The sequence below is a fragment of the Lynx rufus genome, unplaced genomic scaffold (assembly GCF_022079265.1).
Source record: "Lynx rufus isolate CCGP_SWC_20201006 ecotype Redwood Valley unplaced genomic scaffold, mLynRuf1.p SCAF_2, whole genome shotgun sequence".
Taxonomy (NCBI): Eukaryota; Metazoa; Chordata; class Mammalia; order Carnivora; family Felidae; genus Lynx; species Lynx rufus.
The window spans coordinates 110,012,855-110,084,943 of NW_025814834.1; the positions used below are offsets into that span (position 1 = coordinate 110,012,855).

At 45.9% G+C, this 72,089-nt stretch overlaps 1 protein-coding gene across 1 annotated transcript; it reads left to right on the top strand.

Annotated features, from left to right (window-relative positions):
- The first annotated feature begins 24,002 nt into the window (after positions 1 to 24,002).
- Positions 24,003 to 60,222, top strand: TEX51 (testis expressed 51). The gene is made up of 5 exons (XM_047082271.1): positions 24,003 to 24,147; positions 24,291 to 24,365; positions 24,604 to 24,693; positions 25,075 to 25,158; positions 60,014 to 60,222. Exons 1-5 carry the CDS (start codon positions 24,003 to 24,005, stop codon positions 60,220 to 60,222), a joined length of 603 nt encoding a protein of 200 aa, XP_046938227.1.
- Positions 60,223 to 72,089: the final 11,867 nt, after the last annotated feature.

A 72,089-nucleotide genomic window follows, 5' to 3' on the forward strand; every position in this document is an offset into this window, starting at 1 on the left:
ACTGTTCTGACCAAATGCTTCTAATCCGTGCTGTTAGGCATAGCATCCATGCATTCCAGACCTGAAAGGTCAGGACCTTGCAAGGAACATTCTGGAAAAGCGCTCTCCACCCTGACACTTAAGCCACCCCACCACAGATATTCTCTCACCAATGCAGCTGCCTAAAACAAACACGAGAAAGAGTTGGGGGCAGGGGGTGGGGGGAGAGTTGTTGGCGTAACCAGAATTTCTCATGAATGAGAATTGCCGTTGCCTTTTTAAGATATTTTAGAAATTTTAATCTAGTGGCAAAAAAATTTTCATTATTTTCTAAATTTAATTAATTTACTAAACTCCTCATGGTTCGTTGGATTCAATCCTGTATCTGTGATCTTTCTGGGCCCATTACACTCATGGGATTCAACTTCATCTCTTCTAACTCATAAAAATCTCATCAAAATGGAAATAAAATGCAGTTTTGAACTTTCTAATGAAGGCACCCGTCCTGGATTCCCAGCTCTAAAATTAATGGCCTCTGTCCCCCACCCTCTTTGTTGAGAACTCTAGTTCTGTGCCAACCAGAGGGAAAAAGAAGATGCCATTGTTGTGAAGGGCCCGCTCCACCTCTGTCATTCCAGCTGGGGCATCACCCAGGAGGGACACTGAAAAGAAGGGTGTGCCTGTTCATGAAGACACTGGAGTTACAGCTGGCTCCTGGGGAGATTTTTTTTAATAGAAGTGCTATCCCAATTAAGGAAAAGTATAAACCAATTTCTGAGTTGGCACCTGCACAGATGTGAGAATAAGGGGAGGCGACCCTGAGGCTGCCCCACCCCTACTCCTGCTTGTGCTCTGCCCACATGCCACACACTTTCCTTAGACCCACTGAGCATCTGTACAGGCCTCAGAAACTTATAACTCAGGGGTGCAGGTAACATCCTCTTCACTGTGCAGTGAGAAAGTTGCACACTGGAAAAGCATTTAGCACCATCCACGCTCACACAGCCAGCAAAGGATAGAGCAGGGCTGCTTACGACCTAACAGGACCAGCTATGATGACAGTGAGCAGCAAGTGCCATGGCAAGCATCTGCTCTGGGCCAGGACTCCTGCTGAGGGCTGTGGATTGCATTCAGTTCCCACAGCTACTCAGAAGGTGGGCATGGCCATCAGTCCCAGTTTATAGATGAGCATACAACTTGGACTAGCTTCCCAAGGCCATGGAGCTAGAAAGTGGCTGATTGTCCAGCCCTGAAGACGGGGGGGCTCCCTGCGCCTGCAGCCCCTGCTGCATTCCATTGTCCCTCCCACCTCTGCCCCATGGAGATGTCCCCAAGACTAACTCGTGAAATTGACTCTCTTCTCTTGGTAAATACAAAATTATTGGTATTTTGGAATTGGCATTCTATCTAACTCAGGCCCCTTGGAGCATACCAAGGAGGAGAGGTTGATGGCATGTCCAAGATTCATAGAATGTTCTGCCTTTCCAACCTGTGCTTCCCAGCCTGGATATCTGAATCTTGGATCCTGTCACTGTTCCCTGATGTTGAGGGAGAAGACCCTTTCACCTGGTCCCAGTGACTCATGTCCCCAGTGGTAGCTGCTCACAGTAGTCCATTCACCATTCTTTCTGGAAGGACTGTGTTACCCTCCCTGCTTTGAATTAGGTGAGGCTACAAGACTTGCTCTGAACAATAAAAAATGAGATAAAATAACACGTCACTTCTGGGCAGAAATGTTAGAGGAATGTACAATTTATCACATTTCTTTCCATTTGTCTCTGTGATGAAGGAAGTCATGTCAAAGTGGGGTTTCCGTTAGCCTAGGTCTTGAGTGACTATGAAGAGTGGAGAACCTTGCCAGCCTTTGTTGTGAGGACCCTGAAGTTCTTGTTGTGTAAGTAAGGCCACGGAGACATGGGAGGTTGTCCATGCAACTTAACCCAAACACACATATACAACATGTACTCCTACAACCCCACACACATACACATACACACTCCAACAAACCACACACACTCTCTTATAAACCCACTCCAGGTTAAGGGCTCAGTTCTACAAGACTGTCCCATTTCAGACATCAATAGCAAGTAGTGGGTCCCCAGCTTACTCCCACCTCTGTCTCACTTGGCTTCAAATCAGTGGTTTGCACGACTTTTCAGATTCGATAATTTGCCATAACAGCTCACAGAAGTCAGGGATAACACTTTACTGACTATTATTAATGTATTGTAAAGGATAAAAATGAACAGCAGGTGAAGAGGGACATAGAGCAAGGTCCAGAAGGATCCTGAGAACAGGAGCTTCTGTAACCTTGGAGTGTGACTTGTGCCACCCTCCCAGCACATGGGTGCATTCACCAATCTAGAATCTCTCCAAAGCCTGTTGGTTAGGGTTTTTACGGAGGTTTCATTACATATTCATGATTTGATCAATCATTGGCCATCAGTTATTAACTCAATCTCCAGCCCCTTTCCCCTCACTGGGAGCCAGACTGTGGGGTTGAAAGTTCCAACCCTCCAATAACACGGTTGGTCCTCTGCCCATCAGCCTCCATTCTCCAGCATCGTCTCATTAGCATTAAATCAGGTGTGGTGGAAAGAGGATCATTATGAAAACAAAAGATGCTCCTCTCACCTGTATCACTCAGGAAATTATAAGCATTTGAGGGGCTCTTGTGCCCACAATGGGGGATAAAGACCAACTGTATATTTCTTATTATATCACAATACCACACCCACACCCAGGCACACACATTATTGCTTCCCTTTACCGCCACTGGGAAGGGAAGGAATATCTTTAAACATCAGCAAATTCCTGATTCTGCACTAGGCTGCAGGGAACAAAGAGGAATAGACGTGGCCTCTGCATTAACAAAACACACAACAGGGAGACAGATATATAATCATATCAATGTACTTCAACTCCTTCCATGAGACAGAAACCACTGGGGGACCGTCTGCTTTTGTTTTTTTCAGACTCTTTTTTGTTAAAGTTGTATAGAACTACCTCATCCATGTATTAATATGACAGATTAATAATTCCACAATTCCACCACTCATTCACTCTGTCATCTCTCTCCATTCTTTTTCTCTCCTATCCCATCAACTTTTATAGGTATGCCATCTGCCAGGCACTGTGTGTACTCAGGTCCCACCCTTCAGGGTGCTCTCTGTCCAGGAGCAAGGCAGCGCAGTGTGGTGGGTGCCCACAGACGAGAAATGGGGTTGGGACCGTCCAGGTATAGGAACAGTAAAAGCAAAGGCAAGTTAAAGGTGGTTTCCTCTGCATGTTAGGTGCCGATCAGGGCATGTGGCTGGAGGGAAGGCCAGCAGGTGAATAAGGCTTGACAGGGGCTACTATTCTCATGTGATCCACAGAGGCCATGAACCTTAGGGATTTTAAATAAATTTGTCTTGAGGCAGCAGGGAGCTAGTTAAAGGCTTTGAGCAGGAGAGTTCTGTAATCAGGTTACACTGGGAAGGTTGATGGGCCACTGTCAAGAGGGTGGCTGGGAGCCAAGACAGGTGAGGAATGTGGAGTGCCACCGTCTGAGCTATGGCAGGAAGAGGAGACCAGCAAGAGGGGCAAGCAAGACACAACCAACATTTCAGAGCTCAGGCATGGAAGAGCTGCCTCCTCGCTGTTCTGTCTTCAAAGAACTTCCACTCTGACCTCCCTCAGTCCTCAGGATGAGACAGGTATTTTTTTCTAATCCAATTTCATGTCTGAGGAACTAAGCCTGGAACAGTCTGAGAGTACATCTGGGGTGGCCCAGAGAGCAGGTGAATCAGAGCTATTCCTAGCCCCATAGTGGCCACCACCTCCCTGCACAGGGAGTTGCCTCAGGAGCACAGTGATATCATTACTCCTCTGTGCAGTGCACGTTAGGGACAAGGTGATTGAGTGCCCACAAGGCAATGAGGGAAGTAAACAAGAGGGTCCATTCCATCACCAGCACATCTAAGCACACCAGTACTGAGTGCCACTCTGGCTCAGACCCTTCACACCCACCCACCCTGCAACACATGCACAGCTCACCCACAACATGGGAACTCCAAGAGAACGACATTTGTCTGTGTTTTCTTTCCATACTTCCAAGTGTGCATCATCAGGGAAATGCAAATCAAACCCACAATGAGATACCTCCTCATACCCATTAGAAGAGTAGGATGGCTACTATAAAAACAAAAACAGAAAACAACAAGTGTTGGCAAGGATGTGGAGCAATTAGAACCCTGTTGGGAATGTAAAATGGTGCCACTGCTGTGGAAAACAGTGTGGAGATTCCTCGGACAACTAGAGATAGAATTATCATATAATCTAGCAATTCCACTTTTGATTATATGTCCAAAAAGAACCAAAAGCAGATTCTTAAAGAGATACATGCACTCCCATGTTTGTAGCAACATTATTCACAATAGCCAAAGGGAAGTAACCCAAGCGTCCACTGACATATGAACATATAAATGTGGTGATCACATACAGGGGAATATTATTCAGCCATAAAAAAGGACATCCTGCCACATGCCACAACACGGATGAGCCGTGAGGATATTATGCTAAGTGAAAGAAGCTGGCCACAAGAAGACAAATCCTGAATGACTCCACTTACATGAGGTACCTAGAATAGTCCAATTTATAGAGATGGAAAGTGGAGTGACGGTTTCCAGGAGCTGGCGGGGAGGGAAATGCAGAGTTGCTTAATGGGCGTAGAGTTTCAACTTGGGAAGATGAAAAAGTTCTGGAGGTGGGTAACAATGGCAGTGTACTTACTGTCACTGAACTGTATACTTAAAAATGGTCAACATGGTAAAATTTGTGTTGTGAGTTCTACCACAATCTTTTAAATCTAAAATTTAAAAAGCAAAAAAAAAAATCCGGATCTGCCACTTCCTACCTGTGAGAATATGGGGAAATTAATTTAATCTCTCTGAGTTTCTATTTACTCATTGTAATGCAGGGGCACACCCTCTATTATAATTTTGAGGATTCATGTTAATATACGTAAAAGGTCCAGTACAGCACACCACCTGGCACACAGGGGGCATTTATGAACAGTTAGTACAGTAAACTGCCTCCTCTGTGCCCCTGATGTGTGTTGGGTACTGAGGAGGTCTCAGCAGGAAGAAGGGACCTCAAGGGCACTGTGTAGAACCCAGACTGGATCTAGAAGCCTGTCGGTTTCAACTTAGGTCCCCAGGCAAGGCTTTTTGGTTCAGAATTGCCCTGAGGGAGAAAAGTCTGCTAAAAATGTCTCCCAGTGGGCAGAAAGAGGGACATCTACAGCAGACACCCCCATCCCGACACCTTCTGTTTCCACTTACCCCATGTGCCAGGAGAACATTGCCATGCTCTCTGTGCTCTTTAACAGGGGAAAGCTTGGGTAATGCAGGTCTGACTCACTGAGCAGCTACTTGCATTGGGATAACAGAAGTAAACTAGCTGTTACTGGGAGCCCACCATGTGCTAGAATTGTTTTTTGTGAAATATGTTATCAGTTCTTTATAGAAACCTCCTAGGTATATGTGGCCATTTCCAGTTTGACAGATGAGGAAACTGAGGTCCAGAGAGGTTAAGTGATATGCCCCAAGTTACACTACATGGCATTGGCAGAAGTGGGTTACTAGCCAGGTGTGTCTGGCTACAAAGCTTCTATTCTTTTCTTCATGACCCAAGATTCCATACCTAAGGGCCACTGGAGCAGAGGGGGTCCTCCTTGTGTATCTATTCACAAAAGCCACTCAATTCAGCCTTGTCCCCTTCTCATCACCAGAACAAGTAACCTTGACTGGCTGGGATTTGGCCCTTGACATCCCATGATGCTGGGGAGAGGGAAGGAGGGGCACCCTGCCACCATGTGACCACTGCGTGAGAGACCCAGAGTCTCTCAGTTCTCACTGACAGTTCCCTTCCAGGGAACCTCACACTTCAGCAGTCTACTCTCTTCTGGATCTCATAGGGAATGAGACAGTTCTAGGAGGCAATTCCTGGACTGTAAGCAGAGTCCAAAATGCAACACCTCCATGAGTTTATTCCCCTGCACTGTCTCTAGCTTCTTACACCGAGTTTGAAGATCTTCCCCTCATCCTATGTTGCACTCACTGAAAACTGGGGACCCCATGCTCAGCAGGGCTAGGATATAGGGCTTCCAGTTTATTTGTCAATAAATTGAACTCCGGGGAGCCTGGGTGGCTCAGTCTGTTGAGCATCTGACTTCGGCTCAGGTCATGATCTCACAGTTTGTGGGTTTGAGCCCCACGTCAGGCTCTGTGCTGACAGCTCGGAGCCTGGATCCTGCTTCGGATTCTGTGTCTCCCTCTCTCTCTGCCCCTCCCCTGCTCATGCTCTGTCTCTCTCTGTTAAAAATAAATAAAAAACATGAAAAAAAATAAAAATAAAAATAAAAATAAATTGAACTCCACGGTATGAAAGGGACCTGGTCTAAATTTCTCAGCAGCCCCCAGCCCCATGTAATCAGGAATTTGCCTGACCTCAGCCTTTCAGAGATAGAGAACAAAGGATACCCAGGACCAGACAAGACCTAGAGGAGAGAGCCCCACCCTACAGAAGGAAAGTCACACTCAGAGCTCTCTACAGTCACTGACATGGCACCCCCCACCTGTCTATCCATCCAGCACCCACCCACTCACCCACTCACCTATCAATCTACCCATCCATTCACCTACCCATGCATCCATGCATCTATCCATCCATCCACCTACCCACCCACTCACCCACCCATCCATCCATCCATTAATCCATCCATCCACCCACCCACACACCCACCCATCCATCCATCCATCTATTCAACAATGTTATTTCCCATCTACCCTGAACCAGGATCTGGTGCTAGAGGCCCAGAGAGAAAGCAAGGTCAGCAGGTGGTACACAACTATATTGGAAGTGGGTAAATAAATATACACACTTACTTATAAGTGGCCTCTGGCTGCCTGTGGTTGGAATTCTGCTCTGTGCACAGGGCTTTGTCTCCTAGAACTGCCTCCTACGTACACGTCCCAACTCCCAACAGGACCCCTGGGGGAGGAATATGGCTTGGAGACATTTGTGCCCCACCTAGTGAGAAAACTGCAGTCTGGAGATGGTTGTGTGGACAAGAAGCCTCCTGTCCAGGATAGCAGTGTCCAGCACATTCGTGGGGCCCTGAAACCCATCTGATTCCCCAACATGTCATTTACCTTGTTGGCACACATGAACATGGGCAAAGGATGCCATGAAACTGATCCCAATTAGTTGTTTCTTTTCCCGGTTTGACATCTATTCCCCTCTGACAGCTTCACGTAGTTGGTTTCCAAATTGCTTTATATCTTGCCACATAATTAAGTAAAGGCCTGGTGTTCTTCCACTTAATTTGGTTTTAGGAGCACATTAGGACATGAGACATGGGGCCAGTGTCCCACTGGAATCACGTCCCTGACCAGCTCAGAGGCCTGGAGCCTGGATACTGAGTCCAGACAGGGACATGTCAAAATAAAGAGGAGGGAAGCACTCCCAGCTCTCTCTCCACACAACAAATGCCAGTGCTTTGGCCCCCACTTATAACTGTCACTGGGCTCCTCTGCCCTTAGATAGCCTCTGAGGAACTGAATAATGCTAGAGGTCACAGAGGCCTCATAGAATCCACCAAGACTTATGGCTTGGTGACCCCCAAGGAGCATCACAGTGTATCATTCTCAGCTCTGCAGACACCAGCTTCTGGCAGGTGTGCAGTAATCATGGCCAAGGAGAAGGGGACTGAGGATTAAGAACATCACTACCACCACCTGGGTAGGTCCCTTCTGGGAGGGATAGCATGAGTCTGACAGAGATGCCATGGGCTAAGCATGTCACAAGGTCATGGGTACCACCCACCTGGTAACTTCTCATGCTCACAGCAAGCCCTATGCAGATGAGAAAACTGAGGCTCAGAGACACTGAGCCTCATGACCAGGCATCTGCAGTGGCTCTACCACTGCTCTCCACCCCCTCCAAAACGTACTCCATCCATTGATGGTTCATTTTATGTGTCAACTTGACTGGGCCACAGAGTGCCTAAATATTTGGTCAAACATTATTCTGGGTGTGTCTTTGCGGGTGTTTCTGGATGAGATTAACATTTAAATATGTACGCTGAGGAAAACAGATGGCTCTCCCTAATGTGGGTGGGCCTTGTCCAATCAGTTGGTGGCCTGAAGAGAACAAAGCGCTGACCCTCCCTGAGTTAAAAGAGAATTCTTCCTGCCCACAGATATTCAAACTGCAACATCAGCTCTCCCTAGTTCTCCAGTAGCTTCTGACCTTCGAGCTCAGATTAGGATATTTGCTCTGCTGACTTGGGACTTGCCAGCCTCCATAACCATGTGAGTTAATTCCTTGCAATAAATGTAGATATCCTACTGGTTCTGGTTCGCTAGAAAATTTTAATACACCGTCTCTCTAGGAAGCCCTCTGACCTCACACCCCCAGCCTCCAAGTTGGATAGAGGCTAGACAGAGAAGGTAGAAAGGAGTCAAGGAGGCAGTGTATACAGACAAGACAGCAAGTCTGGCAGGTCCATCCTGCCCTCCCCCGATGGCTGTCATGAGTTTCTGTTGGTTCTCAGACTCCTCATATGGAAACTGGGACACATAAATCCCAGAGCTGACATGGCCCAAGCTTCCAGTGCCTAGAAGGCCTTCAACAAACACTTGCTCCTTGGCCTAAAGCACATGTTTTTCCTGCTACTGACTTTCCAGGCAGTGGCTTCTATGCTCCCCAGAAGAGCAGACAGCACCTTCCAGGGGGGCCTAGGCTAGGATTTGTTTGGGGTTGTGAACCCCACTCCCCACCTGGGTCTTCAAGCCTGGAACTTTCACCCCTGCCCTTTGTGCCCCTCTTAAGCCTAACCCCTTCATATCCTGCACTATCAGATTGGCCCATGGGACTCACACATTATTCTTCTCTTAGAAATGTTTCTGCCTGGGCAGCTTTCCCTGTGCTAAGTCAGCAGGGAAGGCAGCTGTCTGGGCCTTGGCGTAGAAGCTCATTCATCAGTCCACTATCATTGCTGCTTTTCCAAGGATGGCTTCATGGGGCAGGGGCTGCTCCACAAGACCCCAAACACTGCCTGTCCCAGCCACAGTGTCTATGCTGAAATCTACTTCTGTGGTCTTGCAATTCATGGACTCCTTATAAGAACCAAGGAGACAATGCCACATTCAGAGAGGCTGAATGGCCTCCCAACGTCCCAGACTAGCCTGTCCTGGCTTCAGCCGCCCTGCCCCAGCCCAGAGGCAAGTGGGTGGGCACCAGGAGAGGGTGTACACCCAGGCTTCACAGGACCTGTCCTACCACATGCTACTGACCCTCCCTAGCTCCATCCACTATGCTGGACCTGCCAGGTTCACACGGGAGCCCCTCCCGCCCCACTAACTCTAGCACAGTGCTTGTGGCCTGGCAGACCAGGTGGTTCCACCCACAGCTCCTCATATGCTCCCGCCCAGCTGAGTCTCATTCAGTTCCTCCGCCCTCGGCTGGGCCATGGGGTGCAGGACTCTGCTGCTGGCCCCCATCACAGCAGACACTGAGCCTCTCCCCTGAGCTCCCCTTTTGGTGACTCTCCCATCAGCAGTAGACGACACCTGAATTCCAACATCTGACTCTGACAGTCCCCCCTTCCTCACCTCCCTCTCTGCTCCTTTCCTTTGAGAACCCCCCAGCCTCTGTGACCCCTGCAGGCAGGCTTCTGCTCCTCCCCATTCTGCCTCCCCCTTCCTCTCCCTCCCTCCCTTGCCTACCTCCTCCATGGCCAAGTGACATGGCTCATCTCCCCTTGGGCAAAATAGCACAGGGATGTGGCCATGGTAGGCGTATGCTAAATCTGTATTATTTTTTTTTCTTTTTTTGCTCTTGATATCTGGCCCTTGGTTTCTACTTTAAGTTCCCAGTCATCTCCAGATCTATGGAGGAACCCCTTCAGGCCCAAACTCCAACAGCCATGCAATGTTCTTTAGACCTGAGCACCCTCCCTGGGCTCTTTTAGCTCCTGCTTCACAGCGGAGGCCAGCTCCTGAGACTGACTCCAAAGCATGCTTTCTTCCTGAGTAGCTCACAGCCCAACTAAGTCCTTACCTTCAGGGTCTACCCCATGTGCACAGGGCTTGGGGAACCCAGCATTACCCTGCATAATGATGCTTTAATGGAAAGACCCAGGCCTGAACTAGATGGGAGCAGGGGATTGTGAGTGGGAGATGATGCATGAGTGTGAGCATGTGTGGGTGCATGTGTGGTGTGTGTGTTTGCAGTACATGTGGTGGCATATGCATGTGTGTGGGGGTGGTGGCTGTTGCAGTGTGGATGGTGTGGGCAGTGTGTGGCAGTAGTGGAGGTTTGTGTGCAGTGTGTGGCAGTGTTGGTGGTGTATGTGTGTAGTATGTGGGTGGAGTGTGATGGTGGTGACAGTGTGTGTGTACAGTGTATGTGGTGGTGGTGTGTGGTGGCGATGTGTGTGTGTGTGTGCAGTGTGTGTGGAGGTGGTGTGCAGCGAGTGGTGTGTGGTGGTGCTGGTGGTGTATGTGTGTACTGTGAGGGGGGGTTGTAGGGAGGTGGTGTGTTCTGGGGTGTGTAGTGGTGGTGATGGTGTGTGTGTGTGTAGTATGTGGGTGGGGATGGTTGGTGGTGGTGTGTGGTGGTGGTGTGTGTGTACAAGGTGGTGTGTGGTATGTGTGTGTGTGCAGTGGGGGGGTGGTGTGTGTGTGTGTGCTCAGTGTGTAAGGGGTGGTGTGTGGTGGTGTGTGTGTGTGCTCAATGAGTGTGGTGGTACTGGTGGTGTGTGGTGTGTGTGTGTGTGCAGTGTGCAGGGGGTGGTGTGTGGTGGTGTGTGTGTGTGCTCAGTGTGTGTGGTGGTACTGGTGGTGTGTGGTTTGTGTATGTGCAGTGGGGGGTGGTGTGTGGTGATGTGTGTGTGTCTGCAGTGTGCAGGGGGTGGTGTGTGGTGGTGTGTGTGTGCATGCTTTCTGGGGCTATGTGGGGGTGGGGGAAAGGGATGGTGCCTTAGACGAGGACACAATTTCCTCTCATCACCACCTCCTGAAACCACAGAAGCTGCACTGGGCAGGTGAGGTTGAAGGGCAGAGGGAGGCATCGCCCAGTGGAAGGCAGAAGAGGAACTTTCCTTCTTGCAGCCACCATTTCTTAACTGTGTTGCTTTAAGCAAGTTACTTAGCCTCTCTGAGCCTGTTTTCTCATCTGTAAAATGACGACAGAATACAGGCCTCACCGGGTCACGCTAAGGGTTCAGTAAGATGCTGGGTGTGAAGAATCTGGGTGGCGCCCACACCAGGAGGGCTCAGTCGGCCCGAGAGCCCAGCCCTGAGCCCATGGCCCGCCAAGACAAGGGGCAGTAAAGAAACACCCAGGGAGGGGAAACAAAGAAATGTGGCCTGAAGAAGGTGTCCCCCACCCCAGAGAAGGAGAGCCCTGCCAGGCTTGGCTCAGAGCTGGGAAATGGTACATGCAGCTGTATTATGTAAAGTGTATAAGTGATTTTCAGTGTAATTAATATGGATGGCTCTAATAATCCTGCAGGGCCTGGTTCTGAGCCACATTACCAGGCTTTTGCAAGGAGTTTTTGTGCACTTTGCTTCAGTGAGCACCAGGGCCCATTAAAGGAATGCGTGGAACCCGGGGCTTTCAAGCCAACTGCCCTGGGTGGGAGCCTGCAGAGGGGTCTTAGCCCAAAGCCCCAGAGCAACTGTGCAGAAGCACCGAGCCCTGGGAAAGCCATCCTTAGCCCTTAGCTCTGCAGACGGAGCCATGTCTCATTGTCACACTCAGACGCAGTGCTTCATCACCCGCAGGAGCCTGTGTTGGGTTGAAATGTTCTCCCACCACTCAGGAGAGAAGAGCCTACGAAGGAACCAGCTGAGGTCCCGTGAGGGCGTGTACCCTGTCCAAGATCACTCAACTCATCAAAGCCAGAATCAAACTCAAGTGGAGGCACCTACACGTGGCAGGTTCCGTCTCCCTCCACCACGGAGATCTCCTCTGTAGCAGCCAGCCCAACTCCCACCGGGTCATGGTTTGGCAAGTGGTGGTGCCAGGAGCTCACAAAACATCGCTTCGTGCAATAATATTAACCACGCTAGCAGCTGGCATCGTGATTATTCTTATTATTACCATCATTATTATTTACGGTACTTACTATGTGCTGGGCTCTTTAATGATTTTAAATAATTCCCGTGACAACTTTATGAAATAGGCATCATTATTTTCACCCCTAGGGGGTAAATGACTTGCCCAATATGTGGCTGGTTTCGGGACTGTGCTCAGATTCTGCAGGAAGCTCTCTGACCCTGGAGCCCTAACAGAGCAGGGGACTGCCCATGTCAGAAAGTTGTTCCTTATAAAGATATGAGTGCTCCAAAATCTACCTATCAGAGTATTCCCTCAGACCTAGGGGAACCCTTTTCCTCGCCTGCTATGTCTCTGCTCATGCTTTCCACTTTGGGGACCTCCCAGCCCCTCCCAGAGCCTAGCCCTACATCCCCACCTCCCCTCCCAAAGGCAGGCTTTCAGACCTCCCACCTCTACTTGTAAAGGCCTTGGTTCCTCACTGGGCTTCACTGTCCCCACAGCTGCACCAGCAAGAGGGTCATCCAGGATCTGGGCAGATGGCCTGTACCCCATGCCGCCCCCACACCTCTTGGCCCTCTCCTCTCAGTGGTGGGTGTGCAGGCAGCCTGTCATGCTCAGAGGCCTGGGTCAATGCCTTGCTCTGCTCATCACTAACCAGACAGCCTCAGAGGAGCCATCTCCTAAGCCTTGGTCCCTCCATCCTTAAAATGGACATAGAAGTGCCTACCATACAGGGAGGACTGAGGGCCAGGTTGTCTACAAAGCTTGATCAGTGTCCAGTGTCAATCTCTCCTCCAGATGAAATGCCAGGGAAGAGGGAAAATGGAGGAAGGAAAAGTTCAGCTGCAGATGCTTGTTCCCTTGGAGCCTGGCTGATGGATGTGGCTCCCTTGCTGCCGGGGGGTGGGGGAGTGGCCTTCCAGGATGGCTGCCCCAACCCTGAGTGGGCCTGGGGGTTCCAGCCTTCAGCTCCCGAAAGCCACACAGCCCACAGAGAGGGACATGGAGGGGCCAGGCTCCCACAATATCCTGCACCCTGACCCTGGGCCGTGGCCCGCCATGCTTGTGGAACCTACAGTCTTCCTCTTTGTCCTGGCTTCTGCCTCCCCTGGCCCCAGGGAGACACCCAGCCCCACAGCTCTTGGACCAGAAACTGCCAGACACAGCCAGCAGTCCTCACTGGCACCTAGTGCCTCCTATGGCCTTAAATATCCTCAGATGTCCCCAGCCAGGATCACTGACTCAACCTAACACTCCTGGGGCAAGTGGAGTGTCGTAAGGGGCTGTGTGTGGCTGTGCTCAGAGGGTTCAGGACAGGGTTCAAATGGCCTCACCTTGCAGTTTCTTGCTGTGTGGCACCAGCACGCCCCTTACCCTCTCTGAGCCCTGCTTCCAGCATGTGTAAAATCAGGATAGCCACACCTCTTTGCAGGAGTTCACTGGTGCAATGAAGCTCCATTTACAGAGCACACACTCAGACACTCTTTCTTTTCCCGCCTCAGTGCCTTCTGATTGAGCTACAGAGCCCCACTGGAGAAATAGCAGGAACAGTCAATATCATTGACTGCCCCCAAACACTTCCTCTTTGGGTTTCCTAAGGACTTCATCATTTTCTTGTTTGTTTTTTCGTTTTGGGTTTTTTTTTTTAATTTTATTTAAATCCAAGTTAGTTAACATACAGTGTAATAACGGTTCCAAGAATAGAACTTAGTGATTCATCTCTTACATATAACACTCAGTGTTCATCCCAACAAGGGCCCCCCTTAAAACCCATCAACAATTTGCTTTTTATCTGAAGAACGATTGAGTTGACATACAATATTCTGTTAGTTCCAAGTGCACAACATAGTGATTCAATATTTACATAGATTATAGAACGGTCACGACAATAAGTCTAGTTAGCATCTGTCACCATACAAAGTTGTTGCAATATTGTGGACTGTATTCCCCATGCTGTACATTACATCGCCGTGACTTATTTATTTTATAACTGGAAAATGGCACCCCTGCACCAATTTGCATTCTCACTAGCAGTGAGCAGTGAATGACGGTTCCCCTTTCTCCACAACCTCTTGTCTTTTTGAAACTAGCCATTTCTTGTCTTTTTGAAACTAGCCATTCTGACAGGTGGGAGATAATATCTCCGTGTGGTTTTGATTTGTACTGGCTGGATGGTAAGTGATAATAAGCATCTTTCCATGTGTCTGTTGGCCAACTGGATGTCTTCTTTGAAAAAATATCTATTCAGTTCCTCTGCCTATTTTTAAACTATATTTTTTAAAGATTGAGCTGTTTGAATTCCTTATATATTTTGCATATTAATCCCTTACCAGATATATCATTTGCAAATATCTCCTCCCATTCATTAGGTTGCCTTTTCGTTTTGTTTCTTTCATTGTGCAAAATCCGTTTATGGTGATGTAGTTCCATTTGTTTATTTTTGCTTTTGTCACCCTCACTTGAGAAGACAGATCCCCCCAAAAATCTCTAAGACCAGTGTCAAATAGCTTACTGACAATGTGTTCTTCTAAGAGTTTTATTGAAACCATAAAGTCTTTATTTAATTTTGAATTGATTTTTGTGTATGGTGTCAGATAGTGGTCCCAATTCATTCTTTTGCATGTGACAATTTCCTAGGCTGGAGCTCTGCATGAGTTTAAAACACTGTAGCATTCTGTAAATGACTCCTGATAATAAATATTAACAAGCTGGAAAAGTAAAACTGTTCACACGGGGCATGGATCTTCGAGTCAGAGAGATCTCGATTTTTATCTGCTGTTTCATCACAGGTGCACCTCACAGCAGGTGCGCATCCCACAAGAATGCTCACTTTTGCCCCATGGGCTGGTGTGGCAATCATCCTTGCTGGTCACCAAGCATCGTCCCTTCTCCTCTGGGCAGTGGGCAGGAGGAGGAGGAGGTTTTGGCAAAAAGGCTCTTTCTAGCCTCTTTGTAAAATAGCATGTCTGTAAGCTGACCATAACTTTGTAAGTGACCACATCACTGAGGTTGGAAAAGGCCATTTGACTAGATCTACCCTATGACTCATGAATGGAAGCAACCTCTACTGCTTGCATGCTAGAGCCTTTAAGTGCCTACATATGACCTCCCATGCTCTTTCTCTTCTTGTGTGGTATGGTGCCCTACAAGGTCCAAAAGAGGGGCTGCTTTATCTGTCCGATCTCTGAGTGGCTCTGATGAGCAGAGCCCCAGTCAACCCATATGGATAAGTAACATAAAGAACAAATAAGTCTTTGTTTTTGTTTGTTTGTTTGTTTGTTTTTTAGCCCACTGAAAGGTGAGGGTATGTGATTAGAGCCCGACCTTGCCTACCTGGACTGATATAGTTACTGTAAAAATTAAATGTGATTATGTGGATAAAGCACTTGGCTCACAGCAGGTTCTGAAACAATAGCTGTATCCCCCTGAAGCTTAAAATACAGAGGACAAAGCCCCTCCTTCCACAGCAAGGAAGTCAAATTCCCCCAACAGAAAGGACACCCTGGTACCTACTGAAACGTAAGTGAGGGGGAGCAGATTTTTTTTCCCAAAACGCAGCTGTGGCTAGGAACGCAGTGAGAACATGCAGGCTCCAGGTGTAGAAGCCAGGAAAGGGGTAGGAAGGAGCCAGCTGCACACACATCCCCACCCCCTCCATGGAGACACCCAGAGCAGAGTCATCTGGTCCACGGCCCTGTGGACCCTTCACATCAGAAGACAAATCCCAAGGCTCTGGGGAATCCTTGGCTATGCTGTGGCTGGAAAGGATGATGAATGAGAGGAGGAGCTTACTGGAAGCGTGGGAGCACAGAGCAGGACCTGGCAGGCCTCCCACAGCACAGCCAAGCTCCAAGCAAGGGAAGGCAGACCCCTCCAGGCCTCTCCTGTCCCCTCCAGCTGGCTGCTGAGCCAGGTCCAGACCTGCACCCCAACAACCAGCCCTACCGAGCATCCACTCCAGGCTGGACGCAGTGCCCCATAGTCCACAGCCACTACAACCCACCCTTTAGCATCCCAGCAATGTAAATAGCCCAGAGGGAGCAATCACCCGCCTCCTCCCGGGCATGGTGGAAGGCTGTTCATTCCTTCATCTCTCTGGAGCCACTAGCACAGCCCTCAGAAAGCTGCAGGCACAGTAAATGATGTTTCCTAGACGTGTGGGAAAGGCCCACAGCACCTGACACAGGAGGAGACTGGGAAAGCTCACCCAGCAGCCAGGAGCTTTGGCTTCTCTGTTGCAAGGCTCTCCCTGGCCACCAGAGAAGTCTTGTTCAGCTCCCACCCACAGTGGCCTCACCACTCACAGTCTTCAGTGCTGACTAGGTCCCCATCCCATTTGCTCTGCCCCAGAGGAATCGATTTCCAGCATCCTACAGGCATAAGTGCTTAAATGACTATGTCCCAGATGCAAATGTCAACAGCAGTCAGCTATTGATCTGTACTGGCTAGCCCTTAGGTAAGAAGCCTACTTTAGCATGTACACATGCTTGTGGGTTTGTGTGTGTGTGTGTGCGCGCGCGCGCACGCACACGTGCACACGCGCCCCTGCACATGTACCTGGGCTGCCAGCCACATGGCTATGCAGCTCCCAACAGCACAAAGCCCACTGCCTGGTACCCGAGCACACTGGTCTCTAGCAGGAGGACACCCATTGATTGTGCATGTCTAAAGGTATCTGTTGTGGTTGACCACCATGCCTCCACAGTACACACTTCACAATTCTTAGTTATTGTTATTTGGCAACAGAGTCAATTTGCATTCAGGTCCATCCAAGGGGAAGGGTAAGGACCTAAGAGAAATTGAGCACTACATTATGTGAAGTACTTGACACACATATTCACAAAACCCCCCAGGAGATGGTGCTTTAATTATCCCCATTTTGAAGATGAGGATACTGAGGCTTAGGGACATGAAGAAACTGGTCCAAAATCATACAACAGGGAAATATCAGAGCAAGATTTCAAACCCAGTTCCAGCTCAGGGAAGACTGCGTGAACATCTATTTCCCCCATTTCCTCATTTCCACAAGGAGGAAATACCACAGTGAGTCCAGTCTACCCCTTCACCGCATCTCCACTGCTTCTTGGTTGGTGGTGGTGGATGGCAGTGGCCATGGATTCCATTCACCTGGGGCCTAAGACTCTGACCCTCAGTGTGGCTGACAAGGTTTATATAATTGGAGTCCACGGAGACACAAAACTTCTCTGTGTTCAAGTCCCTAGGACTGAGGGCCTTCAGGCAGGAGCAGGCCACTACGACTTTGGCTTCCTCCTCTGAATGAGCCCCCTAATTCCTCCTTGCAGATCCCTTAGCTATGTGCACCCATCATTGACCTTAAGGCTGTGTCCTTCCCCTACTGATGAACAAGTCTGTGCTTAATGCTCTTTGCACAGATGTGTGTTCCCAGTATCTCTTGTTGCATAAAAGGACAGGGAGTCCCCTATGTCCTTCAAAGATGTCCAATTTTCTTGGCAATGGCACATGTTCCTGACTACTGGTATACACCATAACAGCTTTTATGGCTAGCTCATCAGAGAAAAGGTGTCCTAGTCCCCAGTATAGCCCTGGCCTTCCAACCTCCAAAGGCCCTGTTCTGCTCTACACAAGCACCAACAACCAAGGAGTATGGAGGGTGGAGTCATCCCATACTTGAGGATCTTCTCCTGCTTCTCCAGGGAATAGCCCAATGGGCTACCAAATAGCCCATTTGGTAACTGGAGACTTGCCCCCTCAAGACTACTTCTCACCAGTATAAATTTAGCCATTGTCTCTATGTGACACATTTACTTTAGAATTCAGACTTGTCTTCAAGACTTCTGGAAAGGCTCCATCCTTTTTTTCAAGGAGCCTTATGAGAAAGAACTTACTGTAAGGAACAAAGAGACATAAGCAAGCTTGCATCAAGGGCTACTGCATATAACCATTGGAAGAAAGCAAGTAATATCAGAATTACCCCCAGAGCCTTAGAACACAGACATTCTGCTTTAGACTTACGGATATATAAGAGGAGCCATTTTCCCCTTCTTCTCTAGGGCAGTAGTGGAGGTCCAGGGTCTCATAAGGGGAATCAGGAGAGTCCTAGGCACTCGGCAAGGAGCCAGAACACCCCGCATCCAAAGTAGGGAAGAAGAGGCTGAGAATATAGTATGTGGAGAGTGACAATGGGGAGCTCACCTCCAGAGACAGGAGCAGATACTTCAGGCCAGCTGCATGAACTGTGCTCACAGCCATGAGGGGACATGCCCTGAGGACTGCCCAAACTACTGACAGCAGGAGAGCCATAAGAGCTGAGACCTTGCAAAGAGATGACCTGGAGAGGGGCACCTGGGTGTCTCAATCAGTTGAGCGTCCGACTTCAGCTCAGGTCATGATTTTGCAGTTTGTGGGTTCGAGCCCCGCATTGGGCTCTGTGCTGACAGCTCAGAGCCTGGAGCCTGCTTCCGATTCTGTGTCTCCCCCTCTCTCTGCCCCTCCCCTGTTCATGCTCTCTCAATAATAAATAAATGTTAAAAAAAAAAAAAGATGACCTGGAGAAATGTTATTGTGATTGTGACCCTATATAATATTTTTGGAAGAGAGAGAGAGAATGAGTGGAGTACAGGCTAAGGGAGGGGGAGAAAGAGAGAGAGAGAGAGAGAGAGAGAGAGAGAGACCCCAAGAAGGCTCCATGCCCAGTGTGGAGCCCGACATGTGGCTCGATCCCACGAACCATGAGATCATGACCTGAGCTGAAACCAGGAGTCATATGCTCAACCAACTGAGCCACATAGGTGCCCTGTGACCCTATACTTTAAAAGCAGGCTGGTAAAGGTCTGGGGGGAGCATGGCTTACACTGGATCTTAATTACATTTTAAATCAGTAGCAAAAAATGTGTCCCAAATCAGCACACAGCTAATTGCCTAATGAAAAACTTAGACATGGCAATCAGAGGGATCAGAAGATATGGAAATCACTGTGAGATAGAGAAAGCTTAGTAGGCTTTACGAATGCCACTGTTCAGTGAGAATAAAATGGAAAACTTGAGCAATAGATGGTGTGAGTGTAGGGTGGTAAGCATTGGTCTGGAAGGCACAAGGTTGAACTTAAACCTTTATCGGTTCCCATCCTGAGCCTCAGCTCTCTCCTCCTGGGAGGAACACATAGGTCACCAAGTCCCCTTAAGGCCATGCCCATCTAAAGCCCTGAATGATTCTCTAGGAGCAGCAAGAAGATGGCCAGGATCTCCTTGTCTTGCAGACCCTCTTTCCCTGACCCTTGATTGTGGAGAGAACGTCTCTGACCAGAAGTAGGGGCGGATGGAGAAATGTCCTATAGATGCTTGGCCTTGCCTCCTTGAATACCAAAGGACTATGGCCTCAGCCTTTCCCAGAAGAAGCATCTCACTTTAAATTCCTCCCAATTCTAGTCAAAATTCTTTTGATGGTCATTAAAATTACATGAATGGCTTCATGCAATTTTAATGTTCTCTACCCAACAAGTTCTGCAGGAGAAATCCCCCCAGGCACACCCATTGATCATTCTAAGTAGATACAACAAAGCATTTCAAGACATGAGTTTTAACCAGAAAGAAAATGAAATGAATATTTCATTTATGATGGGTCATCTGGTAAGGAATTTTTTCTAATTTTTTCATTAAAAAATCAAACAACTAAATCCAACCTCTTGTAAAGGCATTGACCAAGCAGATACCAACCTCATGGATTTATCAAACACCATCTCAACCAAGCTTCCTTATAACAACTGCACTGGATTTACAAGCCAATAACCTCTAAAATAGTTTTGCCAACCAACTGAGCTAATCTGGTTTTGCGCTTCATACAAATAGATGTCTGTGTAATGTTCCACTTGTCCCTGGATCTCTCACTGATACTACCCTAACATCCCCACAACTCAGCATCTGTGAATCAAAAGCTTGGGCCTGGGCAGCATTCCATGATGATCCCCAATATGCTCATTCCCTGGTGTCCACACCCAGTATAATCCTCTGGCCTTGAACATACAGTCCTCTGGCCTGTCAATATAAAGGATTTCAGTCCTGTGATTAGATTATGATATGCAGTTGATCCTTGAACAATGTAGGGGTTAGGAGCACCAACCCCTTGACACAATGGAAAATCCACACATAACTTTTGATGCCCCCAAAACATAACTACTAATAGACTACTGGTTTTTGTTTTGTTTTGTTCCATTTAATGTTTATTTATTTTTGAGAGAGAGAGACAGAGACAGAGACAGAGTGCGAGCAGGGGAGGGGCAGAGAGAGAGGGAGACACAGAAACGGAAGCAGGCTCCAAGCTCCAAGCTGTCAGCACAGAACCCGATGCAAGACTTGAACCCAGGAGCCATGAGATCATGACCTGAGCCAAAGTCAGACGCTTAATGTACTGAGCCACCCAGACACTCTCTAATAGCCTACTGTTGACCTGAAACCTTACCAATAACATAAATAGTTGATTAATCCATATTTTGTAGGTTATATACTTTTTTCTTACAATAAGCTAGAGAAAAGAAAATGTTAAGAAAGTCATAAGGAAGAGAAAATACATTTATAGTACTCTACTGTATGTACTGAAAAAAAAGATTGTGCTTATAAATGAACCCAAACAGTTCAAACCCACGTTTTTCAAGGTCAACTTTAAAACATCACAATTTCAGCCTTGTGAGACCCTGAATAGAGAACCCAGGTCAGCCGTGCACAAACTTAACGACCTATAATACAACATAAGATGATTAATGGGCATTGTTTTAGGCCACTAAGTTTGTGGAAATTCGTTATGAAACAATATGTGGGGAAATCCATACTGGTGATGGAGATAGGAAGTTATCAAACAAACTATGCCAATTTCAAAGATGATCCAGTTGCAAATTCTGTCCTGCCAATGGCAGAGAGAAATGATTTGAAAGGAGAGAAATCAAAATGTGGAGGAGACACGAAACCATATTCTAAGATGGGAACCTAAAAAATCTCTTGGGCCAGAGAGACGATGTTTGGCCTCAAAAAAGGAAGCTTGATTTGTGTCTTCAAAGACTTGATGGGCTGTCCTGTGTCAGAGTTATTAGACATGCCCAAATTGCGGGAAGCACAAGATGGATGTAATCTCAACATACCAAAGGAGGCTTTAATACCCCAAGATTCCTAGCGATGGAAAGGGCTACCTTTATTATCTACACTTCTAATTCAGTCCAGATTCCTAATTCATTCCAAGTACAAAACATACTATTGAATTACGTTAAAAACAAGAGGACAGGGAGCCTAGGTGACTCAGTCAGTTAAGCACCCAACTCTTGATTTTGGTTCAGGTCATGACCTTATGGTTTTGCGATCAAGCCCTGCATTGGGCTCTATGCTGACAGCACGAAGCCTGCTTGGGATTCTCTCTCTCCTTCTCTCTCTCTGCCCTTCCCAGATGTGAGGGTGAACTGACATGGCATCATGCCAAGGACAAAGCGACTCCTGAATCCTGCCCTCACAAGTTTCCAAGAGGATAAGCATAAACTAAGGGAAAGGAAGATGTAGCACACTCTAAGGCTTTAGCCTCAAATCTCAGGGTAAAATTCTATGAAGTATGACTGCATCTATTAGAATATTCCCTTTTCTTAAGCAGGAGTTTCCCAATAGCCTGATGCCAAAGCACTCTGAAGACCTATTCCGATTATTTCACCCCTAAAACAAAAGCCTGTGTTGAGCATCACAACCTCTAATTTGAGAAAAGATTATTTCTTCCAGGGAAAAACAGAAGAGAGCAAATGAGACCTAAGCAAGTCAGGAAAGGAGCCCAGTACCCAGAGGAGGCTGATCTGGACTACCCACTCCAAGCCTTTCTTCACCCAGGGAGAACCAAACCGTTGGGACTGCTTGTCATTCAGTCCTTGATGGTCCCTATAGAAATTCTCCTGTCCTCTCTGCAATGTTAGATTCTCCATTTCCTGACTTCCACTTCACTTCATCATATTGCTTGCCTGCTTTGTTCATTTACTTGGAGCACATCCTCCAATAGCTTTCTGAGAAAAGGTAATAGAGGCTAATTTTAAAACTTGTCTAGCTGAAATAGCATTAGTCTTTCTTCCTCCTTTGCTGATGTTTTCCTCAGTCTAAATTCTAAATTTAGAAATTCTAAAATGGATATATTTTTCTCAGAATATGGAAGGATTGCCCCATTGTCTACTACTTTCCCATACTGCTCTTGAGAAACCTGAAGTCATTCTGATTATTGTACATGGTCTATTTTTTTCTCTGTGCTTTGGTGTGGTTTTTCTTATTCCTAGCCCTGGATACCTTTTCAGTGGGCCCCTGCAATATGGAAATTCATGTCTTTCTAAAATTTCTTCCTTATATCATTTTTGTCAATACTCTGTTCTCGCACAGGCTGGGGAGAACCCCCTCACGAGTGATGGCAAACATTATAATCTACTGGCCTGCATAATTGCATCATGCTGAATGCTAACTAGGGCATCAGGGGAGGGAGCATTGCTTTTCCCACCTTCCATTCCAGAGCATTGCCTGAGTAGAAAAAAAAGTAGACTAATTCCTTCACCCCAAAACTGTCCAAGGCCATTGGGAGAGTAACAGCTCTGCAGGATTCACAACCGTTGTCTCATCTCAGAGCCCATCTGACAGAATTTACCAATTCAGCTGCTATTTCTTCTGGCAAATCTGGATGCCTGTCCTCCAAATCCCTCTCCCTATTAGATAAAATTCATCTTCATATATACTTTCTAACCCATTTCCATCATAAATAATTTTTCCCTCCATTTTCTCTGTTCTTTCTTTCTGAAACTTGTATTAGCTGGATGTTGGGACTTCATGGATTGATTATTTAACATTATTTATTCTTCCCTATTTCTTATCTCTGTCTTTCTGTACTTCTGCCTGGGAGATTTCTGAAACATTATCCCCTAACACTTCTATGGAATTTTTTAAATTCCTGCTATCATATTTTTAATCTTCAATAACTCTTTCTTATTCTATTTTTCCTTTACATGGCAGCCTCTTCCTGTCTGGAGAAAACAATATTTTAATTTAAATAGTGGGTTTCTAAGTTTTCTTGTGCTTCTCACCATGTCTTTGTGCCCTTTCTTTACCCTGTGGTTTTTGTTTGCTTTTGTTTTGAGTTCTTGCCATTGTTTTTGTCTCTTGTTCCTGTAAGAAACATTCTTCAAATGCCTGATGGCTTTCAGCCGCTCATAATCCAGCCTGAGGCACTCAGAAGCTGATTGGAAGCATGGCATGGAAAGGCAAACTTACCAGCTGAGCAGTGACAAATATCCAAATGGCTTTTTCTTTACTGAAGAGTAAGGTGCTTTGCTTTTCTTCAACACATTACACATAAGAACTGCTGGCCCAAAGAGGTATTCTCTGTCTGTACATCCAAGAATAGGCTGTAACTCTGTCTATAATCTGTCTATACTATGATGGGAATAGCTGTCTAAGTCACTCTGGCTTGGCCAGGCACAAGAAAACTACTAGTTTATATATTCCATAAGCTTCCCTGTGAGTGACCACCTCTGTGTGCAAAAGTGATTCAGGTTCTTTACACAACTAATCTCTTTATGGCGCTCCCTCCTGACCTCTCAAATTTCAGCCTGTTGAACTATTTCATATGTGGTAAATGCCATTAGGAGAGCTGACCATCAGCCACAAGACTGCATAGCCATTTCTTGGTCCTCACAAGAATCCTCCCCAAGAGCATCAGTGACTCCAACTTCAGAGGAAGATATTGAGGTGATGACTTGATGACTTGGGTCTGACACCAAAGCTCAAGTTTGGACCATAGCTGACCCTCACCTTACCCTACGGAATTTACTTTTGTTCTGCAAAGAGAATGTGGTTTCTAGGGAGAAGGGGATATCATCATTCCATATGGAACTGCCAGGAAGGGTGGTAAGGGGACAGAGGAGAGACCCCCAGAAGATGCTGCTTCTCCTGCTCGGCTGTCTCCTACCTGCTGCCAATGGGAAGAGCTGTCTCCTCTGCTGGCCAGGACTGCCTGCATTGATAGACTATGATCTACAGATTCTTTGGGGCACCCCAGGGCCACCCACAGAGCTCTCCCAAAGCCTCCACACCTTATTCCTGAAGGATCATGTCTTCATCGAACCCTGGTATCTTGGTGAGGCACAGCCTAAAGACCAGGGATCCCTTTACCTGGCCTGGGCTCTTATATCCCCAACTGCCCTTCATCCCATGTCCCGTTCTCAGATCAAAACCGTATGGAAGAAGCAGCAGCCAAATTATTCAATCACATAGATGAAGCCATCAAGAAGTTCCGAGATAGTGAGGAAGCCCCAAGCTTGGGTTGATAAAACCCAGTCCCCCAAGGCACTCCCAGAAGGCCCACTGGCCTGGGGTGGGGATATGTGGGGAAGAGTGGTGACAGACACAGCATCTGTGTGCTCTGTGCAGTTTTTGTTTGAAAAAATGACTTGAATTCCCAACCTTGAAAGAGTTATGCAATTGATTCCAACTATAAAATGTGGGTGATGAAAGCACCATCTCCTCCTCTTCGTCCCAGATAAACCATCACTTTTGGAAGAGATTCATATCCAGCAGAAGGTGTTTACTGAGAAGCTGGATGAGATATCTGAGGAGCTGAAGGAGAAGGGTGAGAGGTGGAGCTGGCCCCCACCCACCACCCAGTCCTTCACCTCCCCAGGACCATGGAGAGCAGAGCCCAGTCACCTTCCCAGGACTGAGAAGAGCAGAGCCCAGTCTGCAGCCCCTCCTGCATGCCTCCCGAGGAGCCCCCTCCCCTGCCCACATACTGGGTGCCTATCCACACCTCCTCCCAGCTCCCTTTCCTGCTCACACCCCAACCCTTCCTGGCTCTGTCTGCCTCCCCAGCACCTCAGTTTCTCTACCATCTCACCCTCCCGGGCAGCCTGCAACAAGTCCTGTGGTGAGTATGTGTGGGGACCTAGGTGGGGGGATGAGTGGTGAGGGGCACATGGCTCTGGCTAAGGCTCCTGCCCATCTCCTCTCACAGACCTACGCTCCACACTGGAGGTCATGAACTGTGCCAACTGCAAGACACACTTCCTCACCTGCAAAGACCCCACTCTTTGCCCAGGTCAGTGGCAGCAGGCCATCCTGCCTCCAGCTTGCCCCCACTCCATCCCAGATCACTGTTGTCTCTGTCTGGATTGTCTTCCTCCTCTGCCCAGCCCCGAGCTCTTCTTTCACTCCATCCTCACCAGAGATGATGGCACCTGCTGGAATTTCTTGATGTCATATGTCCAGCTTCAGAGCCATAGAGCCACCTGCTTCTAGGACATCTCCCCCAGAGGTCCCTCAGGACCTCAAAGCCAGCATGCCTGGAGACTTGTTCAAAATCATCCCCACTGCCCAAATCTACTCTTCTCTCAGGGCCCCTCTCAGCAAATGACCCCATTTAAGTCCTTAGCCTCCTAAATCAGGAACCTCCCTCTCCCATACTTGGCACATGCAATCATCAAATCTTATTAAATAATTCTTAAATGAGTTGCCATATTTTCATTTCTATATCTACCATGGTTCTTCAGGCATCCTCACTTCTCACCTGGATTATGTCAGCGTCTCTCAACTGGCCTCCCTGCCCCTCTTGGCCACATCTTAACAACCAAAGAACTCCTTCTCAAGGAGCAAATCTACCTATGACACTCCTTGTTTATAGCCCAATTTCCCCACAGATAAAGTCCATCTCCTTGGAGGGTCCTGTGCAAACAGCCCCTGCTTATCTCCCACCAGCACTGACTCCCCAGTCACACTGAGCTGCTGACATGCTGGACATACAGATAGCTTCATGCTTCTGCCCTTGAACTTTCTGTTTCCTCTGCCTGAAACACAGTTCAGTCCTTAGTTGTGGAACTGAAACTGAAATCCAACTTATCTTTCAAAGTCCAACTAAAAGTCCTGTTTCCTAAGAATGTTTCCCTGACCAGCTCCCACCCCCTGAGGCTCATCAGCCCTCCTAGTGGCTACTTCTCCTCTGTTCTGTCCTGCTCTGCTTCCTCTGTCTCCCTCCTAGAGCACAGGGACTGTGTCTCACTCCTCTATAGAAATATGCGGGGCACACTGTGGGTGCTCAGTAAGTGTATGCAAACAAATGACTGAGTAGGCAAATGAAAGGAAGAAGGAAGAGGCTGAGTGGGCAAATAAAAGGAGGAAAGAAGAGGCCCAGATTCCTCACTATTCCCAAACACCTGGCTCCCTCTTTTATATCCTCAGCCAGTACTGGGAGTACCTTTGCATGGTTTGTGAGCCTTGGAATTATTCTGTTCCTGGCATCTGTAGCTGGAAGTAGGTGAGTTACTTTCCAAGCCCCAGCATCCCCAGGGAGGACACACTGACTTATCCTTCCCTGACTTATTTCCACCCTGTTTCCTAGCCCAGATGCTACATTTTCTGGCATGAGAAGAGGAAGAAAGAAGTAGAAAAGGTGCTGGAAAGGGAGACCCCTGCCAGAATATAGGGGTCCCAAGAGGGTAAAGCTGGGGATAGCAAGGCTGGAGGCCCCAACTCTGGCTCCAACAGTCTGACATCCAGAGCACAGTAAGACCAAGGCTGGGGCTTGGAAAACCCCATCTCCCCTTAGTGTAAGCACACACCCAGGGCCGGGGGCCCAGGACACAGTGGCAACAAAGCTCCACAAAGTGTCCTCTGCCTATAGCTATCCTTGTCCCTCTGCAGACCTTCTCCCCACCCTGGGTCACCATGCTCCCCGACCTGGACAGATGATCAACATGGCCCTCCTGCCTTCTGCTCCTGGCTGGCCTCAGCAAGCAGGAGTTCAGAGGGACAGAGGCAAGGGCATGTGACAGGTCAGGGTTTTTCTTTCTCAGCAGGAACCCAGCAGTCCACTGGTCTTCCACAGCTGAGCAGAGATAGTGCAGTTGCTGTCAGGAAGCCCTCTCATCACTGGGTTCCTGTAACCATCCCTTCCCTGACCCACTCAGACCTGGTGTGGTTGCAGCTCTGTGACCCAAGAGACCACCCTCTGTCTTGTGGCTTCCCTATGCACATACTTTATAAACACCTTTTATTAAAATACCTTCCTACTATTGGAAGTGATGGACTGTAGTATCTGCTTCTTGTGGGGCCTGGACAGACAAAGCTGGCACTGTGATCCTCCCCATGCAGTCCTCACAGGGCTTGTTCCCTGTCCTCACCCTCCCTCTGCTGGCCCACCACCCTCCTCCCTCCTGAAATGCCCCTCTCCTGCTGCCCTGGCCCCAGCAGTGGTAGCTCCACAGTTTCAGTCTAGCCTCACCTAATTCCAGCACCAGAGGTGAAAGCAGAGGTGGCCTGGATCCCTCAGGGGCCACTGTCAGATGTTGAACAAAGGCAGTGAGAGGCCAGCTGATGGCCCAAGGACTAGCAGAAGAACAGGCTCTAGAAAACAGACTCCAGGTCACATTGACAACAGACCTCATCCACATCCTATCCAAGATGTACACCCTGGGGACATCCAGGTCCCCAGTGGATCTGGTGCTACTAGCAAAGATGTTTCACTGGCTCTGCCTTTTGAGGGTAGGAAGGGCTTTGCCTCCTCCTGCCCCATCCCCGTGTCATTTTCCTTGTCTGTCTCCAAGGCCACCAGATTAAATGGAACCTCTTAGTCCTCCAGGCACAGTTCTTCCCATTCTCCCTCAACCTCAAGCCCTTTCTCACAGGTGCTCCCAGCCTTGTCCTTGACTCAGACTCTGCTCTGAGACTCAATGTGACCTATCCAGCAGCTTTGAAGCCACTGACAGGTCCAGAGCCCTGGTCATCAGGTCAACCCCTGATTGCTGAAAGGAAGCAGGTCTGAGACCAGAGCTAAGGGCAAGTAGCGGAGAACCTGGACTCAAATCCTGACTCTGATACTGTTCCCCCATCTGAGCATGCAGAGAGGTATCATGCTTCAGCCAGGTTGGTGTACCCTGTCCCAGGAGACCACTGGGTTCATATTTGTTGTCATCCTACATGTGCTCATGCTGTGGGTCAAAATGTAACACCCTCACCCCTTCCCCTCATCCTCAGTCCATTGAAATATTGTGAGGACCCACATCCCAGCTCCTGAAACAAGACTTCTTGTCTCCATAGGCCTTGCTGGTGTCCTCCACTTCCAGAGCTAGCAGCCAGGCTAAAAGGGATCTGACTTCATCAGCACCACCCCCACTGTAAGGGCTGCTCCTTTGGCAGGGGTGGAAGGGACTACAAGAGACTGAGTCAAGATGTATATATGTCATAAAAGGCAACCAGGGCAGGGAGCACAATGGCCAAGGGTAGCTGTGGGTCCCCAACCATAGGCATCCCCAGCCCCCAGCCAGGGGTATCCAGGAAGGCCCCTTTACGGTAGTATCTTCAACTGTGAGAGGCCAGAGAAGCTGGGAAGTGAGGGAGGAGTGTTTTCATTGAAGGTTCAGTGTTGCAAAGAAGTGGAAATATGAGAGGCTTGGGTTCAGGCAACTCCAAGAAATGTGATATGGCTGGAGGGCCCAGGTAAGAAGGTGGCAAGAGGTGGGACCCACAGAGGCACCTAGGCCCAAAGGGAGCTGAAGCAAGTGGGCAGGGAGGGCTGGGGGAGGCAGTGGAGGGTTTCCCAGGGAGAAGACAGGACTCCAGAGAGGGATAGGATGGGTATGCCCAGGCAGATGAGGCTCCACATGCTTGAAGCTGAGGTGTTCCCTCCATCCAGCTCCACAGACCCTTCCTGCCTCACAAAACTGAGGAGAGTCCATAGATGGAAGGGTTTTGGAGAAAGCACAAGGACATAGCTACAGCAATATGGTGACAATGTCCTCGTAACCACTCTGGATGACTGAGCCAGAGTCCCCCAGGCAGTGGTCATGGACCTCCAGGAAACTGTGGTTCTCTCTGTGTGTCTGTGAAAGCTGGTTGCCATCTAGGACAAAAGAAAAGCCAGGCTTTCATGGTAGTGATGTTGTTTTCTTATTTGTATTTAAATTGGGACTTAGACCATCACTTCAAAGTATCCAGAGCATCTGTTTTGTGATGCATTCAGTGAAATCCTGAGTATAATTTATGAGTGTGTGTGTTTGTATGTGCACATGTCTTATCAACAGATTTTTTTTTTATTATTTGAGGGCATATTTGCATGAAAAGTAGATATTGAGTTCTGCTATAGTAGAAAGATTAAGGAATTTTGAGTCAGGTAAATCTTGGTCAAAATATAGGCTCAAGGATTTTATGCTTCCAGCTATGACAGAGCAGTTTATAGGACACCAACACTCCCACCGAGGGCAACTAAATACAAAATATATTAAAAGAGCAAAATAAAGCAAAAAAGTTTCTTTAAGGACCCAGGTCCCTATGTGTCTAAGGTTCTGGAAGGAAGTAGAGCTCTCTGTGGTGAGCCCTGTGTCCTGCAATGAGCTTCCCCTTGGCACTGGCAGGCTTCAGCGGTGCAGGCTGAGGGGCTTGGGGGGTGCTGGCCTACAGATGCCTGCAAAGTGTGGAGAAGCCAACAGAGCTTTCAGCAATATCATGGGCTGGAGAAACAAACCGTGGAGTTCTACCTGGCCAAGACAGAATATGAATGATCCAGATCCCTGAAAGTGCAAAGGTACAGAAAAGGCAAATAAAAGCATGCACCATCCCCCTGAAGCATTCCTATTCCTAACTTTCATAGGTCCAAAGACAAATCAAGCAGAAAGGATCTGAAATGCATTTTATCAGAGATTTGCATGATAGGGAAATAAAAAGTAGAGTTGGTGATCCACACAGGAAGACAAGTTTTGGTAAACACTCCAAGGTATTGGTTGGAGAGGCAACAGCCTAAAAGAAGGGGTACACCAGAGGCAAAACAATCGTTACAAAGTATGGAGCTAAGCCTCAAGGCATTGAAGTCTCTGACAAAATTAAAGAGACTATTCTTATTCTATATCACTACTGGGGGATAGAGTGAATACTTTCAGAAGGAAAATAACATCATCTAAAGCCACTACCCTGTTTGATTTGCAATATCCGGTATTCAAACAAATATTAACAAGCATACCAAAAAGAGAAGCAAGGGAAAAATCAGATGATAGAAACAAACCTACAGGTGATCCAGACATCAGCATAATCTGATATGAATTTTAAAATACATGTGACTAATGCATCCAAAACTATTCTTTGCAGCTTTACTGTGATAAAATTTACATTTAATATTGTGTCAGTTTAGGGGGTCCAATGTGCTAATTTGATATACTCACAAAATTGCAAAACATGGGACACCTGGGGGACTCAGATAAGTGTCTGACTCTTGATTTTGGCTCAGGTCATGATCTCACTGTTCCTGAGTTCAGGCCCTGCATTGGGCTCTATGCTGATGGTGTGGAGCCTGCTTGGGTTTTCTCTCTCTCTCTCTCTCTCTCTCTCTCTCTCTGCCCCTCCTCGACTCATGCTTTCTCTCTCTCTCAAAATAAATAAATAAAATTATTTTTTAAAAAATTAATTCAAAAAGAAAGAAAAATGCAAAACAATTACTACCATAGCATTAACTACCATCTCCCTCACATCACATAATTACCATCTTTTTTTCTGGTGAGAATATTTAAGATTTGTTCTCTTAGGAACTGTCAAGTATATAATACAATATTATTAACTATCACTATGCTGCTGTACATTAGATCTCCAGAACTATTTTTGTCTTATACCTAGAAGTTTGTACCCTTTGGCCAATATCTCCCCATTTCCCCCACCCTACCCCCAGTTCCTGGCAACCACCATTCTATTCTGTTTCTATGAGTTTGGCTTTTTTAGATTCCACAGGTAAGTACTATCATACAGTATTTGTCTTTCTCTTCCTGACTTATTTCCCTTAGCATAAGGCCCTCAAAACTCATCCATATTGTTGGAAATGTCAGGAGTTTCTTTTCTCATGGCTGAATAATATTAATATATTCATATATGTGTCATGTGTATATATTCCTGCATATATATGTATATATTCATATATATAATTTTATTTATCCATTTATCTGCTAATGGGCACTTAGATTGATTCCATATATTGGCTGCTATGAATAATGCTGCAATAAACAGGGAGGATAGATATCTCCTCAAGAGCCTGTCTCCATTCCCTTTGGACATATACTCAGCTCCAAAAATTTCTCTTTGGTTCTTTTATACATTTTTCTATCTTTTTATTGAGCTTCTTGTTTTGTTCTTGTATTATCTTCCTGATTTCATTAAATTATTTATCTATGTTCTCTTATAGTTCTCTGACTACCTTCAGAATAATTATTTTAAATTCTGTCAGGTAATTCAAGGATCTCCATTTCTCTGGAGTCGTTACTGGACTTTTACTTTGTTCCTTTGGTGATGTGATGTTTCCTGATTCTTCATGATCCCTGTAGCCTGGGGTAGGTGTCTACTTATTAGAAGAAGCAGTCACCTCTTCCAGATTTATGAACTGGCTTTGTAAGGAAAAACCTTCACCTGCTAAAAGGGCATCTTGGAGGCTCCAGTTCAAGGGTGTTGGGGTGGGAGGAACTGGATTGGTGTGGGGGATGGGGTACAGGAGTGACTTCATCAGCTCAGGCTGTGGGTCCACAGCACCAACTGTTTGATCCTTGGTGAATACAACAGGAAGTCCACAGAGGCTGCATGTGCTTTGACATCCTCAGTGGACCTCCATACCCAGTGCCTCCAGGTCCAGATAATGTTACTTGCTTACTAATATTTCATACTCGGCCATAAAAAAGAATGAAATGTTGTCATTTGCAACAACGTGGATGTAACTAGAGTATTATGCTAAGCAAAATGTCAGCCAGAGGAAGATAAATACCATGATTTCACTCATATGTGGAATTTGAAAAACAAAACAAATGAGCAAAGAGATAAAATGAAAAAAAGACAAACCAAGAATAGACTCTCAAGTATAGAGAACAAACTGATGGTTGCCTGATGGGAGGTGGGCAGGGGGATGGGTGAAATAGGTGATGGGGATTAAGAGGGGGCACTCATCCTGATGAGCACTGAGTAATATACAGAATTCCTGAATCACTATGGTGTATACCTGAAACTAATAGAATATGGTATGTTAACTGCACTGGAATTAAAATAAAAGAAAATTTAATTTAACTATTTAAACATAAGTAAATAAAGAAATAGGTGCCAGAAGTTGTGAGTGTGTGTGTGTGTGTGTGTGTGTGTGTGTGTTATGTATTTTTCAACAAATGGTGTAATTGGTCATCCATAGGCAAATATGAGCTTGGCCTTTAGTCTCACACATTATTAAGAACATGAACTCAAAATGTATCATAGGGTTGAATGTAAAATATAAAACTATAAAACTTTAGTGTAACACATAGGGGGAAATCCTCAGAATCTGGGATTGGATGAAGAATTCTTAGATAACACCAAAAGCACAATCCATGAGAAGAAAAACTGATAAATTGAACTTTGTCAAAATGAAAACTGTCGCCTGTTAAAGACCCTGTGAAGAAGACGAAAAGACAAGCTACAAACTGGAAGGAAAGATGTGCAAACTACACATCTGACAAAAGGTGAGTGTCTAGAATATATAAACTCGCAATAAAAGTCAAACAATCCAATTAGAAAATGTGCAAAAGACATAAGAAGACATTTCACAATGGAGGATATACAAGTGCCAAATAAGTACATGAAAAGATATTCAACATCATTACACATGAAGAAAGCACCAGCAAAAGCCACGATGAGATATCAGAGGGCACACTGGCCTCTAAGACTGACAGTGCCAGGTGCTGGTGGGGACATGGGGCAAGCGGGTCTCATATGACCCAGGAGGGAAAGTAGGACAGTGTTGCTACTCCACAACACTGTTGCAGGGTTGGGGGGCTGTGCACATGCCCCCAGGATCCACAGGTTTCTGAGATGTTTCACTGGCAGGGCTCCAGGGTGGCATTCCTCTTGGCTGGTTTACAGAGTCTACCACTGTTCCTGCTGATGAGTATGAGAATCATGGTACACGGCCTTTTCCAGAATCTGGCAGTGCTCTTAGGTACTTCGGAGCCTGACTGGTCAGTCTGGAGCAGCCTAGACAAGAGTCCACACTCCCAGCAAGGCTGCCCTCCACTCTCCCCTCCCAGTCACCAGCCACTCCTCCCATCACAGTCCTGGCTGAATCTTCTAGTCGTTGTTTTCCAGATCTGACACGTGCTCCCTTCCCTTCCACCTGGGATTGTACTGAGCCTCTCCCTCAAGGAAACACATCTCCTGTATGCCCTCACTCCACCACACACCTGCCAGAGACTCTGATAGGAGGAAAGCATCTGACACTTTTCTCATTTCTATTCTACACACATGCTTGTCACTTTATCTCATTTTACTGTACCAACACAGAGTAAGCCTTACAATTGTCTCTTCCCAGATGAAGAAATTGAGACTCAACCAAGTTGTGACTTACTCAGGCACATCTTTTTCCCAAAGAGCATTCCAAACTTTTCCAAAAAGCATTCCAAACTCTTCCCTGCAGTCTGGATGCTGAAAAGAAAATCAGGAAGCTGAGGACTAAGGAGAAATCTTGCCCTTCACCCTCACATTCCCACCGCAGAAGTCTTAGTGCCTCTGTAGGTGGTCGTTTTTACCAACACTCGTAAGAATGAAATCTGGCCCTATCCCCTGTGTTTCCTTTTTATTCTGACCCTGCTTGGTCTGCAATGGAAAATTCCACTGGAACATGCCATTTCCTCTTCTAAATCAATTGTCCCACTTCTTTTAAAATCACTTATTGAGCACCTTCAATAGCCAGGAACCACCTAGCTGCATTATCTAAATCGTTCCTGGCCTTCAACATAACCCTATAGAAAAGGCTATTCTCCCATCAAATGCCATGCCCCAGCTTTGTTCCCATCAGCTGGTACACTACACAGTGTTCACATGTGTGGGTGGCATGCACTGGCATACACCCTCAGAAGGCACAAGATACAGAGAATGCCATATTTCAGGTCAAGATCCGAAGGTTACAAAACCAAAGGTATCCCAGTTTGTTCACGAGCCAAGATTTGAACCCAGGTCTATCCACCTTCAAAAACCCTGTACCAGGGGCGCCTGGGTGGCGCAGTCGGTTAAGCGTCCGGCTTCAGCCAGGTCACGATCTCGCGGTCTGTGAGTTCGAGCCCCGCGTCGGGCTCTGGGCTGATGGCTCAGAGCCTGGAGCCTGTTTCCGATTCTGTGTCTCCCTCTCTCTCTGTCCCTCGCCCGTTCATGCTCTGTCTCTCTCTGTCCCAAAAATAAATAAACGTTGAAAAAAAAAAAAAAAACAAAACCCTGTACCAATTTCCCTCCTCCTCTCCTGACATTGGGATAAAACAGTTGCACACAGGGAGGTCAGGAGGGGGAACCAAAAAGACCATTTGAAGGAAGAGAATCTTGACAGAAAGGTGGCAGGTTATTGAGAAACGAAAATGTAGGGCCCATCCCGGCAGAAGTAAGCCATTAGCACCCTATGGTGGCAACTGATACCAAGTGTTTGGTAGGGATCCCATCTCCTTCATGAAAGAGACGCCTAAACAGAAAAGAGTATATCCTCACATCTGTTTGAAGTTAGGGATCAATAGTCTCTGCCTCAGGAAATCCATAAAGCCTTTAAAATTCTTGTGTGGCAATGAAGACCACCAGACACTCCTGGAGACTGAGCCCATGCTCTACAAATACATAACATCTGCTAGAAGAGACGAGCCTCCTGGGCCACTCCCCAGAAGGAGAGGCTGTGGCACTCAGGAGAGATGGGTCACTGCTTCCCCTCCCTGCTGCTGGCTGCGGGAACAGTGTCCTGCACATTGCCCACTGCTTTACATCACTATCATCCTCATGACCTTATTTTGTTTTCAAAATTCCCCCCAAAAAGAAACCAAGAAATAAAGGAGGGGTCAGCACACAGCTGGGTGGTAACAAACAAGACAAGACCCCTGGCTCTTTGTCCAGTGCTCTTTTCACTGAGCCACACGCCCTTCTTCCAGAGTGTCCATTTCCATCTCTAAGCTGCAAAAAGAGCCCGAGGTCTAGAAGGGCTCAGATGGTGCCTCTCTCCAGAGTTACTGCCCCAATCTCACCGACTTTAGGACAAAAGAGAAAGGAATGAAATGACTCCAGGAAGGGCGATTTGCTTAAGTCCTAGAACTTTCTAACTTCAGGGGACTAGCCCATGCTTGTTGAAACAGCAAGCTGAATGGCAGGAGAGGGAGGAGGCAATCGGGCAAGCAAACATCAACTCCATATGCATAAGTGGTACTGAATATGTCGTTTATTGGGCAGCTACCATGCACCAGGCACTTGACCAAAATTAGCCCCTTTGCATCTTCACCATGATCCTGTGAGCTGTGGCCCATTACCTCCATTTTGATAATGGGAAATTCGAAGTTCAAAGGGGTCCGGTCACCTGCTCAAAGTCACACAGCTGGCCAATGAATGGGTTGGGTCTGTGCTAACCCAGAGCCCTTGTTCCTTCTACTGTACCACAGCACCTCCAACCATGGCTCCCCAACAATGGGGCAGCTGCCTCCAAGAGGCTTCCTGCCCTTCCAGGAAGAGTCCCAGATGGACTCAAAGACTGTAAACTCCCTCTGACTCTGACCCTCAGGCACTGCAGTTAGGAGCACAGACGCTGCAGCCAGATTACAAGGGTCCCAGCCTGGTCCATAACACACATGATCTGGGACAAGTTACTTAACTCCTGCTGACTGTCATTTCCCCAGAGAGATGACCAAAATAACCTGTTGGTCGAGCAAGCCAGGCTTGCTGCTCCCTACAATAAGGAGAGCCACAGCCTCACAGACAAGTGTCAGAAGGGGAAAAGCAAGGGTAGGATATTTATGAGGTCTGGATGGCCTGGTTCAAAGTAGATCTTTCCATGCAGGGGCCCTAATTGGCACTGGGCAAAATTCACACTTCAGTAGGATTGGTGGACAGAGCAAGGGGGGATGTGGAACAATCCTTGACATGTATACAGTCAGTTGATGAGGCCAGTCAAACAAGCGATGTTTTTAGAAGAGGTCACTTACCCTTCTGAGAGAAAGTTAAGGAGTCTATTACCCAGATAAATGGGTTTTTAGAAAGTTTCTGAAATAAACCATAAATTTATTTGCAACTTCATCTTCCTGGGCAAGAAGGTCCTATAGTTGGGGGTGCCTGGGTGGCTTATTCGGTTAAGCGTCCAACTTCAGCTCAGGTCATGATCTCATGGTTCACAAGTTCAAGCCCTATATCAGGCTTTGTGCTGACAGCTCAGAGCCTGGAGCCTGCTTCAGAGTCTGTGCCCCCCCTCTCTCTTCCCCTCCCCCACTTGCACTTTGTGTGTGTGTCTCTCTCAAAAATAAATTTTAAAAATTTAAAAATTTTTAAGAAAAGAAGGTGCTACAGTTGAAAAGTCATGTCAGTGGTGAATGTCCAACAGGAAGGTCACATTCATGCAGTCAGTAAGCTCTGGGTGTGGATGACTTCAGCTCTGACCCCTGTTCCTCAACATCCTCATCAGCACAATGGGGAGAGTGATGACCTTCCTAGGACTGGCATGAGATAGAAGTGCCTGTGTATAAAGGACTTAGACTAACACCTGGGGCTTAGTAAGCATATTAGTCTACCCGGCCTGTCATAACAAAGTACCACTGCATGACTCAAACAACCATTTATTTCCTCACTGTTCCGGAGCTTGGAAGTCCAAGATTAAGGTACTGCCAGGGCTGGTTCTTTCTGAGGCCCCTCTCCTTGACATGTAGGTGGTCACCTTCTCTCTGAGTCTACACAGTCTTACCTCTATATGTGTCTGTGTCCCAATCCCTCTTTTTTTTAGTATAAATTTATTATCAAGTTAGCTTACATACACTGTATACAGTGTGCTCTTGGTTTCAGAGAGATTACCATGATTCATCGTTTACATGCAATACCCAGTGCTCATCCCAACAAGAGCCCTCGTCAATGCCCATTACCCATTTTCCCCTCTCCTAATCCTTCTTTTTTGGACTCTTTTTTTTAATGTTTATTTATTTTTGAGAGAGAGAGCACAAGAGCAGGGGAGGGGCAGAGAGAGAGAGAAAGGGAAAGAGGATCTGAAGCAGGCTCTGAGCTGATAGCAGTGAGCCCAATGTGGGGCTCTAACTCACTGTGAAATCACGACCTGAGCTGGAAGTAGGACACTCAACTGACTAAGTCACCCAGGCACTGCCCTAATCTCTCTTTTTATAAGGACACCAGTCAGTTGGATTAGGACCCACTCTAGTGATATCATTTTAATTACATTTTTAAAAACCCTATCTCCATATTACAGTTGTATTCTGGGATACTAGGAGTTAGGGCTTCAACATATGCATTTTTCAGGGATGGGATAAGGCTCAGCCCATAACAGTAAAAATTTGTTGATATTATCTTGATAATTGATATATTATTGGATGCCTCAGCCAAAGAGCTACACTAGGCTCTGAATATGCTGGGCTATTTTTAATTCCTCAGATGTGCCATTTGCCTCACCACACATTTCTTCTCTGCCCCCTTCAGCTGGGCAATTCCTACCCAACACTGAGAACTCCATTCAACCCCTCTTTTCTCCAGGAATCCCTCCCCTGGGTGCCCAGAGCAGGGCAGCCTCCTGCAATACAGTCTTTCTCAGCTCCCTTCCACTCCAGCACTTATCACCCCTGAAATGCATCAAGGTGTGTCAGTGGGGTTTTGTCTGTTTGCCCTGTGGAGTGTGGATGCAGTCTCTGTGCCACCAGAACTTTCCTCCTGCCCCAACCTTGCGTCCCAAGCCCCCCAACCAAGCCTCACAGATGTTCAATTAACAACTTTTGACTAAATGAATAATATAAATGAATCAATTTCACAGACTGTTTTCTACTGATTCAATGAGTTATTTGAATTCTTTGGTCTATTCATACAAATGGATGTCATCGATCATACAGAAGGGTCAGAGAAGAAACAGCGAGCACAGATACCTGACTACAGAAACTTGAACCCCTGGTTTGGGGTGGACAGAAACTGCTACACATCAGTTATGTCCCGGGGTGATTGGGACATCCAGCTGTGAGCAAGGGGCAGGGTGTTGAGTGGCCAGACCCAACCTGTGCCTCACAGTCAAGTTAGGGATGAGGCTAGGGAAAGCTTTCCATCTGCTGTGTAACTAAGCCCTTGGCCTGAGACATAGCTGAGGTATGGCATTGCTCTTTATTTGTGTCACAGGCATTTTGTCTTTGCCTGCTCAATGCCTCATTGTATTGCCTCAAATCCTGACCCTCAATTCCTGCTGCCCCATCCACCCTGTCCCCAGAGCTCTAAAAGAATAGACACTATACCCAGCCAGGCTGGGACTCCAGGGCTTGGAGTGGCTCCTGCATAAAGGTGCCCACTCTTACCGTAATCTCTTGGGCTGCACACTAACCTGGGTCTGCTAAATGCCATTGGGCCCTTTGATTGCCCTGCTGGCTGCCAGTCCCTCCTCCCCACCTTTACCTCACACCTCCTTCTTTGTACCCAGAGCCCTCAAAATGAACCAAAATGTTTGAGTTGGCCACTGCACAGCCTCAAGCAGGATGGATCTCCGCTTGCTGGTCTGTGTGTATAAAACCTGTTTCTTTCCATCTTAGTGGCCTCAGGCTGCTATCACAGAGTACCATGGTCTGGGTCTTAAATGGCAAACATTTATTTCTCAGTTCTGGGAGCTGGAAGTCCCAGCGGAAGTGCCTGGTGACAGCCCCTTCCTGGTGTGCAGGTGGCTGTCTTCTCATTGTATTCTGACCCTGGCAGAGACAGAGAAAGTCCTCCCATGTCTCTTGTGAGGTCACTAATCACTGCTTCAGCCTGTGACCAGAGGGTGGGGGTTGCAAGCCAAAGGAAGAAATAGAGCAGAGACCCCCAGGTCAAGGACACAATATGCAGGAGCCCTGAGGTGGGAGAGGAGGAACAAACGTGGCTGGTGCATAGTGAGGAGAGGAAGATGGAGATGGGGGGGTGAGCAGCGGTAGGGGGGATCCAGGACCCAGATCATGAGAAGCTGTGTGGTTTGTGGAGGAACACTTGGAGTTTTGAGTGAGATGGGAAGGCACTGGAGGGTTTCAAACAGGGGAGCAACATGATCTGATTCACAGCTGATGGTAGAGAATGGAAATGGGGGGTAAGGGTGGGGAGGAGAATCTGGCAGGACTTCCTGAGGACCCGTAAGGAGGGACCATGACCTGGGGTTCCAGGAGATCCCTCCTCCCAATAAACCACCTCCCCACTCCCTGCCTGTCTAGTGAGCACATCACTCGGGATTCTAGATGATAGATCATCAACTTAACCTGCTGTAAATTAAAAATCTTCATGTTCTGGATTCCTTGTGGCTTAGGTCCTGTGGCTCTAGAATACACTGGAGAAGAATTAGAGATATGAGGATATTTACAAGAAATCATTCCTACAGGGTCTCCTGGCTTCTGGTGGAAGATTAAATGCATTTATCTAAGTTTCTTCCTTCCTGAAACTCCATTAAAACTACACTGAAGAGGTGGCTCAGTCGGTTAAGCGTACGACTTTGGCTCAAGTCATGATTTGACAGCTTGTGAGTTCGAGCCCCACATAGGGCTCTGTGCTGACAGCTCAGAGCTTGGAGCCTGCTTCAGATTCTGTCTCTCTCTCTCTCTCTCTCTCTCTCTCTCTCTGCTCCTCCCCCACTTGTGCTCTGTCTCTCTCAAAAATAAATAAACATTAAAAAATTTTTTAAACTACACTGAAGATTTTTTTTAATCATAAACCTATAGGGATGGGAAAAAGAGTACAGAAGACAATAGCAATTAAGCTTTGGGAGCTGGAGAGCAGAGGTACAGAGGCAACTGAACTAGCACATCTGAGACACCAGGTCTGAAGCCAGCAATGGAGAAAAAGGACACCCAGCCCTGAGCGCCACAGACTCCTGAGATCCCCCAAAGGAGGGCTTGCAGGAGGAGCCATTGGCCTCTGCTGCACACAGGGAGAGAGAGCACTGTGTGTGGAACACTACAGCTCACTCAGAGTCGACCTGATGTTATTATATTACCTACCTGCATGGGTGATTGTAAACAATATCACTGATAAGGGCTCTTCCCTGCATGGCTGACCATGTTCCCAACCCCATTTGCCAGGGCTCAGATGTCTCAGGCACTAGCAGCGCTGGAGGCCTCTGCACTTGGGATGAGGGTGCAGCTCAGTGAGAGTGTTAAGAAGCTCCCCTCACTGAATGCTCCTGGGGACTGCCCCTCCTCCACTTCCTAGAAGCCTGAAAACAGGTGACAGTGTGAATATGGGGCCAAACAGATTAGGTGGCTGTATGCACTTGAAACACTTAATGGAGAGGCCCCTATATGTATCCACAGCTGCCAGTCGGACTCTGTCCCTGGTATTACCCATGTCTTTCCTTTTCTGTGTTTCTAGTTTTTCAACATGCAAGGCCTTGCTGACTTCTGGAGGAATGGTCCCTCCCAGGACCAGCTAATTCTTAGAGCGAGCAAACAACACACCTGTAGTGCACCTTTCAAATGCCAACCAAGACATCCAGAGCCCACACCCCCAACCACCTCCTTTGTGGGGTTCTCACACCCAGACCACTATCTACCTGCCCTAATCACCTTAGGGTCAGATGCCAGAAGTGGATTCAGCCCCAGTGCCCCAGACCCAACTGAGATCTTTAAAATACCCAGTATTAAGACTGCTTACCCTCCTCACCTGTTCTTTCCCACAGAAACTACAGTAAAGGCTCTTGCTCACATTTTCCCCTTGCTACCTCTGTCTTCTGACTGACCCAGCCCATCCCCATGTGGCCTTGCAGACTGTGCTGTGCCTCTTGTTCCCAGGGATCTGTGAGTATGACCATCACTTCCATGTCCGTGTGTCTTACCATCCACTGGCAACTTGCTATTTCTCACCATGGATGGTGGCAACGTGGGTGTGCATTTCATTATTATTTTTTACTGCGATGTCATTCAAATAACATTAAAAAGAATTCCCTGTTTAAGCATACACTCACTCCCCATTACCCAGCCCATCTCAGCCCTGGGCAGCCATTAATGTGCTTTCTGTCCCCATGGATTTGCCTATTCTGGAAATTGCACACAAATGGAATTACACAATGTGTAGACTTTTATGTCTGGCTGCTTTCATTTAGCATAATGTTTTCAAGGATCATCTCTGAATGCATCTATGTTGTAGCAAGTATGGAATATTCCTTTCATGACTGAGTGACTCCATGTGGGGACAGAGCACATTTGTCTATCCACTTACGAGTTGATGGACATTTGGATTGTTTCCACCTTTTTGGCTACTATGAACGATGTTGCTATGAACATTTATGTAAAAGTCTTTGTGTAGACATATGTTCTCACTTGTCTTGAGTTTATACCTAGGAGTGGCATTATGGGGTCATAGGGTAACTCGATGTTCAGCTTTGTGAGGAACAGACAAATTGTTTGCCAAGGTGGCTGTGCCATTTTCCCTTCCCACCATCAGTGTACAGTTTCCAATTTCTCTACATGTTTGTCAACACTTGTTATAATTTTAAAAATTAGAATTATTTTCTCCCTTAATTGTTCTTTCTCATGGGGACCATTTACTTTTCCTTGGTAATATTTACCTCAACTTGAAATTATGTATTCTTTTGTTCCTTAGCTTGTGTAAAATCTGTATCCCCTGATTAGACTGGAGGTTTCATGAAAGCTATTGGCTACCGTATGCTCAGTGCTTAGCATAGTGCCTGGCATACAGCTATGCTTAGTAAATAGCTGAACAACTTTATGGGTAGATGGTTAATTCATGGAAAGGAAGGGCATAGCATTGGACTTGCCCCACCACCGGGCAGGATCAGCAGGTGGGCAGACATCCTACTCCCTCCTGCTCTGTGCCAGTCCCTGGGTAAGTATTGGCATCACAGAGTGACCAGGACAGGGCTTTGACCTGGGGAGATGGTGACATTTCAAAGCCTGAGACAGGTCCATAAGCTGACATTTCCCAACATGTGATCCCTCCATGATGAAGACCAACACAAGATGACTTCAGAGCACAGAATAGATGCACCTGCTCAACACAGAGATCAAGAAGCCATCTTAAAGGAGGTAACACTAGTATGACAATTAATTTTATGTGTCAGTGTGACAAGGCTAATGGATACCCAGATATCTAGTAATTATTTCTAGGTATGTCTGTGAGGGTATTTCTAGAAAGGAGTAACATTTGATTCAGTAGACTTAGTAAAGAGATACACCCTCACCAACGTGGGCAGCCATCATCCAACCCACTGGGGGCCCAAGTGGAACAAAAACCAGAGAAGGGAGTATTCTCTCTCTCATTTTCTCTCTCTCTCTGTCTATCAGTCTCTCTCTCTCTCCCCCCTGGAACTGGAGTGTCCATATTTCTTGCCCTCAGACATCAGAGATCCTGGCTCTCAGAACTTTGGACTTAGACAAAACTATACCACATTCTCCTGGTTCTCCAGGTTGCAGATGGTAGCTTGTGGGGCTTCTCAGCCTCCATAACCATGTGAGTCCATTCCTACAATAAATCAATCTCTATATGGATATATTGATTGATAGATGGATAGTTATATTGGTATATATATCTTCTATTGATTCTGTCTCTCTGGAGAACCTGAAAAATACAGCCAGGGTTGAGCCAGGTGAAGGGAAGGGTAGCAGGAGAATAATATTGAAAATCACGGTGAGATCTCACTTGACCAAAATTATCTTGTCCACTAAATTACCATGGTTACACTTTGTGCCTTATGAAGCCTAAAATTCTGATTATTAGTGACAGACCTTTGGCTCAGGCCACAGAGGCAAGTGGTATACTCCAGAATGCTCTACCAGGATGCAGCATTAATTTGTGCTGGGAGAGGAGAGGCCCAATCTGGTCAACAGAGGGGCAGGTTAGGAAAGGGTGGGAGCCCCATGCCCACACACCCTCTGAGCCAATCCAATCTCTTTGTTGTGTGGACAGTGACCTCACTCTGGGGACCCAAGGAGACTGTCAATGGGCCTTCCCTGAAATCAACAAAGTCTTCCCATGCACTTGGCAACCAGCCTACATCTTTGGCAATAAATGGATCCCCTGCAGCAGAGGGAGGGTGGTACCCAAGGCCCCCATCAGTCTCCTTATTTTAAAATGAATGTAAATGTTTAGAAGAAAAGCAAGTGGTAAATACTCTGGCTGGCAAGTTTGTAGCTGAATTCATAAAAGGGAATGTAAGCACCTCAAGCCAGGGTCCAGCAGTGTAGCCCTTTTGCTCCACCCGTCACCTGCTGATATTTGCAGATGCTGTGGGACACTGCTCACAGGCTTCACTGCTATGACCCAACATGGGCCCAGGGCCCTGCAAGCTCAGGGGGCAGAGCCCAGCCCAGGTTTACAAAAGGCAAGGGACCCACACTTGCTGCCAGGGAACTTAAGCTTAACCAACCAAGAAATCTGCATCCTTCCTCCAAGAAGTCTTGGGCTGCCAGCCACACTCACCCCCTCTGATGTGAAGGGTGCTCTATCCTGATGCATGCATGTTTGGGTGGTTCTTCTGCTGTCCCTGTGCCCGTCTCCTGAACAATTGTGTACAAAGGGGAAAGGGGCAGATCCAGGAAGCAGACAACTGTGCCACCCAAAGCGGGTGACTTGGGAGGGAATAATCACTAGCAATAGTGGCACCAATGACAACAGCTGACTCCCTGCAGGCACCTTCCTGGAACCTGCATTCTACGTGCATGATCCCAGCTCAGCCACCTGACCCTGGGAGAACGGAGTTACTATATCTTCTTGGTAGAGGAGGAAACTGAGACCCAGAGGGATTTGGTATCTTGCCCAAGGTGACACAGCTAGTAAGGACGGGATGGATCTGTGTGACCCTGAAAGCCACACTCTTGACCACCATGCCCAACACCCACCCCCTCACCATGGATGGTCCTCCTCTTAAGATGTGCTCTTCCTGGCTGGGAGGGGCAGGGGTGTGAACTAGTGGTGATGGGCTGTGGTGGCCACGTGACACGGTGTCATGGCCACATGGTGGATGGACATGACAGATAGACAGGCAGCTGTGGGCAGCAGGCTGAGACTGTCTCGTCACACTGTCAGTGAGCTGCCCATGCTGAGATGGTGGCGGCTTACACCAGAGGCTGCAGGCAACCATGCACATGCTCTTCCCTGCCCTAACCATGTCCTGCCCCTGGTCACAGAATGGCACTGGCTGTCTGTGCTGCACACCCTACAGCTGCATGTCTTACTGAAGACCAGACATCACTGAGGGGTGAGCACTCCCATACGGCGAGGTTGGCTTGACAATGCTCCATTCCCAAGGTAAGTGCACATCAGGAGATCATCCTCTCCAAACTGAGCCTAGATGGGGGCGGGGTGGGGAGGTCCTGGAGGTCCGCTCCATATCCCAGCCCCTGCCCAGAGCCTGGTGGATGGTCCAGCAGGTGGACCAAGGGGGACACTCTCACCTGCCTCATCACACTTATTCCTCACAACAACCCTGAGATGGATCTTATACTCCCAGGTCTGATTGTCCAGCCCTTTTAAAGATCACCTCCCTTAGGGAAGCCAGGGGTGGGAGCAGTTCCTCACATACTACTGTCCTCTTGTCTAAGGAAGCCCTTCCCTGGGGTCTCCTCCTGCCTGCTGCAGGCCCCAGCACGCATACTTGGGGAAACTGCAGCCCCCGTCCACAGAGCCCCACCTCCCACTCCAACTGTCCACACCCCAAGTCTGAGATACACACTAGGGACTCTGGCTGGAGAGGCCAGGGTGGATCTTGGCACTCAAAGCCGATCTTTTAAGCTCCCTCTACCAAGGCCAGTTTGAGATATGCCTCTACTCCCCTGTATTCTTCTGAGTATGAGTAAATAATCATTCTCTCTCTCTCTCTCTCTCTCTCTCTCTCTCTCTCTCTTTTTCTCTGTTTCTGTCTCTGTCTCTTTCTCTCTGTCTCTCTCCCTTACACACACACACACACACACACACACACCCTCCCCCAAGAGCAACAGTCTGTACAGAATACACCAGCAGACCTAAAGTCAAATCCAACTGACGGGTTTTGATTAGACCACAGACACAGACTATTTTTTAATTGATCGTCAAATTTTAAAATTCTGCTTTCACATTAAAATCTTGATTTTCCATTTTTTGTTCAAAACACTGACTACAAGGCCCTCCTGAGCCCACATTTGAGGGTGCACTGGCAGCCAGAGCTAAGGAGCTATGTTAGCTTTCTCAGGCAGTCCCACCCACCTGTTCACATACCTGCCAGACCCCAGGCAGGTCCCGAGTTCTTAGTCCTAACCTAAGGCAATAAGAAGACAAAGCTACTTTCTTAATTCCCCCAAACATACAAGACTGCTAATTGTGGAGTTAGGGCATTGAATTATTACACAAAGTCTTTTCTTTCCTTTTATACACTCTCTCATCTTCCCCACTTTCAAACTGTGTCCCCACCAGGCCCCCAGGAGGCCAGAGGCTCTTCCTGTCTCCTGTGAGCTACACAAACACCCAGCCAGGCTCTGAAGGATGTGCTCAGAGGGCCAGCTCAACTCGGAAAGGGAGCACCATCTCCTGTCCTAGTTGCTGGCAGGGAAGGGGGGATGGCCATTGTGTCAATCACAGCCACCTCCCAGAAGAGGCTACCGGGGCCCTGAGAAGCCCACAGTGGAGCCTCACCTGACCACCATTTCGGCACTGGGCATAGGGATGATGGAGTCAAGCTCAGGCAACATTTGGGGATTTCTTGCTTACCACTTCCCACCCCTCACCACCCTCACCCTATTGGTTTACTCCCAGAGACACTGAGATAAGGAAACTGTGGGTGGATGGGCTGGCAGTTCACAGAGAGCACTCCGTTTGTCGGGTGGGCAGGCATGGCTCCACGGCCACCTGCTTTGCACACCAGCCTCAGTGTGTATAGGAACACTCACCCATGAGCCACATCACTGGGCCCCAAGGCTTCTGCAGTGCCAGCATTTGGGCAACCTCACCTTGTGTGGGCTGCCCCAGACCCACGGATTGTCTGCCTGTCTGACTCAGGACCTTCCCATAATGTCCCAGCTGCCAAGCACTTAGCCACCATGGAGAGCCAAGTAGGTGGCAGGATTGAGGGCAAACAGCTCTTGTCCAATCCCAAGGCCCATGCCTACCCCACTTCCCCAGACAACTGACAGAAGATGCAGGGAAATTCCCAGAAACAGTTCCTATAGTCTATTTGGATCAGAAGAAGGTGGATACGAAGCCAACATTTAAATGACTTTTAAAACAGTGCTTAATCAAGACCTAACTTGAGTTCTATAAAGACTCAGGGAAGGACTAGGTTGGGGGGTTGAGATAATTGGGAACCTACTCAGCTCAGTGCAGGGACCTGAGTTGGACAGCATAGAGTGGAAACGTGAATAGGCCAGTGGACATTGTGAGGACATTCGGGGCACAGGAAAAGCTGGCTCTTACAGTCTATCCTGCCTTGAGTTGGCAGGCCCAGAACACGATCTTTCTATCCACCATCCACGGCTTTACCAGACAGTTTGGAACACCAGGTAGTAGCCACAACTCGGTCTCTGCTTGCGTTTCCATGGCCAAGGCTTGCCACGTGTGCATTTCACCCCAATGCTCACCCTCATTGGGACAAACGAGAATCAGTAATAACTGTGCTTGAATTTGCACCAATTTGATGAAATTATCCATCAGGGCCTTTCTTTCATCAAAGGCCGTGGGAGGTTGACCACTGTGATTCAATTCTATTCAGCAACCACTGAGTGACCATCAGTTCGAGTAGCATCTGAGGTGCCACGTGCAGACACAAACATGTGATCTGTCTCCTGGAGGGGCTCAAGTCTAGTAGGGCACACACATGAGAGCAAATTATACTGCAGTGAGATCAGTGGTGTTGTAAAAAGTCTCCCTTAAAAAAACTAACTTTTATCTGAGCAAAATTTTTCATGACCCCACAAGAACCTCATTGGAGAAGCCAAAGGCACACAGGGACAGACGGATTGGGGAAAAAAATGAAGAATATATCTTTTTCAAGGCAATTGGTAAACTCCGTTTTACAGATCAGCTTTCATCTGATTAATTATCTAAGACAACAGAAAACAATAGACTCACTTAACTGGAATTTTGCTAAAATATATGGACTGGCATAAGACTTAATGAAGCCACTTTTTGAGGAGTATTTAAAATTATAATTTTTGTTAAAAGAACATTAGTTGAGGTCCAACAAATCTGTTGGATGTGCATGGGATTTTTGTAAATAAATTAAATCTCCCTTTAGCAGCTCAAAACTACCACTGGCAATAACTGTCTGATTGCAGCTTTAATGGTACTGTAATAGGGCCAGTCCATAGAGACTGTGTGAGGCAGTTTACAGTTAACAACATCGCCTGTAGTTGAGAAAGCTGATCAAGAAAGGAGAATGTTGATTATTCCTATAATTGAAAAAGAACAAGTCACATTCCATGTTCATTTAAGGAAAATGATTCTGTTAGGATATGTATGTGAACCCACGGCCCCTTCATAGTTTTTCTTTCTCATTATTCTGCAGGAACATCTTGCAGGGTCTCAGACTGGAACCTCAAGATGCCACATGAAAACCCCAAAGAGAAAGATGCTTGCTGAAGGTACAAAGGCCTTGGTTTTCTTTCTGACATCCTACTCTGTGAGCCTGTCCAACTATTGTTCTCACCCAGCCAAGAAAACAGGCCAGTGCCTTGGCTATTATTTACCACCTGTCCTCTTATGAAAGGAGGTGTATGTATCAGTTAGCCATTTCTGCATAACAAACCACTCCAAAACAACACTCATTTATTATTGCTCACATGTCTGCTGGATAGTTGGGAAAGGTGGCTGATCTGGGATAGGTTTGGTTGGGTTTGACTTCTCCATGTGGTTGGGCTCAGGTCTGCTCCAAGAAGGCACAGGAGCTACCAAGTGGAAGCTCCTGCATGAAGGTGACAAAAGGACATATACCCCACACCACAAGCACATCTCAAGACTTTGCTCATCTGTCTTCTGCTGACATTCCATTGGTCAATGCTTGCCCCATGGCCAAGCTCAGCATACATCCATGGAGCTGGAAAATATACTCTAGCAGAAGAGGGTGGGGAGGAAACGTTTGCTGAATAATAACTGAAACTGACACAGTCTGCCCTATCACTTCCTTTGCACATACTAACTGGACCCATGCCTTTGCCAAGACATACCAAAAACCTCCCCTAATCATAGTGTGAGGCTGGAGGCCCAGGATCTCATGACTACAACTTTCCACATGTCTCCTCTCCCTCCAGAGACCAAGTACTACAAAAGGCCCACAGAAATTTAAAATTCTACTAGGTAAATAATGCCAGCCCTTCTACCCTGCGAGTAGGGACTATCTTTTGATTAGGCCCTGGGTTTGTTCCCTGGGAATAGCTTTCCATTTGCCATTTTTTTATGACTATTGGATCCACACTGGATCCAAGGGGCTTCCTTGGGGAAGGCACTTCCTTTTCCATCATCCTCCATGCTCTCACAGGCTGACGGCTTTGGAAAAGATGCCTCTTTACATCCTTCAACTGTTTCTCAGCCTGCTTCCTGCCTGGGGAAAGCTGAGAACCCAGAGGACCTTCACATCTTGAATAATCTCCACCTCTTTTAGTCCAGGTTGGCCATACTTTTGTCAACACAGCTCTTTCAAACACGTAGATTTTCCATGTGTTTGATTCCAGTTACCTCCATATGGCTTACCAGCAACCTATCTACAACTCTTTTCTGAGGCATGCCTTGCTTTCTAGACTTTGAAAGCATCAGGCTTCTGTGAGACCATGCTCTTAATCATTCTAGGGTCCGTTGTCCAGCTAAGTTCCATCTTAATAACTTTGGAAATGTTACCAAGGCTATAGCTTACTTTGAGAACCTGTTCTTAACTGGAGAGTCTGAGGATAAGCAATAGTTTTATTTTCAAACCCAGAAAGCCCAAGAGTTTCTGGCATTTCCATATTCCCTTTTGCTCATTGACAGACCAGCCAGTCTTTTCTGAGTTTACCCCTTCCTTGTGGCAGCCTATCAACGGCAGCTCACAACAGCTGAATACGCAAATCCCTGGAGACTGAACTCTGTCCTGTGGGCCAACAAGGATGCATTCAGGACCTCATTAGGAAGTGTGCCTGCAGGGGCGCCAGAGTGACTCAGTTGGTTAAGCATCTGACTCTTGACTTCAGCTCAAGTCATGATCCCACAGTTCATGAGTTTGAGCCCCATGTTGGGCTCTGTGCTGATAGCATGGAGCCTGCTTGGGATTCTCTCTCTCCCATTCTCTCTGCTCTTCCCCTGCTCACTCTCTCTTTGTCTCTCTTTCTCTCCCCCTCTGTCTCTGTCTCACAAAATAAATAAACTTAAAAAAAAAAAGAAGTGTGTTCCCTTCATATTCACAAGCCAGCAGGAGAAAAGAACCAGGACAGACAGTAGGAGGCTCCAGCTGGAATCATTAGATACCACCCCCAGATGCTAAGATACTGGCAGATATGTTTCTTAAATCACAAGCTTACTGAAGAAAAAAAAAATACCCTTTCCCAGGAAAGTATGAGTAGCCCTGCCTGAGCCCTCAGCTATGAATACAAAGCAACTGGAGTTTACTTTCCCATCAAACTTTAGAGCTCTTGGGTCTAGTGTAAAATAACCACATCACTGATTGCACTGCAAAGAGGCAATCAAATCTCTCTGTTAGAAAAAGAAAGGGAAGGATCTCCCAAAGATGAGGACTACAGGGCCAACCATAAAAGGTGCCTGGCCTCCCTTGTGTGGGGTCTCAGGTTCCAGTTTTCACCAGCACTGGCACCCCCTCCATGGAAGATTCCATCCTTCTTTCACACCAAGCTGGGCTTGGCTTCCCAGAGCACAGCTAGGAGATGCTGGATGCTTGAGAAGTTGCTAAATCCTGAGGAGGGTCAGTGGGGAAATAAGCAGACAGAGCAAAGTGCACAGAAGGAGATTCACTCTCAAACACGGGCTAGGATCCTGAGATGCAGCAAAGCTTCGTGCTGACAGCACCTCACAACCCATTCCAATCCCCCCTATAAGCCTGCGGGGTAACCCTCCCCACACAGGAGTGAGCAGGACTTCTGCCATGCTGACTATGTCCCTTTTAAATCTCAGGTCCAAGAATAGGCTCCAAAGACAGACATCATCCCATTGCCCCATCATCACTAGGATTCACTCCTGTAAGAGGCAGCAGTCAGGGAAAGAGGGTGGGGGATACATGAAGCCATTGAGCACAGGGCTTTCTCTTGGCATTTCAAAAGGAGATTGAAGATGATGGCTCAGCTCCACCAGTGATGACGGGTGAGGTTACAAGAATCCATGGAGACAGGAGGCTGGGCTCTCAGGAAACCCTGACATGAGGGCGGACTGATGCAAAGGACTTCAGGAAGGCTTCCCTGAAAGATTCCACAGGCCTGTCTCCATTTGAGCTCCATCACTTACCAGCGGTTCACCTTGAGCAAATCATTCAATTCCTCTGCAACCCATTTTCAAATCAGAACATCAGGACTATTTTATCCAGCTCATGGAGCTGTTGTCAGGAGTAAATGAGAGAATTCTGTGAACTTTTCTAATAGAGGCACCCACACACAGTGGGTCAGGCTGACAAGTAGTTTGCACCCTTTGTACAAACTCCATTCGTTGTCAGACTGGGAAACACTTTATAGGTGGTCATATGATCCACCCTGGGTCACCTGGTTAATAAATGGCAAAAATGGGATTTGAAGGCAGGTACATCTTCCCCCAAAGCGCATCTTCTTTCCTGCCTCTAGAACAAACTTCAGCACAGTATGCAAGAGTTATCAACTCTTTCCTGATTCCACCTGATTCCCAGGGGAAAGAAAAACCACCATATGGTGTCAGGAAATCTCAGTCCTAGATAGAGGATTTCCCCAGAGGCCCCCACTAACTCCATGAACTGTTACAAAGACTAAATGAGATAATGTATAAAAATGTCTGCCACGGAGTAGGAAGGTCTAAATAAATGGCAGCTACTATTATGTTCCGATGACTTAAGGTTGCTTCTCTTGTCCCATATGAATTTTCAATGGTGCACAAACTAAATGGCTTAAAACAACACAAATTTGTTTTCTCACAGTTTCTGTGGTTCCTAAACTGAGGCATGGATTAGGTGGATCCTGTGCTCACAAAGCTGTACTCAAGGTGACTGGGGCTGCCTCTCATCTGAGGCTCGGGGTCTTCTTCCAGCTCATTGGCAGAATTCCATTCTTTGCTGCTATAGGACTGAGGTTACTGGGTCCTAGAAGCTGTCTGCCATTCCCTGCCACATGGCCCACTCCACACATAGCAGCTTGCTTCTTCAAGAACAATAGGAGAGTCCTGCCCCTTCTGTCCCTACCCTCTGGACTCTCTTTTGAAGGACTCACCTAATTGAGCCAGGCCCACCTGAAATAATCTTCCTTTTGATTACCTCTGTGAAATACTTTAACCTTTGTCTTACCATATAATCTGATAATGGGAGTGAAGCCATATCCACAGGCCCCACACATAGTCAAAAGGAGGGGCTTATACATGGACATGACTTATCAGGGATCATCTTAGAATTCTGTCACTCCTGCAGTCCTTATCTGAACAGAACACAGAACTCCCCATCAGATGAATGAAACTCAAATAGTGTGCCTTGGTCAAGGTCCCTAGAACAACTTCTTTTTAGGATTTCCAAAAAAAAAAAAATGGCATTTTATATCCAGAATAGATTTCTTTGGTAAATGGGCTTTCTCTGAAACATGAAGCTGGCTAACACAAATTAATCATAATACAACATTGTGAATTTTGGCAAAATGGCACATTCGGAACATAAGAGTGTTGATTGGCTTTTAGCTCTATCTTCTAAATATGCTCCTTGTGCTAGGGCAGTCCTACCCTGGAAATCCTGGCCATTCACTGTAGGAGTCCAGATGTCCCCAGTTGGCCTGATGGATAGAAAGAGTCCAGACCTCACTGATCCAGGAGAACAGCAGATTTTCAGAGCTAGGAATATTTCTGGAGACTCCTCCCACCTCACCACAGGAGCAGCAGCTCCTGATAGGGCTGCCCCTGCCTCCACCATCCCCCACCTCCTATTCTCATTTATCATTCTGGACTGTGACTCACAGTGGGCATCATTAATACCCATTACAGTGAGGAGCCCTCTGACAAGTGGAATAGACTTAATTTTTAGCTTTAGTGTGAGAAAGAAAGAAAATCATTAATGTTAAAAGTTCTTAATGAGGTAGAACATACATTTTACATCCACTCCCAGTCATCCTCAGTAATGCACTCATGAATATTTACACAGATAAATATTTTCTTTCCTGCATCATCTTGAATACATACTTCACCAGGGCTGATGAGCCAGCATACACTTAGAGAGCTCTGGCCAAGGCCCTGAGTAGGTGAGGATTTACCAGGTTCCCATCTATCTGCTCTAGGCCTTCATCCACAACCTCACTGCATGCTCACATTTGCCCTGTTGAGGATCAATAGCCCACATCTTCAGATGTGTTACCAAGTTCATGGAGACCAAGGAACTAACACAGTGTATCACCATTGGGATTCCAACACAGGTCTATCGAGTTTCCACACCTCCTACTACTCTGCTGTAAAGAAACACATATCTCAGTTCATGAGTCTGGTTAAGCTCTGTTTAAGTGGAGTTTTGCAATGACCAATTTCATGAAAAAGACTCATGGCCCAGCTGCAAACTTGCCTGCAGAGAGCTTGGGCTGGTGGTTAATAAATGGACTTGAGCCTTGTATGTTAATGCCAGGAAAGGAAGATGTGAATTTGCACAAGCAGGAAAAGAGATGTATGCATCTCAAACTCTTTCAGATGTCCCCAAGAGCCATCAAAATGTTGTTCCTCAAGGAGATTTGGATCTTTAGGTACAGATGCTGCCCCACTGGTGGACACTGCCACTGGCCGAGCCAGCATCCAGAGTGACCAACCCTCCATGTTTGCATAATCAGAAAGAAAAGTGCATGAAATTCTAATATATAGTGGTGATACCTGTCAGCATCATAAGTTGAGATTTGTAAGAATTTCTCATATAAATATGTGATTTAATGAAAATTGCAATTAGATGTACATAACTTTATAAGTCTTTGATTTTTATTTAATGAAATGAGCATACCACTTTGTCATCTTATTTGCTAAATAATATTCCATTTTAGAATGATGTCAAAAATGTGCATCAACTGGGCTGTTGGATGCATCCCTGTTCTGCCCCCACCTGGGGGGAGGAACATGATCATGGCTCCTGGAGTTGCACCCCAGGGTTTCCTGCATCACAGTCGAGTTCCCTGAGCCACCAGCTAAACATGTGGGTTTCTGGATCTCCAACTTTATCGGGTATCAGAATCATGGAGACGGTTTGTTAAAACCAGATGGCTGGGCTGTATCCCTAGAGTTTGTTTTTCAGGTCTGGGTGCTGTGGTGCTGCCAGTCAGGGGCTACACTTAAAGGACCACTGCTTAGGATGCTTTCAGTTACAAGAAAGAGGAATCCTAAGCAAAACAAGCTTAAAGTAAAGAGGATTTAAGATCCTTACAAGGAGAGAGTCTGGGGTAGGGTAGGTTCAAGGTTGAGTGAGGCTCCAGGTCATCAGGGACCCAGTTCCTATGGATCTCTCCACTTATGCTTATGACCTCAGCTTCATGGTAGCACTATATCTGCCTCTGCTTCAGACATCACGTCCTTATTCCACAAGGTCCAGTGGGGTAGAAAGCACTGCTGGCCTGGTATTGTATGCCTCAGGTCTCAGATTCCCTCCAGTCAAACCTGATGAAGTCACATGCTCCCCTCTGAACTAATGACTCAGGCTCAGCCCAAGAGCTGTCTGTGGGAGAAGCGGATACCAGTGGAACTCTTGGTGCTGGTGGGGAGAGTTGAGGGAAAAAGATGTTGGCAGGGTGAGCAACTCGTCCCAATCTTCCAGGACCTTCCTTGGTTTAACATTGAAATTCCTGTGTTCTGGGGACTGGTCTGAGCAGAACAGGGATGCATCCAACAGCCCAGGTGTTTGGCATTCCTGAAACTTCCAGGCAGTCTCAGAGCAGCTAAGTAAATGGCCAGATGGAATATATATTAGAATATATAATTTCATGTACTTTTCTTTCTGGTTATGCATTTTTTCCCCTTCACTAGCTATGTATCATATATAGGGAGTAGTTCTTAAAATAGAGAGTAGTTCTTAAAAGTGCACACTCTACAGTTGAACTCTTGGGGTTCCACATACCATCTGTGTGACTTGGAAAAGTAGATGATACTCGTGCTTTGGCTTCCTCGTCTGGGAACAGGGCTATAACAGTATCTACTCCACAAGGGAATGGAAAGAGGAAGTGCTTCAAGCCCTCAGCACAGTGCCTGGGGCACAAAAGTGCTCAATAGTGTTATTTTTGTAATTAGTACTCAAAGCTGGGGGCAAATGGTGTTGTTCTATTTGGATATGTCTCACTTATAATCCAATAAATATACAAAATATAATCCAATAAATATACAAAAAAAATGACAAAGCCATGCAGCTGGGGCTTGGCCTCAGAGGCATCCTGCTCTGCCCTCTCACCCCTCTAACCACCCCCCACTTCCCCACAAGCCCTCAGGTCCCACATCTGACTATGGGTTTCTTTTTTTGTTTGTTTTTCTTTTTCAAGTTTTTATTTAAATTCCAGTTAGTTAGCATACAATCTAATAATAGTTTCAGGAGTAGAATTCAGTGATTCATCACTTACATACAACACCTGGTACTCATCACAAGTGCCCTCCTAAATCACCCATTTAACCCATACCTCTACCCACCTCCCTCCAGCAACTGTCAGCTTGTTCTCTATAGGAAAGAGTATGTTTTCTGGTTTGCCTCTCTTTCCCCCACCCCCTATGTTCATCTGTTTTGTTCTTAAATTTCACATAAAAGTGAAATCGTATGGTATTTGTCTTTCTCTGACTGACTTATTTCCCTTAGAATAATATTCTCTAGCATGCCATTGCAAATGGCAAGATTTCATCCTTCTTGATGGCTGAATAATATTCCATTGTGTGTGTGTGTGTCTTTTATCTTTATCCGTTCACCCACCTGTGTGGGTTTGTAATACAAATTAACACATCTTTATCCATTCACCTGACTGTGGGTTTGTAATACAAATTAACACTGTCATTTATTAAGCACCTGCCACATGCCAGGCCAGGACTGGATTCTTTACATATGTTATGGAATTCTAGTTCACACAAGAAATTTGTAAGGTAAAGAGGGTATCTAAATAGAAATTACATGTTACATGTCAATTCTGAATCCAATTTCCTAAAATGCACCTAAATCAGTAATGCAAAAAAATAACATGTTAATTCAGAGTGAGGGGATGGAGAACTATTTATCATGCTACTGGAAGCCAGAAGAAAGCTGGAGTAGCCATACTTATATCAGACAAACTAGACTTTAAATTAAAGGCTGTAACAAGAGATGAAGAAGGACATTATATAATAGTTACAGGGTCTATCCATCAGGAAGAGCTAACAATTATAAATGTCTATGCGCCGAATACCGGAGCCCCCAAATATATAAAACAATTACTCATAAACAGAAGCAACCTTATTGATAAGAATGTGGTAATTGCAGGGGACTTTAACACCCCACTTACAGAAATGGATAGATCATCTAGACACACGGTCAATAAAGAAACAAGGGCCCTGAATGAGACACTGGATCAGATGGACTTGACAGATATATTTAGAACTCTGCATCCCAAAGCAACAGAATATACTTTCTTCTCGAGTGCACATGGAACATTCTCCAAGATAGATCATATACTGGGTCACAAAACAGCCCTTCATAAGTTTACAAGAATTGAAATTATACCATGCATACTTTCAGACCACAATGCTATGAAGCTTGAAATCAACCACAGGAAAAAGTCTGGAAAACCTCCAAAAGCATGGAGGTTAAAGAACACCCTACTCACGAATGAGTGGGTCAACCAGGCAATTAGAGAAGAAATCAAAAAATATATGGAAACAAACGAAAATGAAAATACAACAATCCAAACGCTTTGGGACGCAGCGAAGGCAGTCCTGAGAGGAAAATACATTGCAATCCAGGCCTATCTCAAGAAACAAGAAAAATCCCAAATACAAAATCTAACAGCACACCTAAAGGAAATAGAAGCAGAACAGCAAAGGCAGCCTAAACCCAGCAGAAGAAGAGAAATAATAAAGATCAGAGCAGAAATACACAATATAGAATCTAAAAAAACTGTAGAGCAGATCAACGAAACCAAGAGTTGGTTTTTTGAAAAAATAAACAAAATTGACAAACCTCTAGCCAGGCTTCTCAAAAAGAAAAGGGAGATGACCCAAATAGATAAAATCATGAATGAAAATGGAATTATTACAACCAATCCCTCAGAGATACAAACAATTATCAGGGAATACTATGAAAAATTATATGCCAACAAATTGGACAACCTGGAAGAAATGGACAAATTCCTAAACACCCACACTCTTCCAAAACTCAATCAGGAGGAAATAGAAAGCTTGAACAGACCCATAACCAGCGAAGAAATTGAATCGGTTATCAAAAATCTCCCAACAAATAAGAGTCCAGGACCAGATGGCTTCCCAGGGGAGTTCTACCAGACGTTTAAAGCAGAGATAATACCTATCCTTCTCAAGCTATTCCAAGAAATAGAAAGGGAAGGAAAACTTCCAGACTCATTCTATGAAGCCAGTATTACTTTGATTCCTAAACCAGACAGAGACCCAGTAAAAAAAGAGAACTACAGGCCAATATCCCTGATGAATATGGATGCCAAAATTCTCAATAAGATACTAGCAAATCGAATTCAACAGCATATAAAAAGAATTATTCACCATGATCAAGTGGGATTCATTCCTGGGATGCAGGGCTGGTTCAACATTCGCAAATCAATCAACGTGATACATCACATTAACAAAAAAAAAGAGAAGAACCATATGATCCTGTCAATCGATGCAGAAAAGGCCTTTGACAAAATCCAGCACCCTTTCTTAATAAAAACCCTTGAGAAAGTCGGGATAGAAGGAACATACTTAAAGATCATAAAAGCCATTTATGAAAAGCCCACAGCTAACATCATCCTCAACGGGGAAAAACTGAGAGCTTTTTCCCTGAGATCAGGAACACGACAGGGATGCCCACTCTCACCATTGTTGTTTAACATAGTGCTGGAAGTTCTAGCATCAGCAATCAGACAACAAAAGGAAATCAAAGGCATCAAAATTGGCAAAGATGAAGTCAAGCTTTCGCTTTTTGCAGATGACATGATATTATACATGGAAAATCCGATAGACTCCACCAAAAGTCTGCTAGAACTGATACATGAATTCAGCAAAGTTGCAGGATACAAAATCAATGTACAGAAATCAGTTGCATTCTTATACACTAACAATGAAGCAACAGAAAGACAAATAAAGAAACTGATCCCATTCACAATTGCACCAAGAAGCATAAAATACCTAGGAATAAATCTAACCAAAGATGTAAAGGATCTGTATGCTGAAAACTATAGAAAGCTTATGAAGGTAATTGAAGAAGATTTAAAGAAATGGAAAGACATTCCCTGCTCATGGATTGGAAAAATAAATATTGTCAAAATGTCAATACTACCCAAAGCTATCTACACATTCAATGCAATCCCAATCAAAATTGCACCAGCATTCTTCTCGAAACTAGAACAAGCAATCCTAAAATTCATATGGAACCACAAAAGGCCCCGAATAGCCAAAGGAATTTTGAAGAAGAAGACCAAAGCAGGAGGCATCACAATCCCAGACTTCAGCCTCTACTACAAAGCTGTCATCATCAAGACAGCATGGTATTGGCACAAAAACAGACACACAGACCAATGGAATAGAATAGAAACCCCAGAACTAGACCCACAAATGTATGGCCAACTCATCTTTGACAAAGCAGGAAAGAACATCCAATGGAAAAAAGACAGCCTCTTTAACAAATGGTGCTGGGAGAACTGGACAGCAACATGCAGAAGGTTGAAACTAGACCACTTTCTCACACCATTTACAAAAATAAACTCAAAATGGATAAAGGACCTAAATGTGAGACAGGAAACCATCAGAACCTTAGAGGAGAAAGCAGGAAAAGACCTCTCTGACCTCAGCCGTAGCAATCTCTTACTCGACACATCCCCAAAGGCAAGGGAATTAAAAGCAAAAGTGAATTACTGGGACCTTATGAAGATAAAAAGCTTCTGCACAGCAAAGGAAACAACCAACAAAACTAAAAGGCAACCAACGGAATGGGAAAAGATATTTGCAAATGACATATCGGACAAAGGGCTAGTATCTAAAATCTATAAAGAGCTCACCAAACTCCACACCCGAAAAACAAATAACCCAGTGAAGAAATGGGCAGAAGACATGAATAGACACTTCTCTAAAGAAGACATCCAGATGGCCAACAGGCACATGAAAAGATGTTCAGCGTCGCTCCTTATCAGGGAAATACAAATCAAAACCACACTCAGGTATCACCTCACGCCAGTCAGAGTGGCCAAAATGAACAAATCAGGAGACTATAGATGCTGGAGAGGATGTGGAGAAACGGGAACCCTCTTGCACTGTTGGTGGGAATGCAAATTGGTGCAGCCGCTTTGGAAAGCAGTGTGGAGGTTCCTCAGAAAATTAAAAATAGACCTACCCTATGACCCAGCAATAGCGCTGCTAGGAATCTACCCAAGGGATACAGGAGTACTGATGCATAGGGGCACTTGTACCCCAATGTTCATAGCAGCACTCTCAACAATAGCCAAATTATGGAAAGAGCCTAAATGTCCATCAACTGATGAATGGATAAAGAAATTGTGGTTTATATACACAATGGAATACTACGTGGCAATGAGAAAAAATGAAATATGGCCTTTTGTAGCAACGTGGGTGGAACTGGAGAGTGTGATGCTAAGTGAAATAAGCCATACAGAGAAAGACAGATACCATATGGTTTCACTCTTATGTGGATCCTGAGAAACTTAACAGGAACCCATCGGGGAGGGGAAGGAAAAAAAAAAAAAGAGGTTAGAGTGGGAGAGAGCCAAAGCATAAGAGACTGTTAAAAACTGAGAACAAACTGAGGGTTGATGGGGGGTGGGAGGGAGGGGCGGGTGGGTGATGGGTATTGAGGAGGGCACCTTTTGGGATGAGCACTGGGTGTTGTATGGAAACCAATTTGTCAATAAAATTCATATAAAAATAAATAAATAACATGTTAGGATGTAAAATACTTAAAATATTAAACAATATGACTATTAACAAATAATTGTCTTTGTCAGTAATAAGGCCTCTCAGCTAAAAGACACATTTAGTTTTTTGACATTCATAGATCTTCAAAAGTTTACATGACATGTGGATCATGAATCAATTGTTTTTGGAGTGTCATTCAAGACTTTTTCCTCACATGGTTTTGCTTTAATCAAGCTATAATTTACATAAAAGTAAGAGCAAATATGTTAAGCTTTTCACATGGTATATACCCCCCAGAACAAGATAGAGAACATCTCAGCCCCTCAGTAAGTTCTCTGTTCTTCTTAGTCAGTATCCCCAACCCCAGGAGGAACCTGCTGTAGACTGAATTATGTTCCCCTATAATTCATCTATTGAAGCCCTAATTCCTATTGGGACTGTATTTGGAGATAGGGCCTTGACAGCAGTAATTAGAGTTAGAAGAGGTCATAAGGGTGGGAGCCTCCTGATGGGCTTCATGCCCTTGTAGGAGACACCAGAGGGCTTACTCACTCTCTCCCTTGCTCTCTGCCATGGGAGGGCACAGTGAGGAGGTGGGCAACCACCTACACACCTGGAAGAGAGCCCTCGCCAGAACCTGACCATGCCAGCACCCTGATCTCAGACTTCCAGCCTCCAGAACTGTGAGAAATAAATTTCTGTTGTTGAAACTACCAAGTCTAGAGCACTTCATTGTGGTAGTCAAAACTAAGACAGAAGCTCTACCATAACTCCAATTACCATAGGCCAGCTTGAACTCTCCCACCCTTCTGGAGATTTGGCCTTAGCTGATGAGGTGGAGGAGCAGCAGAGATGTGACCACTCATCAGATTGTCTCTTCCCCATCGGGTGGGGGCCCATGACCCCTGATGATGAGAGGTTGGAACCAACGGAGAATCCAGATGGCTTTGGGAAAGAACACTTGAGGGAGCTCTGCTTCCCCTGCATCACTTGAAGCTCCTGTCTCCACATTCCATCTGTTCCAATTCAAGTCCAAAGGGATGCCTACAGCTTTCTTAAGTATGGTCTTGCAGATATGCTTTATTTTTAGACAATTTCTCACTTTCCTTCTCCTTGTGGCCAGTCCTGTCAGCAAGAGAGGGGTGTGTGGGAGGAGGGCAGCTATAATAAATCCTTAATTAGTTGTGAAATCGGTCCCGGAAATATGACAGAATTTATTTGGCCAGGAAACAGGATTCTAAGTCTCCACACTAGAGGTTTGTTATTTTTAATGTGAAGTTGAGAGAGGAAACTCTCTCAAGGTAAGGACCACAGTAAATTCAAACGCACTTTATTCCCCAATTTCATAGCAGTGGAAGCTTGGAAAACTCAGGAACAGCCTACCTGAAAGGGAAAAAAAATAGACCATAAAAAACCTGATAAAGTACTTTTACCAAGTATTTCTACTCCCTTGTATGCTGTGAGTCACAAAACAAAGCCCATCCTACAGGATATGGGCTGGGTTTGTGATGCAAAGTCTAACTCAAGCTCCTCACCAGCTTACTGTGTTGTCTTGGGGGCCCCTTTCCCTGCAGACCTTGGTCTCCTCCCAAGGATAGGGATCATTTGCTTCATTCACTTAAATATGTTGAGACGTGTCCAGCACACTATTGGGCTCTGAGGACTCAGAAATGAACTCATCATGCATCCTGCCAATGACCCAGGGGGTGGCCAATGCTGTGCAGAGGTATGTGGCAGTAGGGGGTCACGCGGAAGGGGCAGTAATGCAGATAGGAGATCATGAAGTATCCACAGGGGTGTGGTCTCTGAGCTGAGTATTTGAAGGTGAGTAGGAGCCAGCAGTTTGGGTGGGAACTCAATCAGAAGGAGTACAGGCAATGGAGGGGCAGGTGTCAGAGATGGAGTGAGAGACACAGGCGAGGGCAGGTTTCAGGGTCTCAACGAAATGCTAAATTGCTTGGAATATGTCCCACAGGCAAGACAGCTCCAGAATAGCTCAAGGCAGAGGTGTGACACAGTCTGCTTTGCAGTTTAGTAAAATGAAGCTGAGGTGCTAGACAATGAGGAGTCAGTAATGACCCCTCCATTTCTGACCATTACCAAAAAAGAACATGAGCTGAGGAGCAGATGAGGCAAGGTGAGGTAGAGAAGAGAATGATCTCAATTCAGGGCATGTTGACATTGCAGCTTCTGTGAAACATCCACACAGAGCCATCCTATACATGACTGGATGTATAATTACAAAGCCCAGGAGAGAGAGCTCAGGACTGCATATACAGCTCTGGCAGCCACCAGCACAAAGGGTGTACAAATTGTTCCACAATGCTAATGGCCAGATCATCAAGATGTCCAGTTTCACACCCTTGGGCCCTCTTCTCCCAGCTTCCTCAACCATCCAAGAACCCCAGTGATTCATTCAGATGAAAAGAGAGAAGATCCACTTCATGATCTATGTAGCAAGAGCCCTGGGAGTCTGGGTCTGCTGCAGAAAGGACTTCTCTCCCCATATTCACAGACCAGACATGGTTCTGGGCTACAGGGCTGCCACAGCAGCACATAAAAAAGCTGTGCATGCCAAGGTCAGCACAATCCTCTGAGGGGGGAGTGCACCTGACCATCCCTTGCTCCCATGCCAAGCACCGTCTCAGCAGCCCCTGATCTGGACCCTCACCTACTCTTTCAGCCAGCTCTTCCAAAGCTCCCCTGTGTCAGAGCTTGCTCAGACACCCACAGTTCTCAATAGCACACCAGCATACCTCCCAGCAACTGCAAGCAACTAGAAACACTCATTCCCTGCCATTCTCGAAAACAGCTTAATTGCCTCTGTGGTTTATTATGGATGGGTTAGATTTATTTCTTGAACAAGCTAATAAACCACATAGTAAAAGTCCACATATTCAAAATTCAAAGGTAATTACAAAGAGAAGTCATAGAAGTGTTCCTTCCCACCACTGTACCCCAGACCTCCCAGTTCCCACCCCACAGGCAGCCAGTTATCCCTTGCTAATGCAGAGCTTTAGATGTGTTTTAGTTATACAAGTAATGCACATATTCCTACAAAAACAGCAATAGACTGCATACTCTGGTCTGCACCTTGACTTTTTTCATCTAACAATCAAATGATCTTGGTGATCATTTGAAATTAGTACTTCAAGAGCATTCTCATTGCTTTTAGAGATGTGTTGTAAACATGTATCAATATAATAATTTGTGTAGAGTCTTCTCTATTGGTGAACGTTTTACTCATCCCTTGTTTTGCTATTGCCAACAATGTGGCTAATAACTACGCTCAGGTGTCATCTCACACGCATGTGAAAAAATCTGCAACAGAGGAATGGAGGAAGATGGCGGCGTAGGAGGACGCTGGGCTCACCGCGCGTCCTGCTGATCACTTAGATTCCACCTACACCTGCCTAAATAACCCAGAAAACCGCCAGAGGATTAGCAGAACAGAGTCACCGGACCCAAGTGCAGACGAGAGGCCCACGGAAGAGGGTAGGAAGGGCGGCGAGGCGGTGCGCGCTCCACGGACTGGCGGGAGGGAGCCGGGGCGGAGGGGCGGCTCGCCGGCCAAGCAGAGCCCCCGAGTCCGGCTTGCAAAAGCGGAGGGGCCTGACGGACTGTGTTCCGACAGCAAGCGCGACTTAGCGTCTGGGAGGTCATAAGTTAACAGCTCTGCTCAGAAAGCGGGAAGGCTGGAGGACAAAGGGAGGGTGAGCTGCGGAGCCCCCGGACGACAGAGCTCAGTTTGGCGGGGAACAAAGGCGCTCTCCAGCGCCATCTCCCCCGCCCATCCCCCAGCCAAAATCCCAAAGGGAACCGGCTCCGGCCAGGGAAATTGCTCGCTCCGCGCGAACACCCAACTCTGTGCTTCTGCGGAGCCAAACCTCCGGCAGCGATCTGACTCCCTCCGGCTGCACAGGGCCCCTCCTGAAGTGGATCACCTAAGGAGAAGCGAGCTAAGCCTGCCCCCCCTGCCGCCGTGCACCTTGCCTTCCCACCCCAGCTAATACGCCAGATCCCCAGCATCACAAGCCTGGCAGTGTGCAAGTAGCCCAGACGGGCCACGCCACCCCACAGTGAATCCCGCCCCTAGGAGAGGGGAAGAGAAGGCACACACCAGTCTGACTGTGGCCCCAGCGGTGGGCTGGGGGCAGACATCAGGTCGGACTGCGGCCCCGCCCACCAACTCCAGTTATACACCACAGCACAGGGGAAGTGCCCTGCAGGCCCTCACCACACCAGGGACTATCCAAAATGACCAAGCGGAAGAATTCCCCCCAGAAGAATCTCCAGGAAATAACAACAGCTAATGAGCTGATCAAAAAGGATTTAAATAATATAACAGAAAGTGAATTTAGAATAATAGTCATAAAATTAATCGCTGGGCTGGAAAACAGCATACAGGACAGCAGAGAATCTCTTGCTACAGACATCAGGGGACTAATGAACAGGCACGAGGAGCTGAAAAACGCTTTAAAGGAAATGGAAAACAAAATGCAAACCACCACAGCTCGGATGGAAGAGGCAGAGGAGAGAATAGGTGAACTAGAAGATAAAGTTATGGAAAAAGAGGAAGCTGAGAAAAAGAGAGATAAAAAAATCCAGGAGTATGAGGGGAAAATTAGAGAACTAAGTGATACACTAAAAAGAAATAATTTACGCATAATTGGTATCCCAGAGGAGGAAGAGAGAGGGAAAGGTGCTGAAGGGGTACTTGAAGAAATCATAGCTGAGAACTTCCCTGAACTGGGGAAGGAAAAAGGCATTGAAATCCAAGAGGCACAGAGAACTCCCTTCAGACGTAACTTGAATCGATCTTCTGCACGACATATCATAGTGAAACTGGCAAAATACAAGGATAAAGAGAAAATTCTGAAAGCAGCAAGGGGTAAACGTGCCCTCACATATAAAGGGAGACCTATAAGACTCGTGACTGATCTCTCTTTTGAAACTTGGCAGGCCAGAAAGAATTGGCACGAGATTTTCAGGGTGCTAGACAGCAAAAATATGCAGCCAAGAATCCTTTATCCAGCAAGTCTGTCATTTAGAATAGAAGGAGAGATAAAGGTCTTCCCAAACAAACAAAAACTGAAGGAATTTGTCACCACTAAACCAGCCCTACAAGAGATCCTAAGGGGGACCCTGTGAGACAAAGTACCAGAGACATCACTACAAGCATAAAACATACAGACATCACAATGACTCTAAACCCGTATCTTTCTATAATAACACTGAATGTAAATGGATTAAATGCGCCAACCAAAAGACATAGGGTATCAGAATGGATAAAAAAACAAGACCCATCTATTTGCTGTCTACAAGAGACTCATTTTAGACCTGAGGACACCTTTAGATTGAGAGTGAGGGGATGGAGAACTATTTATCATGCTACTGGAAGCCAGAAGAAAGCTGGAGTAGCCATACTTATATCAGACAAACTAGACTTTAAATTAAAGGCTGTAACAAGAGATGAAGAAGGACATTATATAATAGTTACAGGGTCTATCCATCAGGAAGAGCTAACAATTATAAATGTCTATGCGCCGAATACCGGAGCCCCCAAATATATAAAACAATTACTCATAAACAGAAGCAACCTTATTGATAAGAATGTGGTAATTGCAGGGGACTTTAACACCCCACTTACAGAAATGGATAGATCATCTAGACACACGGTCAATAAAGAAACAAGGGCCCTGAATGAGACACTGGATCAGATGGACTTGACAGATATATTTAGAACTCTGCATCCCAAAGCAACAGAATATACTTTCTTCTCGAGTGCACATGGAACATTCTCCAAGATAGATCATATACTGGGTCACAAATCAGCCCTTCATAAGTTTACAAGAATTGAAATTATACCATGCATACTTTCAGACCACAATGCTATGAAGCTTGAAGTCAACCACAGGAAAAAGTCTGGAAAACCTCCAAAAGCATGGAGGTTAAAGAACACCCTACTCACGAATGAGTGGGTCAACCAGGCAATTAGAGAAGAAATCAAAAAATATATGGAAACAAACGAAAATGAAAATACAACAATCCAAACGCTTTGGGACGCAGCGAAGGCAGTCCTGAGAGGAAAATACATCGCAATCCAGGCCTATCTCAAGAAACAAGAAAAATCCCAAATACAAAATCTAACAGCACACCTAAAGGAAATAGAAGCAGAACAGCAAAGGCAGCCTAAACCCAGCAGAAGAAGAGAAATAATAAAGATCAGAGCAGAAATAAACAATATAGAATCTAAAAAAACTGTAGAGCAGATCAACGAAACCAAGAGTTGGTTTTTTGAAAAAATAAACAAAATTGACAAACCTCTAGCCAGGCTTCTCAAAAAGAAAAGGGAGATGACCCAAATAGATAAAATCATGAATGAAAATGGAATTATTACAACCAATCCCTCAGAGATACAAACAATTATCAGGGAATACTATGAAAAATTATATGCCAACAAATTGGACAACCTGGAAGAAATGGACAAATTCCTGAACACCCACACTCTTCCAAAACTCAATCAGGAGGAAATAGAAAGCTTGAACAGACCCATAACCAGCGAAGAAATTGAATCGGTTATCAAAAATCTCCCAACAAATAAGAGTCCAGGACCAGATGGCTTCCCAGGGGAGTTCTACCAGACGTTTAAAGCAGAGATAATACCTATCCTTCTCAAGCTATTCCAAGAAATAGAAAGGGAAGGAAAACTTCCAGACTCATTCTATGAAGCCAGTATTACTTTGATTCCTAAACCAGACAGAGACCCAGTAAAAAAAGAGAACTACAGGCCAATATCCCTGATGAATATGGATGCCAAAATTCTCAATAAGATACTAGCAAATCGAATTCAACAGCATATAAAAAGAATTATTCACCATGATCAAGTGGGATTCATTCCTGGGATGCAGGGCTGGTTCAACATTCGCAAATCAATCAACGTGATACATCACATTAACAAAAAAAAAGAGAAGAACCATATGATCCTGTCAATCGATGCAGAAAAGGCCTTTGACAAAATCCAGCACCCTTTCTTAATAAAAACCCTTGAGAAAGTCGGGATAGAAGGAACATACTTAAAGATCATAAAAGCCATTTATGAAAAGCCCACAGCTAACATCATCCTCAACGGGGAAAAACTGAGAGCTTTTTCCCTGAGATCAGGAACACGACAGGGATGCCCACTCTCACCGTTGTTATTTAACATAGTGCTGGAAGTTCTAGCATCAGCAATCAGACAACAAAAGGAAATCAAAGGCATCAAAATTGGCAAAGATGAAGTCAAGCTTTCGCTTTTTGCAGATGACATGATACTATACATGGAAAATCCGATAGACTCCACCAAAAGTCTGCTAGAACTGATACATGAATTCAGCAAAGTTGCAGGATACAAAATCAATGTACAGAAATCAGTTGCATTCTTATACACTAACAATGAAGCAACAGAAAGACAAATAAAGAAACTGATCCCATTCACAATTGCACCAAAAAGCATAAAATACCTAGGAATAAATCTAACCAAAGATGTAAAGGATCTGTATGCTGAAAACTATAGAAAGCTTATGAAGGTAATTGAAGAAGATTTAAAGAAATGGAAAGACATTCCCTGCTCATGGATTGGAAAAATAAATATTGTCAAAATGTCAATACTACCCAAAGCTATCTACACATTCAATGCAATCCCAATCAAAATTGCACCAGCATTCTTCTCGAAACTAGAACAAGCAATCCTAAAATTCATATGGAACCACAAAAGGCCCCGAATAGCCAAAGGAATTTTGAAGAAGAAGACCAAAGCAGGAGGCATCACAATCCCAGACTTCAGCCTCTACTACAAAGCTGTCATCATCAAGACAGCATGGTATTGGCACAAAAACAGACACACAGACCAATGGAATAGAATAGAAACCCCAGAACTAGACCCACAAACATATGGCCAACTCATCTTTGACAAAGCAGGAAAGAACATCCAATGGAAAAAAGACAGCCTCTTTAACAAATGGTGCTGGGAGAACTGGACAGCAACATGCAGAAGGTTGAAACTAGACCACTTTCTCACACCATTTACAAAAATAAACTCAAAATGGATAAAGGACCTAAATGTGAGACAGGAAACCATCAGAACCTTAGAGGAGAAAGCAGGAAAAGACCTCTCTGACCTCAGCCGTAGCAATCTCTTACTCGACACATCCCCAAAGGCAAGGGAATTAAAAGCAAAAGTGAATTACTGGGACCTTATGAAGATAAAAAGCTTCTGCACAGCAAAGGAAACAACCAACAAAACTAAAAGACAACCAACGGAATGGGAAAAGATATTTGCAAATGACATATCGGACAAAGGGCTAGTATCTAAAATCTATAAAGAGCTCACCAAACTCCACACCCGAAAAACAAATAACCCAGTGAAGAAATGGGCAGAAAACATGAATAGACACTTCTCTAAAGAAGACATCCAGATGGCCAACAGGCACATGAAAAGATGTTCAGCGTCGCTCCTTATCAGGGAAATACAAATCAAAACCACACTCAGGTATCACCTCACGCCAGTCAGAGTGGCCAAAATGAACAAATCAGGAGACTATAGATGCTGGAGAGGATGTGGAGAAACGGGAACCCTCTTGCACTGTTGGTGGGAATGCAAATTGGTGCAGCCGCTCTGGAAAACAGTGTGGAGGTTCCTCAGAAAATTAAAAATAGACCTACCCTATGACCCAGCAATAGCACTGCTAGGAATCTACCCAAGGGATACAGGAGTACTGATGCATAGGGGCACTTGTACCCCAATGTTCATAGCAGCACTCTCAACAATAGCCAAATTATGGAAAGAGCCTAAATGTCCATCAACTGATGAATGGATAAAGAAATTGTGGTTTATATACACAATGGAATACTACGTGGCAATGAGAAAAAATGAAATATGGCCTTTTGTAGCAACGTGGATGGAACTGGAGAGTGTGATGCTAAGTGAAATAAGCCATACAGAGAAAGACAGATACCATATGGTTTCACTCTTATGTGGATCCTGAGAAACTCAACAGGAACCCATGGGGGAGGGGAAGGGAGAAAAAAAAAAAGACGTTAGAGTGGGAGAGAGCCAAAGCATAAGAGACTGTTAAAAACTGAGAACAAACTGAGGGTTGATGGGGGGTGGGAGGGAGGGGCGGGTGGGTGATGGGTAGTGAGGAGGGCACCTTTTGGGATGAGCACTGGGTGTTGTATGGAAACCAATTTGTCAATAAACTTCATAAAAAAAAAAATAAATAAAATAAAAAAATAAAATCTATTCATTGCAAAAAAAAAAAAAAAAAAAAATCTGCAACATAACACCCTAGAAATGAAAAGATTAGGTGAGTGTTACCATCTCTCAGAAACCACCCAAGGGACTTGCCAACACTTTTTTCCTAATAACAGAAAAAAATAAAGTATAAGGTTAAGTGTTATTAGACAAGGGAAGACAAGTGGCAGGAGATAAGATTGAATTTGGATACAGATTTTCTAAAATAAGGAGTCAGATGGTGGGGTGAGGGGTGGGGGGATGGACAGCAAGCAGCGGATGAACATGGCAGTTTGGGTTCCCCAGGAAGCCAACTCTGAGGTAGAGTCTAAGGTTCAGAATGTTTACTAGAGGGTTGCCTTTGGAATCTACTCCTGTGGAAGGGTGGAGGTAAAAGCAGGTGGGGCAGGGGATAAGGCAGGAGGCAGTGCAGGTCACCACTGTGAAGCCCTCAGAGCAGAAGTGATCCACCAGAAGTGCTCTGCATGAAGCCAAATACATGGGACTTAATCCCCCTGCCTCAGTCAGTCATTGGCAAAGTGATCCTGCAACTGAGGGCATCCTTAAAGACAGCTGAAGGCTTTATGACAATAATACTTATAGCGGCTTGGGCAACAAGCCTTCCTTGGAGCATCTGAGTGCCACATCTCCATGTGCATCTCAAGAGAGTCTGGGATCTCAGGAAATAATAGGCGATATAGAAAGGCAGATTACAAAGAGCCCAAGAGACATTCTTTTGAGGTAGAGATGCAGGACATCAAGGAAGCTCCTGGCTCAGTGAAACTGCAGTAACATGCAGGATCCTAATCCTGACTTAACCAGGTGTAGTGTGGACAAGTAAGGAGTTACTCTGACAAGTAACTGCATAAGTTCCTCCCACCCACCACTTCTAGGCAAAGGAAGCTTACTCCTCCCCACAGCTGAGAGCAGCTGTCCTTGGTGCTGCCCATCAGTCCTCACTTGCCCTCTGGGTTAGAGCGCAGGTGTGGGTGAGAGGTGGGAGGGAAAATGCACATGGTCAAGGGTAACAACAGGATAATCCAAAGTTTAACGCTCTGAGCTTCAGTTTCCTCATCCATAAAATTGCAGGCAATAAAGACTACTTTTCAGGGTTGTATGAGACTTTAATGAAGAAAAGATATAAAATCCTTGAACATAGCAGGAAATAGCCACTATTTTAATTTGTTTTAAATTGAAGTGGTTACGAAAAGCAGGGATTCAGACTTGGTACAAACATGGCTGCAATGGGCCAAGACCTGAGCTTTCTTTTCCCCTTTAACCTCTCTCTGCCTTTCTCCCTTTCCTTTCTTCCTCTTCATCTTCCCCTTCTCCTTGGCCTCCCCTTCTTGCTAAATCCATGTCTTCCTTTTCTTCCTTCCTCCCTATATTCCTCCCATTCCCTTCCCTTCTCACCCCATCCATCACTCCTCAGGGACTTAATCTTAGGAATTTGTAACAAGTCAGAAAAAGCAGTCCTTAATAGCATGGTTCTTCCCCCTCAACACCCTCTCTCTTCATACTATCACTATTTCTCAATACCTAACCATATCACCTTCTCAGAGGCTGTGCTACCTTCTGGCTCTTGGCCAACCCAAAAGCAAGTCACTTGTACTTCTGTCTGAATTGAAAAGCCTGGGAGACCCAGAGCAATGGAACACCACGGAGTTGCTTCAGGCCCCCCAAAATTTTCTGTTCAGGACACTCTACCATGTGGCCACCCCTGAATACACAAATGTGTGCATAAATGTGCATTGTGCAAATAACCAGACTTAGTACTTCATTTCCTGTGATACCGAAAGAAGTTTGCAAAGAGTCTTTAGGTTCTCAGCAAAGCTGATTTTTTTCCCAATGGTTCTCAAAATACGTCTCTGAACCAACAACATCATTATCACCTGGGAACATGTTGTAAATACAAATTTTCAGCCCCTATCCCAGATCTCTGAATCAGAAACTCTGAGAGTAGGATCCAGAAATTTGAGTTTAGCCATCAGCTATCCAGCTAATTCAGGCATATACTCAAGTGTGTGGATCACTACCCTCACTGAGTCTTTAAGGGGTGGGGTTGCATGATGGGCTATAGAGGAAGGTTTGGTCCTTGGTCTGGCATTCAGCTTCTGAGCCTCATTCCACCCACAGCATCAACCAGAGTAACTTCCCAATGACTCATTGAACCACTGTGGTGACACTGTCCTTACCAGGTATAGCTCTGATTGCTCACTCTGCTGCTGGAACTTTCCCCCATCCATACAGCCAAGTCCAATATCCTCAATAAGGCCATCAGATGATCTCTCTGTGACCAAGAGGCATTTCCTGTTACTCTCAGGACCATTGCTGAGTACACTGTGCCCACTCAGCAGAATCCCTCTGACCCTTGATTCCTATTTCAAATGTCACCTCCTCCATGAAACTTCATTCTCTCAGGCTCCTTCTCTATTTCCAAATTTCAGACCCTCCTTCTCATGTTCATCAAACAAAACTCTATGGGAAGTTTGAGTGAGTTTCAGCCTCTTTTTCCAAGACCCCTAAACTCATATCCCTTTGTCCTGACTAGACAACACCAAGTCTACAGAGAAAAGGATAATCTGCTAAATCGAGGCACTTGTAAGATATAAACCCAATAAACCAATAAACCCAGCTTTGATTTTTGGTTTACCTACAATGAGATTGTTGTTACTATGGGGTTGAGTCATCATTCATTCATGAATTCATTCATTCATATATTGAGTCTGAAAATACATATTAGAGTGCCTACTATAAGTGCAACACAATGTCTTGCTGAGCATACAAAATGAAAATATTCACCATATATGGTATTCCAAAATCCTTTATTTTCGTCCTGGGAACACAGTGTAACTACATTTCTGAGCCCCTTGAGAGATAGACTGGGGCATGTGATTGAAGTAAGATAAAGGGAGTGAGGGTTGAAGTGGTATAAACCACCGCCAGGCCTGGCCCATTGAAAACCTCCACTCCATTCTATTCTTCTGTGGTAACGTCGGTGACCACATTTTAAAGATGGTAGCACCATGAGGAACATGGCCCCTGAAAGACTGCATCAAACTGATCATTTATCAACCACCCAACAACCACATCATAATTGACCAATTAATACTGTTTTGTGTCACAAGCTATTGAGATTTGAAGGCATTTTGTTACAATAGCTACCATTACTTCCCTAATAAATATAATAGGTCTTTGAGATTTGGGGTGACTGATGTTCAACTTTTTATGTCAGCATCTCTGCTGTATTCCTTATAAACTGTATGTCTTCGAAGCAAATTATTTACCCTATGTCAACTGTGATTTATAAATATGGCACAATGGGCCTAGTAAAATTTAAAATATAGGGTTGTGGGGCACCTTGGTGGCTCAGTCAGTTAAGTGTCCAACTTCAGCTCAGGTCATGATCTCATAGTTTGTGGGTTCAAGCCCCGCATCAGGCTCTGTGCTGACAGCTCAGCGCCTGGAGCCTGCTTCAGATTCTGTGTCTTCCTCTCTCTCTGCCCCTCCCCTACCTGTGCTCTATCTCTCTCTGTCTCTCAAAAGTAATTAAATGTAAAAAAAAAATTTAATAAATAAAATATAGG

Bases quoted from the DNA above. Each gene is read 5' to 3' on its own strand.
- TEX51 (XM_047082271.1), top strand. From the start codon at position 24,003: ATGCTGCTTCTCCTGCTCGGCTGTCTCCTACCTGCTGCCAATGGGAAG. The intron at 24,148-24,290 runs GCCTCCACACCT...TCCCGTTCTCAG, and splicing joins ACCCACAGAGCTCTCCCAAA to ATCAAAACCGTATGGAAGAA. The intron at 24,366-24,603 runs GTGAGGAAGCCC...TCTTCGTCCCAG, and splicing joins CATCAAGAAGTTCCGAGATA to ATAAACCATCACTTTTGGAA.